Below are 70719 nucleotides of genomic sequence, written 5' to 3' on the forward strand. Positions count from 1 at the left end.
GTGAATGGCATACGGCAGCAGCAAATGGGGAAAAAAATAAAGTCTACTATTTTTTGATGACTTATCAGGTGCTGAGCCTTGTGCTGAGCACCACACAAGAATTGATTGTCTCATGTAATTCTCACAACAACCCTGTGGCATATATTATTATTCCCATTGTACAGATAACACAAAGTTCAGAGGGATTAAGTAACTATCTCAAGGTCAAATAGTGAACGGTAGAGCCAGGATTCAAAGTTAGATCTGCCAAACTACAACGTCCATCCATTACTGGGACACCTTTTTACCTGTGCACTCAAATGTCTCCTACTTGCCTCTCTCTCTCTGGTCCCATGGCCACCCCCTTGAGCCTGGACTTCCACTCTTTTGACAGTCCTGTACCTTAGTGTGCCTTTCTAACGTTAGGATCCACCCTTCTAATCCTATTATCTACATTCTTTTTCTTTTTTTTGTTAGCTTTCGAAGATCTAGGTCTTGCTGGAGTAACTCTAGGAAGACTGGGGAGATCTGGAGCAGTTTGGGGGAGGATAGCTCCGAGCAGAGATAGCTCTCTCCAAACGGCTGGGTGTGGCATAATTTGAACACCGCTTTTCTTTTTTTTTTTTTTTTAAGATTTTATTTATTTATTTGACAGAGAGAGATCACAAGCAGATAGAGAGGCAGGCAGAGAGAGAGAGAGGGAAGCAGGCTCCCCGCCGAGCAGAGAGCCCGACACGGGACTCAATCCCAGGACCCCAAGATCATGACCCGAGCAGCGGCCCAACCCACTGAGCCACCCAGGCGCCCCGAACGGCCATACCACCCTGAACGCGCCCGATCTCGTCTGAACACCGCTTTTCTGATGCTATCACAGCCTGCAGTGGCAACTTGAAGGATCAGGGCCTTTCTTGGGTGTAACTGAAGACGGGGATGTGAAATCAACTGTGATGGGCCATTTAATAAATGCAGGAGGTGAGAGAAGGGAAGAAGCCATGGGTTCAGTCAGCTGGGTGGATGGTGGCCACATTCATTGGGACCAGAAAACCCCAGAGGAGGAGGAGAGGGGAAGGGGAGAGAAGTTTTGAATATGCGGAGTTTGAGCACCTGTGGGTGTTAGGTGGTTTGCAGGATCTACTGTTCACTTTGCTGGGTCTGATAATAGAATGGAGGCATGATTATATAATTAGAATCAGCAGTTAGAGCTAATTCTCAAAATGAGATGATGTAGGAGACTGCTTTAAAATACTCTTTTTTAAAAAAGATTTTGTTTATTTATTTGGCAGAGAGAGGGAGACAGAGAAAGAGGGGACGCAAACAGGGGGAGTGGGAGAGGGAGAAGCAGGCTTCCCGCTGAGCAGGGAGCCTGATGTGGGCCTTGATTCCAGGACCCCAGGATCACGACTTGAGCCAAAGGCAGATGCTTAATGACTGAGCCACCCAGGTGTCCTAAAATAATCTTTAAAGGAGCATTTTGCTGGACTTTAAAATAGTCCGGAAAAAAAAAAAGAAGAAAGAAAAAGCATGGGGAAAGTTGGGGATGGAGGCATTTAGAATGAAAACAAATTGGTTGTCACAGTGGAGTGGTGGGTCCATAGGGTTTCTTGTACTATTCACTCTATTTTTACATAGTCTGAAAATTTTGAGGATGATGAAGAAGATGATGATGATGATGGTAATGATGATAAGAGCAAGAAGAGGAAACGAGGAAGAAGGGCACAGACTATTCCTCTCAGTAACCTGGCTGGGAAGGGAAGAAGGGAAACCATGAAATGGATATGAGAAGCACAGAGACATAAAGGAGTTTTTTGTGGGTTTTTTTTGTTTGTTTGTTTGTTTGTTTTTCATTTTGGTTTTAAAGATGAGACTCTAGAGCACATATATTGGCTGAGGGAAAGCACTTGAGAAGAGAGTACAACTTAGCCATTGACACAAAACTGCTCAGTTAGAAGCCATCCTACAATATAATGGCTCCCAATCATTTATGGTCAAGATGTGTAGATAAGTGGTCAGTGGACGGTAGAGTGATCGACACTGGGCTCAGCGGGAAAGACTCAGCTTTGTTCCTCATGTCTCCCTTCTCCCTAGCACAGGCTAAAGCTGAAATGTCCTCCTGGGGCCAATGACAGAAGCCTAAGAGAACAACACACAAATTCTCTTGAGGCCTGGGCTTGGAACCAGCACACGGTCACTTTCAACTCACAAGCCAAAGAAAGTCACACAGCTGAGGAGAGAGAAAATATCTCCAGCTCCCTTCACGGGAGGAAGAGGGGCGAGTTGATAAAAAACTGAGGCTAGTAAATGAAATTTTCTAGCTAGAAGGGATATATCAGAATTCTGTCTATATTAACCTTTTGGCTTGACTTACGAGAGGCATAGTCTTATCCCTTCCAGGCCGAAGCTGTCTGGGCCTGGGGAAAAGAGCTTGAACCTCAGGTGGGCCCAAGATTCTCTTTCAGGAGGGATTAGCTATGGGCAATTAAGGAGCTAGATTGTATAAAGTCAGGACTGCTTGGGTTGAGCCATAGCCCTTGGAAAACCACAGTCACAAGGGTAGAAACTCAGAATCTCATAGAAGAAGCTGATCTATAGAGAAGAGTGGAGAAACAGGAAGGGATGACGGGAGATCTGGGGCTGTGAGGGCATGAAGCCTGGGAGAGAAGGGGGAAGGGGAAAAAACACATGCACACGCAGACATACGTGCTCACATATGCATACACACAAACATACATGCACACAGCCAGGCAAGTAGTTTCCTAGAGTAGTCTAACAGATGCCCGGAGAGAGGCTAAGGAGGACAGCAGATCCAAGTATCGACAGTCAGACGGAGAAGTGGACTGTCTGCAGACGACTGATCCTATCAGGTCTTTCCCCAATCAGTGCAGACAGACTCCCTTAAATGCTTACTCTAAAACTCTTTTCACGTGGATTAGTTTGAGCATTCCTTGTACAGAAAGATTCCTTGATGAATACATTCACGTAAAACCTTTAAGGTTTCATGCAATAGTTCATGGTTGTGCTCACATAACCAAGAAATAATGTGTGCAAGTCACCTTGCTGTTGGGGACTCAAAATATGATCCAGTCCCCGCCTTTATGGAGAGTAAACCAAGATCGGGGCATTTTATAATTTTAAATTCAGGAAATTTTAATTCAGGAAATTTATAACCTGATAGTCAAAGACAACCCAGACATTGGAAAACTTTCTACACAGTGCTATGGAAGGAAAGGGCTGCAGAAGTTCAAAGGCAGAAAACATGGGTGAGGGCGGAAGTAATCAGGGAAGGCTTATCTGGAGGAAATAGGACCTGCTCTGTTCAGAGTAGGAAGGAGACTGCTGGCGGACTGAGCTCAGGGCCCCCATTTCCCACCTGAGTGCTGTTACCTGAGCTGCAGGCACAATAGCCAAGAGGACTGAAAATGCTTTGCAATTAGCAGTCTTGTGCACTTAAACTTATACAATCTCAGATGTGTTAGGGGTGTGATGCTGGAAGCCGCCTGACAGGCTGTTTCAGGTGTCTAGGTCCCGAGTACAGAAAAACTAGACAGGGAGTGAGAAAGGGAAGGGATAGGCCAGGCATAGAAGTCAGCCAGGCCAGTGATGGGCAGAGGAAGGAGGAGGATCAGGGACTCAGATTTCACTGGAGGCCCCAGGTGTCATCGTTTTCAAAAGTGACTTTCCTGTGTGCAGCCAGGGTTGAGAACCCCTGTTCTAGGATTTCATGAGTGGGAGACAGAGTTCATCACTGTTGACAGGGCAAGAGAGGGAAGGAGGTATAGCCAGATGGAGGAAGTAAGATTGATTGCTTGGTGTGAAAGTTAAAAATAAAAAAAAAATCCACTTGTCATTTAGAAGTATGGGCATTGGAAAAACACACTGTGGAGTAAACTGCAGGAAGAAAGAGGTGGAACAATGGATCCTTCACAGGAAAGAAAGGGACAGAAGGAAAAAGGCGTGGCCTGGATCCTATTAGCCGCTTTACATGCAGTGTTGTGGGGAGACCTGAAACTGCTGGTCGATGGGCCTAGCACAGGGACCTGTAATAAATGAAACTGTTGTTTCATATAATCTCATTCATTCCAAAAATGACTAAAACTGGTGGGTATTAGGAGGGTATTAGGATATTAGGAGAAAAGAGAGTCAAAGAACCTTATCCAAACTCCTACGGTTAATAAACTTGGAACCCAAAGTAGGTGTAGTAGGAGACTCTCCCTCCACAATACATCATAGCAGAGGGCTGAGCACGAGAATGTGGGTACTGAGCTAAGAAGGTGGGAAGAACTAAAGAGAACTAAAGAGACGGGAAAAGTCAAGAAGGCAGGAGGAGAGCCATGGCACGCTGAATGGGGTCAGGAGGCTAAGGGAGTATCTTGAAGAGATTCACCCAGTGTCCTTGACATGTCTAGGGTGCAGTGGGAGTGAGGAGGAGAGAGCCAAAACCCACACAAGGGAAAGCACTTAAGACTCTCCGAGTTGTGGGAGGGTGTGAGGGAGGGATGCATGTGCGCTTGTCCCACAGATCTGGGCTACAGCAGCAATCCAAGAAAAGCTACAGGTGGACCCACATCCCAGCACCCTCTCTCAGTCTGACACCCTGAGACAGGCATTATTATCATCATCGTCACTGTAAAGATGAGGGGATTGAGCTCAGGGGTGAGTACTCTGTGAGGATCCCAGATCAGGACTGGCCATTAAGCCCTAGCTTGTTTTCAAAACTTCTCTGCAGGGACCTGTTCATCACCCTCTGATAAAGACCTGTTTCGATTTGGAATGACGCAGGATATGAAAAAAACATACCTGGCAGAACGTCAGACAATCTATCCCATCATTGTTACTCTCATGCAAGGACATCCTTTAAACGTGTGATCCTCGTAAAAATAAAGACACCTATATTCATTCGAACCTCTGAGCGGCGCTTCTCGAATTTTCATGTGCTTCGCACCACCTGGACATCTGATTCAAGTAGGTCTGTGGTTCTGATTTCTATCAATGTGGCCGGTCCGCAAACCACACTTGGAGAGGCCGAGGCCTTAGGGCAGTGGTTCCTAAACTTCCATGCGCACTCGAATCCCTGGGGGCGTTCCCAAAATTTCTGATTCCTATGTCCTACCTCCAGAAATTGTGGTTTAATTGGTCCGGGGTATGCTGTGGGTTTGGAATTTGTAAAAGATCTCCACTTAATTCTAATGAGCAGCCAAGTTCAGGAAGCACGTAGAAAGCATACGACCAAACATATCCATAAGAAGCCAAACCAATAATGTAAAGACAAGTTAGTTTAAATTATGCACGGCGTAGTGCAAAGGGCGATGGCAGAGATGGGTAGCAGGTCGCAAACCAACTGCGTCTTCCGCTTTGTAGCGCAGGTTAACCAACGGTGCCTCCTGCTAGGGATGAGGAAGCCACGCCCCGAGCCCCAAGCGCGGGAGAGGGGCCGGCCCGCCAGCGGCTTGCCGGAACATGCGCGGACGCGGCGCCGGCGTGGGGCGGGGCCTGCTATCTGCGCGTGCGCCGGCGCTCCAGTCCCGCCCCGCTGAGGTCGCGCTCCCGGAAGTGCGGAGGGCTGGCAAGTAGGCTGCTCCCGGAACGGAAGGCGAAGGGCTGAGCGTCGGTCACGCGCCCCCGTTTGCTGCACGTGCCTGGGCACCTGGCTGAGCCACGGTGCGGGACGCCCTGGAGCCGCCGGCCTCGGTTGCGGAGGGCGTGTCATTCCTGACCATCGCCGACGCCTTCACCGAGGCCGGCGAGAGCCCCGCCCCGCCGCCCTCCGGGCTCAATAGGAGGTTCATCTGTTCCTTCCCTGACTGCAGCGCCAGTTACAACAAGGCCTGGAAGTTAGACGCGCACCTGTGCAAGCACACGGGGGAGGTAACCAGGCACCAGCCACGCGGCAGAGGGGCGTGGCGTCCAGCCCGGGGGGACTGGGGAGGCGGCGGCTGGCCTGGCTGGCTCTGTCCCTGAGGCCAGGGGCAGCACGTGGTGCACATGCCTTTGCAAGACATGTTCAGCTTTGGCAACCTGGATCGTAGAGGCGAGCCAGCTCTGCCTTAGGTTTGGGAGGAGCCGAGGAGAGGTAGACACGTTCTGAGACCGAGACACTCTTGTCGTGGGCCCGGGCTCTCTAAACCAACGCTTCCCCTTTGATCTTGAGCCTTGGCCAGTCATCACCTGTGGGTAATCTGTAAATAGGTGCAGAGGAAGGATACATTACTCTCATCCCTTCTATATCCCCTACTTTTACCTGACTTAGTCCCTGGCCTCCTGGAACTGGAATGGGGAACGACTTCTAAGTACTGGGGGTTTGGCAAGCAGCATGCATTCATTCCTTCATAATTCAGTACCTTTCTAGCCCTGAAGAGAGTGTAGTGAACAGAGCAGACAAGGCATCTGCTGTCACCCACCTTATGCTTTAATTGGGGCAAAGGAATAAGTAGGAATGGGACCCAGCAAATTGAGAGCTCCTAGAGGATGGTCAGGAAAGGTCTCTTTTGATCTTAATGAGACAGAAAGGATCCAATCGTGGGGACACGAGAGAAGAACAGTCTGGGCAGGAAAACAAAAACCACACTGCAGAAGGAAGAGTGATTGAGTGTGATTGAGTTGAGGACAATACAAGATGTCTGAGAAGCATGTCTGGTGGGCTTATTTTTTGGCCAGGGTATAAATAGGGTTTGGAGTTTGGGTTTTATTTTGAGGGTAATACAAAGTCTTTGGAAGATGACCTCTGGGGAAAGGGAAGTTCACAGAGGCCAAGGAATCTGCCCAGTTTCCCAATGTTTGGCAGAACCTGGCTTCACATTGCCTCATCTGAAGGCCCCTAATTTCTCCCCCCTCCATCCTTTTTTAGATTAATTTATTTTAGAGAGAAAGAGAGGGAGTTCGGGGGGGGGGGGGGCGGCGGGAAGGAAGAGGCAGAGAGAGAATCTTAAGCAGACTGAGTGCTGAGTGTGGAGTGGGATCTCATGACCCTGAGATCACGACTTGAGCGGAAATGAAGAGTTGGTTGCTCAGCCGACTGAGCCATCCAGGTACCTCTGAAGGCCCTTAATTTCTTAAACCAGAGGCCTGGAGCCCCTGCTTTTGCTCCTAGCACCTACCTCACATACAGGCCATTCCGTTACATATCCTCATGGCCCCCATCCTCCTCACCCTCTCCAGCATTGGAAGGTTGACCATTTCCTCCATATCCTTTCCTCTTCCTCACTGGCTATTTCCACTGCTCCTTTCTGCCCTTGACTTTACCCGTGCTACCAGCTGTCTTGGCAGTCTTACCCAGTGACTGTCTTCACTCAAAACATCCATTAAGTTCTGCCACGCTATCCTTTCTGTCGCCCATTCTGTTCCTCAGATTGTGGGTTCTGAAACTTGTATGTCCAAGTAGGGAAGCATGTGGTCACTTTTGTGTCCCTCCCTGAAAACCGCTGGGGCAGCAAGAGCCTCCTCTCCCTTCTGTGGGTCACCCGCAGAGCCATGGCCCAGAGGAAGGATAGACTGTCTGTGACCTTGGGGCATGGGGCAAGAAGTCTCCAACTCCCTCCGTCAGCTCTGCCCTCTAGACAAATAAACTGCCCTCTCTTTAGAACAACAAGGGCACCTGGTGGCTCAGTGAGTTAAGCCTCTGCCTTCGGGTCAGGTCATGATCTCTGGAATCGAGCCCCGCATCATCAGGCTCTCTGCTCAGCAGGGAGCCTGCTTCCACCTCTCTCTGCCTGCTGCTCTGCCTACTTGTGATCTCTGTCAAATAAATAAGTAAGTAAGTAAAAAAACAAAAACAACAAAAAAAGAAAGACTCACAAATACTGTGCAAAGCTCCATGGATTTTACCCCAGTAATAAACTCTTCTGTCTTCCTGTCTACTGGCTTTGCTACTAGTACTGATATTTGAGGCTTTGGTATCTCCTTCCTGGACCGTCTTGGGGTTATGTTTTTCATAATCAAATAAAACTGGTTATTTGGGGGACATTTTGGACTTTTCCTATAGGTTTAGAATGGAGACCCTTCCTCCCTGGGTCCCAAGTGGTGGTTGCAGTGAGGCTGGGAGCTGATGGCTTTGCTCTGACACCTGTGAATGTCTTCCTGGAGGTGTGCCGGGCCTTCTCTTAGCATAGGCACTAGGCTTGTCTGGGAGGAGACAGAACCTGCACGTTCCTGTGCCTTAGGCTTCGAATGGATGAAAACACGCTGTGGTTGGAAACACGTGCACGTCGGCCATGCTGATGGCAGACAAGTCACGTTCAGGGGTGGGGTGGCGCCGGTGAAGCCTGCTGTCAGGTTAGGAGTAGGTTGGCAATGCCATCTCTTACTGTGAAGGCTGCCTGCTTATTTCATAGGCTATTCATAGAGCAAAGTCTGTCACACTGCCTTTGTGAGAAAGCTGTGGCACTTGTAGAACACTGTTATCTAGTCTTGGTGCTCAGCACTTACTGAGAGGAAACCGTCTCTGGAGGCGGCGTCCGTGGTTTGGTCCCCTGTACATTTTAGGTGTTTCAGTAATACCAGAATTACTAACTGGGGCAGGACTGACCTGTTTTTTCTTTCCTTCCTGCTAGAGACCGTTTGTTTGTGACCATGAAGGGTGTGGCAAAGCCTTTGTCAGGGACTACCATCTGAGCCGCCATATCCTGATTCACACAGGGGAAAAGCCATTTGTGTAAGTAGAGCATGGTTCTGAAGCCTTTGAAGCGGTTGTATTTGGCATATCGACCTGTATTTGGCATATCGTTCCTGGTAAGGAAATGGATTGTTCACTCCTGAGACCAGGAGCGAGTAGCTTCTCTCCTTTGCTTCTCTGGGTCCAAGAGGAGACTGGGTTTGGATGTGTGGAAGAGAAGAGGGGGTTTTGTGGGTCCTTTGCCTGTGATAACTTCAGCAGTGAGTTTATCTGAAGTTGTCTTGAGTTTGCATCCTCTCCTCTCCCTTTTATTTATTTATTTTTTAAGATTTTATTTCTTTATTTGACAGACAGAGATTACAAGTAGGCAGAGAGGCAGGCAGAGGGGATGGAGGAAGCAGGCTCCCCACTGAATGGAGAGCCCGATGTGGGGCTCGATCCCAGGACCCTGAGATCATGACCTGAGCTGAAGGCAGAGGCTTAACCCACCCAGGTGCCCCTCTTCTCCCTTTTAAAGTACATACTGACTGGGAAATCCTCCCCCCAAAACACTCTGTTCAGATGAGATGGGATAATATTCCCTGGCAGAGTCTTGCCTCCTCGGGTTACAGGGTCTTTATGAACCAGTAAATAAGCTTCTGGGATAAGAGACAGAAGTAGAGCTTTTTTTTTTTCTTTAAAGATTTTATTTATTTATTTGACAGACAGAGATCACAAGTAGGCAGAGAAACAGTCAGAGAGAGAGAAGGAAGCAGGCTCCCTGCCAAGCAGAGAGCCAGATGCGGGACTTGATCCCAGGACCCTGAGATCATGACCTGAGCCGAAGGCAGAGGCTTAACCCACTGAGCCACCCAGGCACCCAGAGGTAGAGCTTTTAATAGTTTTATCTTGTATTTCTTCAAATTAAGCCCCTGCACCTCTCCCACACCAGGTTCTATTTTGGAGTTGCTGGTTCTGAAAGGACGGAGGTACTGCTGGCCTTTTGAATCAGCTACTTCTTTAAAGCTGTGGATCTCAGATTTAGGGAGCGTGAGAATCACGGGGAGAGCTCGTTAAAACCAGAGTGCTGGATCCCATCCCGGAGTTTCTGATTCAGTAGGTAGTGGGTGGGGCCAGAGAATATGCATTTCCAGCAAGTTCCCAGGTGATGATGCTGTTGGTCTGCATCCACACTTGGAGACCCATTGAACAGAACGTTCCGTGGAAACACTTAGTTTTCACTGAAAAAATAATACTCTGTTAGCTGTCCAGAGCTACATACAGGAGACCAGTTTTGCCCATGTTGGAATTTGATATCGTAATTGTGTTCCATGAGACAGTTCCTTGTGCGTAAGGTTTTCTAATGATCTGAGTTGTTTTCTTCGAGTTTTAAGATGATGGTGAAGGTGAAGTGTCTCATGTCTCACTAAGGTCCAAACAGTCATGGGGAAAGTGAGTTGTCAGTAGTTGCCACGGGATCATCTTCACTGTCCTTTTCCACGTGGAGAGCCACCTCTCTGTGTGACCAGCGTGGTAGCGAGCAGGAATGGGACAAATTACTGGGGGGGCAGATGTCTTTATCTCAGCCCCCGCGCAAGCACACGGTGTATCATCAGAATAAATAGCCCTAAGTAAAGCTTAATGGATTTTAAAATGTAGTTCAGCTAGCCCAGCAGAGAGTAACTAAGTGTGGTCTGGAAAAATAGAGCTGGACTATAGTTTTTGACCTGGAAGTTTCACGTTGGGGAATTTATTCTGTAGGTACACTCGCGCTTGTATTAAATGCATGTTTGAGGTTACGCACAACACTATTCGTAGGAGCAGAGCATTGGGATCAACCCACCTGCTGGTCACGAGGGACTGAAGAGCAGAGCAACACAGTAGAATGGTCTACAGCTGGGAAAACGAATGCAGGTGTTGTCTGGGAAACAGGATCTCCAAGGCATAGTCACTGAAAGACCAAAGTTCAGAAGAGTGTGTACGGAGGGCTGCCTTTTTGTGTGTAAAGAGGAGGGAAGAGTGGGCAGGAAGAATCTGTATTTATATTTGCAACGTTAAAAGTTACTTAATAAAACCGAAAGTGTCACCTGTCCTAAGAGTGGTGGGGCGTCCCGCAGCCGTGTCCCTTTTCATGCTCTTTGGTTTCTGAGCTAAGTTACTCTGTGCTATTTAAAAGACGAAATCTTCAAGGAGAACGAGCTGGGTACAGATGCACAGGGGGACGGGGAAAGCTGTGTTCTTCCCTCTGGACCAAGGCCACTCTGTGGTAATCCCGGCCAGCTCACTCTCTCTCTCCCGACCCGTCTTCAGTTCCAGGCTCCCAGCTGGACGGTGTTGCTGGGTGCCTCTCTGACTCCTTAAGTTTCCTGTGGCCCAAATCCCTCCCAGTCAAGTCTGAGCTCTGCTTCCTTTGGTCTTCACCTGCCTCGTTCTTGTCGGGTGGCATCTGTGTCTACCTGACGACCCACAGCAGAGGCAAGGCAGCTCCCCTGGGCGCCTCACCCTCTCAGCTGTCCCTCAGACCCTGTCCCTCCTCCGGCTGCTATGGTCTTACTCCAGCCTCTGAACTCCCACTTGAATGGTGTTTTCTCTGCTTCCAGACTGCTTCCCTTTTTACGGCTAGGCACGGGTCTTAAGTGTGACTTTCGTAACCAAGTCTAGGATCTTAGTATGTTGTGTAAATGACCTTGGTGACCTCGCCTTTTTATAATCTTGCCCTGTTTGCTTGACTCTGACATGAAACTGTGGTCCAGCAGCGCTTAACTGACCAGCAGCCCCGTCTGTGATGCTGCCCGCATGTACTAGGTCCCTGTGCCTGCTCCTTGCTTCCTGTCAGGACATTTCTGGGCCCTGTCCTTTTGCCCCGCACTTGTGTTGGGTTAGATGCTTGGATCAGGAGTCAAGGCCAGAGTGACAGAACACCCAGCACCCTAGTGGCTTAAACAAGACAGTCTCTGTTTTTCTTGCTTAACTGAAATGCGGAAGTGGACAGTTGAGGGGTGTGCCACAGTCAGGAGACCGGGGCTCTTTGTAGCCTGTCTCTGCCATCTTCATCTTGGGGCTTCAACATCGTGCTCCAGGAGGACTGCTGGAGCTCCAGCTGTCACGCAGGCGTTCCAGCCACCAGGGTGGATGAAGAAGCAAAAGAGGTGTGCCCCCTTCTCAGACGCTTTGTGGTTGCTTTAACAGGACGGGCCCAAAACGGCCATGTGGCCACCCCTAATTGCAAGGGAGCCTGGAAAAAGCTCTATTTCTGTTCATCGTGTACCCAGCTAAAACTGTGTTCTGTTCCCAAAGTCAAAAACAACCCCTGTTGAAATTCATAGTGGTCTCTGCCCCAGCACCCCTCCTGTGTGCTTCTAGTACCATCGATCGCACGGCCCCTACCTGTGTGTCTCCATCTGTCCCTGTGGATAGCCCAGTGCCCGAAGGGACTGTTACCCAGTGTTTATCAGTGAATGACATCTGAGATCAGGGCTCTCAGGGAGGTCCTGCTTCGTCCACCAGGCTTTGGAGAACTCATCACAAGAAGAGCACACAGTAAAAAACACAACTGCCCAAAGAATTTAGATAATTCAAGGGTGAGATATAGAATCAGTCATTAAGGGGGACTAGAATGGCTTGATGATATGCGAGAGGCCATATGGTTTGTGGTTTTGCTCTAAATACCTGTTTTTACCTCTGATGGTAAGCAGAAGCTAGTATTTTTGAGGGTTTTTTGGGAAATGCAGCTTATTTTGACATTTCAAGCACAATTAAGGTTATCCGATTCTAAATTGAGAACAGTTTAACTTAAATAAAATTTAAGCCTAAGCAGGGTGTGGGCTTTTGGAACTAGTGTTCTCCACTTTCCCTCTGCCCGGTTCACAAAGCGTGTGTGCTGCACTGTGCCTGATTTCAGAGGCCTGACGTGAAAAACGCATCCCAGCGCTTGGTAATCATGTCAGAACTGAGAGGCTGACACTGACCTAACACTTTGGGGTTTGTGAAAGACTGTTTTCTGCTGTACTTGGGAAAGTACTTTTATAAAGTTGGAGGATATATGCATCTTAAAAATTCTCTTCCCTCGGCTTGTAAATACTGATTTATACAATTTCTTACAGTTGTACAGCCAGCGGTTGTGATCAAAAATTCAACACAAAATCAAACTTGAAGAAACATTTTGAATGTAAACATGAAAATCAGCAAAAACAGTATGTAGTAAGTATGAATGATTTTCTGTGCCTACATTCTCTAGTTTTATGCTTATTGTCCATGTTTCGGAAATGCTCATCAACCAGATTTTGTCTGCCAAATACCTGAATTTAGCCCAACTCCTAGCTAACGTAACAGCAGCTTATTTTGAAAGCAAACATTTTCGTGCTAATGAAGTTCATTATGGGTGGGCTGCCCCAAACGAAACCCTTACGCTGTTTCAAATGGGTTCGTCTTCAAAGCTTCCTGGCCTAGAATTTGCCAGTAACTCAGTGGAAACAAGTAGCAAGTATAAAGTTTCCACAATATGTCTATCTTGAGGGAATTCTCTTGCGAACGGTTCTTTTTTTTCTCCAGACTAACGAACCTTTATTACACAGTGCACTTTTGAAGGTTGCAGGAAGGCCTTCAGGAAACACCAGCAGCTGAGAGCCCACCAGTGCCAGCACGGCAGCGAGCCGCTGTTCACGTACGTGCTTCCCGCGCCTGGGCTCTCTTACAGCTGAGGGGGGGGAAGATTGAAAGGCAGAGGTCGGGCGCAAGTGTTCCGAAACCATTTCTTAACGCTTTTCTGTGCCGGGAATGCCCGTTGATAATAGGGGGGCAGTTCAAAAGCTTGATTGTGCTTTTCTTTCCCGACAGAAATAGTTCATGTATTTCTAAGTGATTTGTGAAGTTAGTACAGTTGTGGTTCAGCTCGAAGGCAAAGCTAAGAAATGACTTTATTCAGTTAGAGCAAGTTTATTTTTATTTTTATTAAAGGTTTTATTTGTTTGTCAGAGAGAGTGCGCATAAGTAGGGAAAGCGGCAGGCAGAGGGAGAAGCAGGCTCCCCACTGTGCAGGAAGCTCCCATGTGGGACTCGATCCTAGGACCCTGGGATCATGACCTGAGCCGAAGGCAGACGCTTAACTGACTGAGCCACCCCCGCGTCCTAAAGAGGATGTTTAATTGGGTGAACTGTCTTATGCAGACACGAAGCATTCCTTTGCTACAGAGCAGAAGTCACGGGGCTGTGTGCTTTATTTAGAGTGGCCTTCCTGAGGAACAGGGATGGTGACTGGACACACGGGGCTGGACTTGCTGAGGGTGTCAGGGAGCTCCAGCTGCCTGCTCGGAGGTGCATCTTCAAGGGCACTAGCCAGCCGCTCTGTGGGCCACCATCCTGCCCAGTGCCTTCCTGGTCCCCCCAGAGCCGTGGCTTGCCTGGGGTCACTGCAGGGCCTGTGTCTCCTCGCTGGCAGGCCTGCCACTTGTGCCACTGGGGCCTTTTGCACGGAAGCGGCCGTGCCCTGTGCGGCTCACCAGAGCCCATGCGTCTGCCGCTGCTTTCCTTCCACACCGTCCCCGGGTGGCAGCGTGAGACCCAGGAGACCGTTGAGAATGCCTTAGGGGTTTACCTCCGCTGTCTTCTTGTAGCCACGAAAACAGCCCAGTCTCAGAAGGGTGAAGATGAACACTTTAAAATCACAACGCCAGAAAAAGAAGTCAGGACTCTTCTCTCAGTTTGTTTGGTCTCAAGGCTGGTCAAGGAACTTGAATTTCACTTGGGATTCAGTCTCAATTTCAAATCTCCTCTTTATGATTGGTTTGGTGGTGGGGAGAGACTTGGGTAGCAGAAAAGGACAGAGTAATACTCACCTTCAGCAGATGCTGCACAAAAGCGGATTGGCTCACACGGGACCTGTTGTTAACCCAGGTGTGCCCAGGAAGGATGTGGCAAACACTTCGCCTCACGCAGCAGGCTGAAGCGACACAGGAAGGTCCACGAGGGTACGTCTGGTGCTCCCCGGTGGCCCCCGCTTTGAGGAGACCCCAGGAGAGAGAGAGAGAGAGAGAGTGCGCGTGTGTGTGTGTGTGTGTGTCGTGTCGTGTCGTGTCTAGTTCTCTGACTGTAAGAGACTCTGTTCTGTGCTGTGGTCCCGCAGAGGCACCCAGCACCATCTAGGCGGGGGCCGCGTGCTGCAGGTTCGGGTTTTAGACTCGACCAGAGGCACTGCACACCCTCGTCTGTTCTTCCACTCCTGTCGTCACTGTTCACAGCCGGTGTCTCTTGGTCTGCCACAAGTGCCTGGGGGTTCTCTGCTTCTGAGAGCGTTAGTGCTCCGGCCACGGTTGGCTTTTTCGCCACTGTTACCTCTCTGCTGCCTCTGTCCTCCTCCTCCTTACCGGCATCCTCAGGGCTTGAATAACAGTTAGAGGTTTTGGAGTTATCAAATTGTAACTTTTTCCAGAAAGACTTGATTAAATTACTTGAATCTATTTTCTGTTTCCTTGAGGGTTTTTTTTTTTTTTTAAAGAATTTATTTATTTGACAGATCACAAGTAGGCAGAGAGAGAGGGGGCTCCATGCTGAGAGTCTGATGCGGGGCTCGATCCCAGGGCCCTGAGATCATGACCTGAGCCAAAGGCAGAGGCTTAACCCACTGAGCCACCCAGGCGCCCCTCTTTGAGGGGTTTTTTTATTCTGTATTCCAGTTTTCTAAGTATAGAGTATATGGGGTTTTTGTCGTTGTTTTAAACATGAGACTAGTAGCTGAAGAGTGAGAGGTAGCCTCGTTCCTTTTAGTTTCTCTCTCTCGAGTTGGTGAACACAGATCGGCTGTTAACAGTGACGGATTCTTCCAGTTCTGGTGCTTCGCTTTTCCAGTTCTGATGTCTGCTTTTGTCTACAGCGTTTCCTCTGGGTTCTTATTTTCTCCCTTAATTGCACCCTGAGTCTTTCCTATATTGTATAACTTACCAGATAGTAAGACTAGAGGCCAGGGGTAGGCACACAACCACTGAGACATAGTGTTGGTGGTCTGCCAAGCCCAGAGGACCACGGAACTCTTTCACGGAGGAACACAAGAGGCAGGCATAAAGCAGGGAGGGGCGGGGGGCTGCGACCGTGGTGGCGGGGGAAGGGCAGCAACTTACTGGGAACAGCGTGCTTCTGTGAAGTCTGCGGACCTAAGACCCTATGTGGACTACCTTGCTACACGATTATCAGGTTTCCCTGCAAAACTGAGTTTTTGTTCCCACCTCTAAAGACTAACCGAACATTACTGGGAGACTGGAGAAAGATTATGTAGGCTTACAAGTTTCCTTTCTAATTACGTTTGGTATTTACACTGAATATTCATGAAAGGCAATGCACCAATGTATTTTTTTCTCAACAGGCTATATGTGTCAAAAAGAATGTTCCTTTGTGGCAAAAACATGGACGGAGCTTCTAAAACATGTGAGAGAAACCCACAAAGGTAAGGCAGACGTGTATGGCACAGTGTAAATATTTGTCGCTATAGAACTGCTTTTAAAGAGGGAAATATTAAACATGGGCCTTAAAATAATAACTTTTGTGTTACGTTTTGAAATGTGCTGGGTACCTCAGCCGTTTGGCAAATGAGCAGAGCTGTGGTCCCAGGTTCAGGAGCCAGAAATTGCTGTGCACATTTGTGTTTTTTTAAGATGTTATTTATTGGGGGGCTCAGTGGATTAAGCCGCTGCCTTTGGCTCAGGTCATGATCTCAGGCTCCTGGGATCGAGCCCCACATCGGGCTCTCTGCTAAGTGGGGAGCCTGCTTCCCCCCCCAACCTCTCTGCCTGCCTCTCTGCCTACTTGTGATCTCTGTCAAATAAATAAATACATAAAATCTTTTTAAAAAAAAGATGTTATTTATTTATTTGAGAGAGAGAGCACAAGGCAGGGAGGAGAAGGGTGGAGAGGGAGAAGCAGGTTCCCCGCTGAGCAGGGAGCACAATGCGGGACTCAGTCCCAGGACCCTGGGATCATGACGTGAGCCAAAGGCAGAGGCTTAACAGACTGAGCCACCCAGGCGCCCCTAAATTAGTAGTCAAGAACCTTGGGAGGCACTGGTGGCCTATGGGACAGTTTGGGAAACAGCGCTTTATGTATTGGCGGACAAGGAAGGAAACTGGTCGTCTCAGTCTCCCTTTGCCCACAGCCACCATGCTGAGAAGCCCTGCTCCCTGGTAAGGGAAGAGTGACTTTCTGTACCACAAGAACATGGGAGAATTGAGACAGACTTCCAAGCAGTAAAAATTGGAGTTCGTTTTCTGATTTATGATAATCATGACATTTTTGGCATCAAATACATTATTTATATATTGAAGTAAATTTTCTCTGTATGGTCATACCTGGGGAGATTGGTTAAGTTTGTCTGTCTACTCCACCAGAGGACATAAGATGTGAAGTATGCCAGAAAACATTTAAGCGCAAGGATTACCTTAAGCAGCATATGAAAACTCACGCCCCGGAAAGGGATGTTTACCGGTGTCCGAGGGAAGGCTGTGGTAGGACCTACACAACCGTGTTTAACCTCCAGAGCCACATTCTCTCTTTTCACGAGGAAAGGCGCCCATTTACCTGTGAACATCCTGGCTGTGGCAAAACCTTCGCAATGAAAGTAAGTACTTGCCCTCCCGGATGCTGTCCTTTAGGTCTGGGGCTTCCCAGCTGGGTTCCTGGGAGCTCTGGGTTCCAAGATGGAAGGGGAAAGCCGGGTGCTCTGGACCTTCCACTCTGGCTTCAGCAGGAGCGGTTCTTAACTCAGGTCTGCATAACCACCGGATCTTCTATGCCAGTGGCTCTCAAAGCATGGCCCTGGACCAGGAGCATCGGTGTCACCTGAGAACTTGCTAGAAATGCATATCCACAGGCCCTCCCCGGATCAGAAACTCTGGAGATTGGGCCCAGTAACTTGTGTTTTAACAAACCCTGTGGGTCTTCATGTACTTGAGAACCAGTGGCCTACGGTACCACATGCTTATTAATTATAAGACTATGCTGATACTTGGGTGTCCTTTTAGACTGTCATCTTTTAGGGGTTGAGAGAGTGGGCAACAAGGACATGAGGGACCATAGCACTTGGGGATCTAGTCTGGGTCTTGGTGTGACTTGAACGGGTAAGAACGGGACACTTACCAGAGGACCCGCGCTGCTCTGCGGACCCTCAGTCTGGCAGGTGCTCCTACAAGTTGTGAACCATGAGTTACAGCTGAGTCTGAAGAGACAGTGAGGCGGGCGTCGCCTGCGTCCAGACCGTTAGAACACAACCTGGGGCTGACGGTGGTCAGCATTATTGAGGACGGCAAGGCCTCGCTCAGATTTCCCACTGGGGTTTGGGAATGCTGCTGAGGCTCAGCTAAAAGAACCTTCTTCGGCTTGGAATAGCTCACTCAGAACTGGTTTCCCCTCCTCTTACTTACGAAACTACTAAGAAGCCAGCGGAGGTTGAGACTGCGGAAGTTCCTAACCTGGGTCCTTCAGAAAGGTAGTGATTTAGGTCTACAATTTGAGGAAGAATTCTGCTCTGGTTGGGGAATCTCTGTAAGCTGAGGTCACATCCTTCAATGGGATGTAACAGCAAGAAGGTGGACAGTTTAAGTAAATCATGGAGTTTTCCTATTAAGAGATACCAGAATGGCAGTGTTCTAAAGATGTAACTGTTTCTTTCTCCTTCATTGTAGCAAAGTCTCACTAGGCATGCCGTCGTGCATGACCCTGACAAGAAGAAAATGAAGCTCAAAGTAAGTGGAGTTAGGCAAGCTGTTGATTTTAAACATCAGTTACCTCAGCCAGATGCAGTCTAGAATGTTTCAGCTCCTTAGTAGGGAGCGAGCCTGCACTGCTGTGGAAGGGAGGCCACGGCCTTCACTCTGTTCTAAAGGAGCGCTGGGTGCCTGGGGGGTACAGCTAGTAGAAGATGGGTTCACACAGCTTGATTTTGAATCCCATTATCTTCTTTTCTTATCTCCAAAGGTAAAACCCTCTCGTGAAAAACGGAGTTTGGCCTCTCGTCTCAGTGGCTATATTCCTCCTAAAAGGAAGCAAGAACAAGGCTTATCTGTACCTAAAAACGGAGAGACCCTGAACTGTACTGAAGACAAGGTACTCTCGACTGCTGTGGCCCTTACCCTCAGCTGAACCTCACACTGCTTTGTTTAAATGACACGCAGCAGCCAGCTCAGTGACTTCTGCTCAGAAGCACATTTTTCTTTATTAAAATCACTGATGCACAACATCTGATTCTCGATTGTTTCTGGTTTCTTTGTTCAAAGTGTCTCCTTTCTGGGTTCCTTGAGCTTCTCTCCAGGCATTCTCTTCCTTTTTGCTCAAATGACGAAGAACACACATTACAGCTTTTCCTCCCCGAACAGGTTGTGGCCGGGATGAGAAGGTAGCTAGTCCAGGCATGGTCTGGAGTATTTGATGACAGATCTCCTCCTAGAAAGGGAAAACACCCAAAGATTAATTTAAAACTGTCTTTGATGCTTTCTAGTGTTAATGCTCTAATACACATAAAAATCAGCATTCCTGAATTGCTGTTAAGTGACTATCTCACATCAAATTGTGCCTCTGGTTAAGCTGACTGAAACCTGTACGATAACCAGGAGTTTTATAAATACCACGTAACTAACTGATGCACTAAAGGTTGATAGTTGTAAATTCCCACTCTGTCCTGGCATTGCGGGACTATGTCTGGGTCCTTCTACCATCTCAAAAAAAGGAAGTACAAAGCAGTGGGTTTGGGTACTGACAGAGGACCTCTTTATCCCCCAAACTGTCAGTCTAGTGCATTTCTTAACATTGGTAACACAGAGTCACTGGCGTGATTAGAAGAATACACCCAGTTCTAGAGATTCTGGGCTGAAACCTAGGCCCAAGTGATTCTAACCTGGAGTGGGGGCGGAAACCACCAGACTAATGCTGGCCTTTTAGCTGCTAAGGTCTTGGGCTCTAAGGGCAAAACAGATATTCTAGACATTTAGCCTGGGAGTATAAACTGATACTTTCCAGAAAGGCAGTGTGACTTTATATATAATGCTTCTCAGAGGCATTATAAATAGGAGACAGACTTTTAAATATGAATCTTATGTTTTTAAGTTATAAATATTGTGCAGTTTGTACAAAGAATAGTAGATAGCCCCGCGATGATTCAGCGCATTGTTTTCACCTGACAAATACTTACGCTTCCAGGGGAAAAGTGATGTACACAGAGTATGCTTACATTTTGAAAAATGAATTGGAAATCTCCTGCCATCACTGGACAGAATTAGCCATTACTCGTCTTTGCCTTTACATTCTCCAGATTTTCTACAGTTATATCTTTAGATCAGAAAACAGTAACCGCAAGCAGTCCCTCATACCTGCTTGTACTCACCATCTTCTGTTCTGGCTCCTCTAGGTTCTTCCCTTTCTTTATGGTAATTTGAACTTTGTACTGTTTCTCAATCCACTGCTGAATCTGTTTACTCTTTGTGTCCAAGTCATGTTGTCCAATATTTGAAGAAAAACTGAGTTCCTTTGTCAGGGTAGGTCCTAGTTTGAAACAGGGAGACTCGGTGCTAGGACTGCTCACTGGTCTCTTCATGAGACCTGAGCCGTATCACACACTTCAGGAGAGATCAGCTTGACACAGGGGCCCAATGCTCCTCTCTGACTTAGTTTCAATTTTTTTTTAAACAAGGGAGATGGACAGACTTAAAGGTACCGATTTTTTACCTGCAAGTAAGAGTATATTGGTCTCAGCCTTTAAATGTAAAATAGATATTCTGTAATGTATAAAATGCTTCCATTATCCTTACCCTCATTTGATGAAAGAACAAAAGAATGGTCCTATAAAGTAACGAGTCTAGCTTTATGATAAAACTTGACTATCCTTATTTTTCCTTCTGATTAGAGCAGCAGCTGGGAAGTACTCTTCTCATCTGACTCCTTGTGTGATGGCCTCCTAGTGCCAGTGGGGTCGTCCAGACTGCATGAGACGAGAGGGAGCTCCCTATGTCCTGTATTCCAAAAATGGAAACCCTGACTTTTCGAAAATTGTTTTACAGGGAAGGAACAAACTACCTAGTAAAAGTGCTGGGACCATTCAGAGTTCTGATATGGGAGAAAAATTAGGTCTCAACCCATACAATAATCTCCCTAGGAGGACTGACTAAATGTGAAAAATTACAACTTTAAAATAGAAGAAAAGTGTATGTTTGTGATCTCAAGATGGGAGAAGGATTTTCTTAAGAAAAAAACTGGTAATTTCCTATATCAAAACACTACTGGGTAATTTTAAAAAGGGCAACAAAAGAAATCTAACTGGGACAGGGTTTTGGCATCATACAGAACAGAGAACCCTATATAAATCGGGGATAGGGGGAGGACCATACAAGTAGAAAAACAGGGACAGGGGCGCCTGGGTGGCTCAGTGGGTTAAAGCCTCTGCCTTCGGCTTGGGCCATGATCCCAGGGTCCTGGGATCGAGCCCCGCATCGGGCTCTCTGCTCAGCGAGGAGCCTGCTTCCTCCTCTCTCTCTGCGTGCTTCTCTGCCTACTTGTGATCTCTGTCTGTCAAATAAATAAATAAAATATTTAAAAAAAAAAACAACAGGGACGATAAACAGGTAATTCAGAGGAGGCAACTCAAATGGTGAAAGGAAATACAAATAAATAAGACAGGCTTTCCCACCCATCAGCATGACGAAAATGAGATGAGAGTACCAAGTGTGAGTGAGGATGTGGGGAAAGAAATTTCATACACTGCTGATGTGCCCCACAGACTCAGAGCACTGACAGGCACGTTGTTCTCAATGAAAGACTAGAAACGAGCCCAATGTCCACGCAAAGGCACTAAAGCCATGGTATACGGTATATCTTTAGGATTCTATTTAGTAATTATAATAAATCAGCTACAGCTGTTCTATCAATATGGCTCTTGAAAACAGCATAACATAATTTTTTTTTTAAGATTTTATTTATTTGACAGAGAGAGATCACAAGTAGGCAGAGAAGCAGGCAGAGAGAGAAGCAGGCTCCCTGCTGAGCAGAGAGCCCGATGCGGGACTCGATCCCAGGACCCTGAGATCATGACCTGAGCCGAAGGCAGCGGCTTAACCCACTGAGCCACCCAGGCGCCCCAGCATGACATAATTTTTATGTGTATAAAATCCTGCTCTACACTGTTTATATGGAACCAAAGCTTAACAACACAGACCTACTACACCCGGAGTCCATGATGGTAGAAAGGGAGGACAGCACTGGGAAAAGGCACACAGGGGACTTCCAACTTTTCTGGGATGTTTTATTTTGTTTAAGAATCTGAAGCACAACAATGTTAATGCTTGTTCATTCTGGACAGTGGATAGTAGGTATTTGTATTTTTCTGAATGCTTTCCAATTCCCAAAATAAAAGCAATGTTTCTAAAAATAGAAAGTCCTTTTATTAACACCTCCTTGCTTCCCTCAAGCCCCTGCAGCTGGTCCTAGGTCTCTCTCAGAAAAAAAATAATGCCTTTAACACCTTAGCCCTCCAAGTAGCACTCACAACAGCAACGGGTCTTCTCCAAGCTTTTCTGGGCTGTTCAACTATTTTTCTGGGATACAGTTTGAAGTCTTTACCATCCTAGTTGGCCTCCTCTGAATGCTCTTTGTTTTCTAGTCAACATCTTTGCTGAATGTGGGCTTACAAGGCTGAGCCACAGACGGTGTGGTTTTCTTAAGACACACAACCTCGGGGCGCCTGGGTGGCTCAGTGGGTTAAGCCTCTGCCTTCAGCTCAGGTCATGATCCCAGGGTCCTGGGATTGAGCCCCACATCAGGCTCTCTGCTCGGCAGGGAGCCTGCTTCCCCCTCTCTCTGCCTGTCTCTCTGCCTACTTGTGATCTCTCTCTGTCAAAATAAAATCTTTTTTTTTTTTTTTAAAGATTTATTTATTTGACAAATAGAGATCACAAGTAGGCAGAGAGGCAGGCAGACAGAGAGAGAGAGGAGGAAGCAGGCTCCCCGCGGAGCAGAGAGCCCGATGTGGGGCTCGATCCCAGGACTCTGGGATCATGACCTGAGCCGAAGGCAGAGGCTTTAACCCACTGAGCCACCCAGGCGCCCCAAAATAAAATCTTAAAAAAAAAAAAAAAAAAAAAAAAGACACACAACCTCACTGTGGCAGCTTTGGGACCAGTCTTCCTGGTCCCTGTCCCAGGCTGTTTCACAGAAAACACTCTTTCGTAACGATCAGCACTTAGCAGGAATCGTGACAAATCCATGGCTATTCAAGTCATGGTTCCACGAAGGCATCAGTGACAAGGGCATTGGAAGGTGATCGGCAAAATGCATAAATGAGCATTACTTACCAGTATTGTAACAAAACATGGGGCTGGGAGAGCTGCTCTATGAATCACCTAGGAGGTTACAAAGTGCTTCCAAACAATTAATGAGGCACCGCCACTTTAGAGATGTGGGGGGGAACGCGGGGAATAGAATGGCCTAGGCCTGGAACAGGGACTCGAATCTGCCACCTCCGAGTCTCCTTTCACTCCCCCTGCGAATGGTTCTGCCACCCCCAGATCAGAGACCGAGCTAAGGAGCACAGGGAGAAGCGGCTTCATCACCTTGGGGAGTTTACCTTATCCCCCACCCTCCACCTTTTTACACAGGCTTAAAGGAAGAGATGCTGTCCACAGGGCATCCAGGAAAAAATGGAACGGAAATAAGGGAGAGCCGAAGAAAGATGTGGGCAGGGGTGGGGAGACCATGAACTTCCCCTTTTTTTCACATCCCCGAAGTCATGGGGAGCCTTGGCAGATGCTGCTCTCAACTGCCGGTCCACGGTCCCGAGGACTCAGTCTGCAGACAGCACGACACCTACCAGTTTTGGGGTTGGCCTTTTCCAGTTCCCGAAGCCTCAGTTGCTCCTTGTGAATCTGTGCCCCCGTCAGGAGCTGGTACTGGGGAGACTCGGTGCCGATGTCCCGTTTGACGAGCTTCAGGTCCCGCTCGTTCATGAGCCTGATCACGTCCGCTCGGTGCATGTTTCCCAAATCATTGCCCGCCTCATCCAGCACGTGAATGACTCGCTCGTGAATTTTTCTGCCGATGCTGTTAAAAGCCGGCTCACTCTTTTTCTTCTTCTTTCTTTCGTCCTGGGGGTCCGCAACAGTACTGAAAGCTTTTGCGTGAATCTGGGAGGAGAGTCTCGGGACAGAAGCTCCAAGGGACCGCTGCGCCGGGATGGTCTCATGTAGGATGCATATACCAAGACATCTGCCGATGCGGTTATTTCCAGTCTTTATGGATTGGGATGTTAGCCTCTTCAGAAGAAGGGTGGCCATCCTAAAAAGCAGGGAGACGGTTTGTCACAAATCCATTGGTTCCTCCCCGTGCTTTGATGCTGTGGTACATGGAGAGCGTGTATGAGGCTGCAGGCCTAGGTCACCTGTGAATGTTGTAGATCCGTGCCTGGGGAATTTACACTAATGACGTGCACTGTCAGGGGACTGTCGTCATATTAAGTGGTGGATGTACTGTCCCCAGCACAAGTTATTGTGAGAATAAACCGTACCTGCACAGTGCTGTCATTTTCCGTCGTTTCTTCCCCCAATACTAGCTCATTTGACTCTACTTCCCAAGGATCTTGTAGCACCAACTCTAAAAGCAAGAATCATCCTACAGGTTTATTTAGGAGAATGCATATACAAAATCCTTGATGATTCATAAATACCAACTCATAAGCTTTTAATACAATCAACTGCTAAGACAATTTATCAATACATCCACTGGTACACAGAAGACAAGAGCTCTATTCTGGGGAAGGGGACCACCACGAAGGAAGCTGACCCCCTCGGAGCACCGATGGAGACTCTCAGGAAAGAAATACCCTGATGTAAATCTGCCGAGCTCATAAACTGTATGATGACCCAAAAGGGAAGGCATGACAAGCCAATGTTAATGAAGCATTCGGTACACATGGTGAGTCTGGTTTATTTCATAGGAATAACTACTGTTCTTATAAATGGCATTTTGATTTTGAACTTGCTTCTCTCCCCCAATAAGTGTCTTTCTCCTTCCATTCACATGCTGGGCAAAGCCTAGAGGGGCAGGCTGGAGGAGGAAAGAGAGGACCCAATCATGTCATCTGGGGTGGGCAACACAAGGACTCAGGGGGGTGGGCCTGTCCATGACCAAAGAGGAAGGGAGAGGGGCCTTCAGCGGTGCTTCTCAAAGAATGGTCCCTGGGTCACCTGCAGGAGTCTCACCTGGAGTGTTTGCTAAAACTGCAAGTGCCCTCTGGTGCCTAGCTCTGATCCCACCGGGTTGTACAATCACTGACCCAACCCCCATCATCACCCTGCCTTAGGCCTTGGGTTGGGTTGACTGCAGCCCAAGCTGTCCACTTGGATATCTAATGTCCCCACAGTGAACATGTCCCCCACCGAACTCTCAGTCTTCTCCCCCTATGCTGCCTCCTCCCTCAGTCTTCCCTATGTCACAGAAAGACCACATGTCCTTCCAGCCGCTCAGGCTGCAAACAGCAAAGTTATCCTTCACTCTCCTTTTTCTCTTAGCAATTTAGCAGTGCAAGCCTCTAAAAACATCCGGGATCCAACCACACCTTGCCTTCTGTGTTGCTGTTACCCTGCTCCAAAAATATCCCCCTCTCTCACATGGTTTGTGGTCAGCCTCCTGACTGCCCTCTTGCCTCTGCCCTTACCCCCTCTAATTTATCACCCACATCAACATGTACATGGCAGATGACGTCCAGCCTCTGCTCAGAACCCTCCACTGGCTTTCATCTCTCTTGGGAGGGGAGGGGGGAAGCCAAGCGCCTGAAGGGGCTCACAGTGGCCCCCACCCACTCTGCCCACCGCACCTATCCCGCCTCTTCCAGCTCTGTTCCAACCTCACTGGCCTAGAGGCTGTTCCTGGCAAACACCAAACCCAGACTTCCTCTGGGTCCTTCCACCCAGGAGGTCCCTTCCCTCAGCTGCGTGGTTCACTTACCTCAGGCCTCGCTTGGCTCAAGGGTCACTGCTCAGCGAGGCCTCCCCATCCACTCTATAGAACACTGTACCCTTGTCACTTTCAAATCCATTACCTTGCCTTTGAAAGAATCCACGTCCCGCCATAGTCTATAGCTACTTGCACACATGTGCACAATCTGTCCTCACTAGAAAGCAAGCTTCAGGAGAAAAATGGAACTGTCCATTTTGTTCTTTGCTGTGTTCCTAACCCTAGAGCCCAGAGCCGCTATCAGCACAGACATGCTCAGTGAACCAATGTCTGAGCCCAAGGGAACAGCCAGGAGGGAAGGCGGTGTCTGCTGGTGTCTGACCCTGGGTCCTCAGATGCATCATTCCCTAGCAAAACACACAAATGCAGGTAGCCCATGGGCTTCACGTTCTGACTGGCCTCCCAAATGTCACTGGCCTCACTGAGATCTAAGGGCAGATATTATACCCACAGGGGAGGAGATGCACTCACTCACAGTCGCTACCTGGTCAGGACTCCAGCTGCAGATGTGGTAAAGGCTCGAGAACAGGAGCAGACTGGATCTTTTTTTTTTTTTCCATTTTTATTTACCTTTTAAAGATTTTATTTATTTATTTGAGAGAGAGAGAGAGACAGAGAGAGAAAGAGTACAAGCAGGGGGAGCTGCAGGCAGAGGGAGAAGCAGACTCCCCGCTGAGCAGGGAGCCCGACGCAGGACTCAATCCCAGGACCATGAGATCATGACCTGAGCCGAAGGCAGATGCTTAACCCACTGAGCCACCCAAATGCCCGCCCGCCGCCCCTCCCCCCGCCCCCCGCCCCCGGCTGCATTTTTAAGTAGCTGAGATACTCCTGTTTAACCAAAGAAGTCAAATATTTGTTGGTGGAGGAAATCCCCAGACCAAAAAAGCACAAAAGCCTGAGGAGACCAGAGAAGACTGTTTTCCATTTAGCATCAGAAAAACAGCAGCAGCACCGAATTTCACCAAGAGTTAGGATGGCACTGACCGTAATGGAAGACAGCGACTGCGTCCTGGGTAATGAATCCTCAACACATGAAAACAGAGAATATTATTTCAAAATGTACGATCTTTTTTTTCTCAAAATGTAGGATTTTCAAAAACAAGAAAGCATATGAATAGACAAGGCATAGGAAAAAGATAAAATTTATGAAAACCCTGGTTGTTTGTGATAAAGGACACAAGCGATTTTTTTCCTCCATCCTCCCTAATTGTCATTTTTCCTCCATCTTTTATAAGGAAGAAATATTTTTTACTAGTAAATGAAATTACAAAATAAAGATGATTTCAGAAAAATTATGTAGAATTTTTTTTAAAACTTTAAAAACACTTTCCAGGAAAAGGAAAAGGAGTAGAAAAATATTGTAACTATATTTTTCTTTAAGTTCTGCGCCGTTATTTAAATTTTAATAAAGTTTAAAATTTTCTTTCCTTTTCTTTTTTAGATTTATTTATTTGACAGACAGAGATCACAAGTAGACACAGAGGCAGGCAGAGAGAGGAAGGGAAGCAGGCTCCCTGCTGACCAGAGAGCCCCATGCAGGGCTCGATCCCAGGACCCTGAGATCATGACCGACCGAAGGCAGAGGCTTTAACCCACTGAGTCACCCAGGCGCCCCAGTTTTAAATTTTCTTGACAGCAATTAAACCCCAATACTAGCTAAATTTTGGCTCTATGGCAGCAAAGGTAAACATATACATATTTCTTCAAAATCAGCTTTTCATAGATAAAATATAAATGCAATGTTAAGAAAAAAAGCTGTGAGATTACTAAATTTGAACTGTAAATACCAACTTAAATTCTAATAATTAAAAAGCCTTTTAAAGAAAAGGTTTATTTATTTGAGAGAGAGAGAGCAAGAGCACAGGAACACAAGCAGGGAGAAGCCAACTCCCCTCTGAGCAGAAAGCCCAAAGCAGGACTTGATCCCATGACCCTGGGATCATGACCTGAGCCAAAGGCACACACTAAACCAACTGAGCCACCCAGGCACTTCTAAAAAGCTTTTTATTAGGGAACGTTTCAAACATGTTCAGGCAGAATAGTATAATAAAGCCTCCAGCACCCATCATGCAGCTTCTTAATAGCATGTAGCCAAACGAGCCTCCTCTCTGCCTCATCCACTCTCCTACAACCCCAGCTGCCCATGAACTGTTCCAAGGTCAATCCTATCTCGCCAGCATATACCTCAGTAAGTCATCTCCAAGAGGTGTGGCTTCTTTTGTCTTTTAATGACCATGATGACATTACCCCAACTAATAATGGTTCCTTTATATTACCAAATATCCAGTTTTCTGGCCTCCCCCACACTATTGTAATTTCATTTGTTTACGTTTCATTCACAGGTTGGGAGCATGGACAGACTCCCGCTGGCCCAAATGTGCGGTAATTTCAACACTAAAGAACAACGGCAGAAAGTTGTTTCAACACATGGAATATGCAAAAATCTACAACAAAGAAAGATCATTTGCCAGAACCCCATGACTATTACCCAGATTCCTTACTGTGAAAATTGGTAAAGAGAAAGGACTAACCATTCACTGTCATCAGCAAGCATCCCCAGTTGGTAAAGAAAAGCTCTTCGTTAGAGGAGAATGCCAGCTAATAAATGGAGAAGACGAGCCATTTAGAAATCACCATTTTGCCACCTTCAATCAAATCACAGGTCCAGGCAAGGGTGGATACGAAAACCATTAGATACAAAGCTAATGAGGAAACAAGGTGCCCAAGGGTGACTCAAAGGTTACCCGCAAACTGAAATGGGAAAAACAGACTTCAGCTGTCACCCTCCTTCACCTAAGGTCAGACTAGGCATTCCAGCGATGGGACAAACCACATCCTAGCACATACTCCCTCCTGCGGCATGGCACGGGGGCGACACCTTCTGTGAAACGGTCCTGCCAAAAACGCTTTAACCAGAACCTGGTCTGGCCTCTAGACCTGGTTTCCAGTTTCCAGGGAATACAAGGGCCAGACTGGGAACAAATCAGACACCACCACAAGGAAACAATCTGACAAATACAGACTGTGGCTTGTATCCAAAAAAAAAAAAAGAAAAAAAAAGTCAATGTAAAAGGGAATGAAACAAGAAGGGGGCTATTCTTTTTTTTAATTTAATTAATTAATTTATTTATTTTTCAGCATAACAGTATTCATTGTTTTTGCACAACACCCAGTGTTCCATGCAGTACGTGCCCTCCCTACTACCCACCACCTGGTTCCGCCCCTTCAAAACCTTCAGGTTGTTTCTCAGAGTCCATAGTCTCTTATGGTTCGCCTCCCCTTCCAATTTCCCTCAACTTCCTTCTCCTCTCCATCTCCCCAGGTCCTCCATGTCATTTGTGATGCTCCACAAATAAGTGAAACCATATGATACTTGACTCTCTCTGCTTAACTTATTTCACTCAGTCATAATCAAGAAGGGGGCTATTCTTGAATAAAAAGAGGAGACATAATTGTAAAATGCAGTGTGTTTGGGAAAAAAACAACTACAAAGAGATGCTGAGAAACGGGACAAGCTGAAAAGTAAGGAGACTGCTGATGGACCAGGTGTGATCTGAGAAGTACTGTGACTGTCTCAGGTGGGAAAATGCCATTCTTGGGAGGGGACTCGGAAGTATTCAGGGTAGAGGACCATGACATCAGCCACTTGCTTGGACAGGGTTCGGCAGAAAATACACGTGCAGCATGGCAACATTTGCTGAATCTATGTTATGGTTATGTGGATGTTTGGTTATTGAGCCTTAAAACTGTCCTATAAGTTTAATTTTGTTCATAATTAAAGAGTTAAAGAGAAGCAGCTGCCGGAAGAAAGGAAACGGTTCACTAGTCGTGCCAATAGGACTGTTCCAATCCACATAAGTTATATACCTCACTATAATTTAATAAATTGGCATTCTGGCTTTATATCTTCAAAAAAATGTTCTCTTTGTTAGTTTCAAGGCTCTATCTAGATGAGCTCTATGTTCAGGGAACTTTACAGACTGCAAAGTCTGAATTGTTTGGTAATGCAGATCACCTTTATTCTCCATCTAGTTTTCATCAGTCTAAAAGTATCTCCCCATCATAAATGAAGATGGTTTCAAGTCCAAGGAGAACTAGTGCAATGTTTGGCTAACTCGTGGTTAAAAGGGAACATGTTTTGGAGCAGTGGTTCTCAGAAACTGGAGGCCTACCAGCATCATCTGGGAATGCTTTTTCAAAACACAAGATGTTTCCTTGTTCCTCTATTGTTAAGAACAACTGGGTGAAGACCCTCTCAAAAAAGAAGAGGTAAGAAAATAAATGATGAAACATTGTAACGTTAGTGGGTTCAAGTGGTTTAAGCTCGGCTGTCTGGGGAGTCTAAGAGCAAAGGTTAAGAAAAGGTTAAGAAAGCTTTCCAGGTGGATGCAAAACAGAAAGCCTTGCTCTTTATGAAATTTCTCCAATTAAATGTGTTTGACAACTCTGTCAAACAAATGGTAGGTTGAATGAGCCAGCAGTCTAAACTGTAATAAGTTCTCACGTTCTTACGACAATATATGTGCCTTTAGTCACTCACTGCCACAGCTATCCCTTCAGAGACATCCAGAACTATTTGAAAAGCCAATTATCTTAAGGTCATTTACTTAAAATACGTAATTGTGTAGTGAGACAGCCGTATCTGGTTTCACGGTAACCTGGATCTGACTGAGATCATCCCAGGCTGCAGCTCTCTGCATCCATTGAGAGTTTTAAATTCCACAGCTGACTCCACATTGTGGGGAGAAAATATAATATTCTTTTTTTGTTGTTCCTTAGTTGCATGAGATTGGTTAGGTGCGTGGAAAACTCCATATCCGGAAGCACTGGAGGATAAATGGACAAGGGCCCTCAAAGCCCCCTCACTCTTCTAAGTAAGTCCCACTAATTTCAGTCCTCACTCCTCTGCTTGGGCCTCTTCAACACCACCCCTAACGTGCCTGGGACCATGTAAGAAAAATGACAATGGCATTATTCCAAATGCACACAACACAGAGTAATTCTAATGTTTGACCCACATATTCCATAAGAAATTGAAAGGATTTTAAATAATAAGTCATAAAGTGGAAAAAAAAAGCCATAAAGTGGGAAATGACGAAATAAATATATGGCTACTTCCATACACAGTATTTCGGGAGAGCTTGAGGCTGTTCTTTATACTTTCACATTAACTCTGCAGTTGTTTAAAATGACCAAGATTCTTTAGGACTATCTCCCCCGAATTTTGTCATGGAAATGTTTAAATATACAGAAAACTTGAAAGACTGTACACTGTACACCCCAATACCCATTCATCTAGATTCTACATGTGGCTATCTTTGTTTTATTTACCCATCTATTTATTCCTCTTTCTATCCATTTATGTTTTGGTGCATTTCAAAGTAAAGCTGCAGACAATGACATCTTCAAATCCTTCATCCTCACATGCTTCAGCATGCATTCCATCAACTAGGGTTCAATATTTGGATTCTTTCCATTTTGAAGCAAAATTTACATATAATGAAATGTACAGAGGCACCCGGGTGGCTCAGTGGGTTAAGCGTCTGCCTTCAGTTCCGGTCATGACCTCAGGGTCCTGGAATGGAGCCCCGCGTCAAGTTTCCCACCCAGGAGAGAGCCTGCTTCTCCCTTTCCTGATGCCCCTCTCCCCGGCTCATGTTCTGTCTCTTGCTTTTTCTCTCAAATAAATAAAATCTAAACAACAAAAAAAAAAGTTTGAATTTTAAATATATCTTTTAATTAGTTTGACAAATAACCACAACTCCTCTCAACATACAGAATATTACCATCACCCCAGAAAGTTACCTCATGTCTCTTCTAAGTTAGTCTCCAACCCCACCCAGAGGCAACAACTGTTCTGATATTCTTCCATCATAGTCTGTTCTCAGATTTCATACAAATGTAATCAAGCCTACGTACTCTTTGTTGCAAGGCACGTCAGCATATTTTTGAGATTCATCTGTGTTGTTGCAGGTGTCACTCGTTTGTTCCTTTCTAATTCTCAGAACTGTCCCAGTGTATGGATATACTACAAATTTTAAATCCAGTTTTCTACTGATGAACATTTAGAATGTTCCTAGTTTGGGGCTGTTATGAATAAAGTTGCTATGAGCATTTTTGGGTGTGTGTTGTGTGTGTGTGTGTGTGTGTGTGTTTTGCTGAGTATTTTTGTATAAGAAAAAAAAAGTAGTCAAATGATTACTGCTCCAAAAGATAGCTATATTCCCCTTAGGATACATTATTTTGCATTACCAAGAACTTCTTCAGGAGGTACGGATAATGTATTGTAATGAAACTTCTTGGAATATGATTTAAATATGTGGTTATGAGGGAGTCCTGTCCTGTAAGAAATTAAATTGTTTGCACGCTCACCACTCTTCTTTCCTCTATAGCTGATATTCACAAGCCCATACTTACTAATCCTTGTTATTTCCAGGGAGGTTAGATCAAAGCCACATAGATTCTAGAGGACTAAATATTTGTGAAATTAATTTTGCCAATTCCTTTGACTTTAAGATCCTTCCTCACACCTTTCGAAAGAGTTTCACAAAATCCTTGCTTCTGCCTGCAGACCTGCCAACAGGCCATGTGTTCTGTTCCAGTGGGCTCTGCAGCCTTAATACCAGAGGACTGAACCATGGTCACTGAGCCTTCATGGTGCTCTCCCTTGGCTCTGGTTTTGTTCTTCCATAAGGAGTACAAAGTACTATCCATACTCAGGTTAGCTTTTCAAGAGCAGTAACATCAATTTACAACACTGAAAGAAGCCGATATATATCTTTGGTCAATTACTTAACCATATTTTTTTACCTATAAAATATTTAAGTTATTTTATATTTTACTTTTCTTCTTGAAACAGCTTAATGACCATCCAGGAAATGCTTTTTAAAAAGCTTTTAAATCCAGAGCTCCAGACTCAATATTAACGTTGGACTTAGTACTGCACATGTATCTTCTACCTGGTCCTTTGCTCTTCCAGAACTTCCTATCTCGGTGCCCAGCATCACAGTCCATCCTCCAAAAGAGTACCCTCTTTTCCATCTCTGCTCTCCCTCACTCTCCTAGCTAACCCAACACCAAGTCTCATAAATTTTCTTCCTAATTCCACTCAAATCCAACCACTTCTCCTCATGCCCATTGCCACCACCTGATTCCCACCAGTATCCTAACCAGGATTTACACACTTGGAACCTCCATCTGTTATCCCTGCGCGGCTGTCACCACACATCCCCGCCCACCCCACCATAAAACTGCCTCATATTACAGGCCAACATCTTTCATGAAGCCTAAAGGCTCCTGCCACCTCTCCAGCCTCGTTCTATACAAAACTTTCTACGTGCCTAAACCACACTGGCCGTCCAGATTCTTGAAATGCTCTTCCCTTAAGTTTAGGAAACTCCAGATCGTTGTTCAGTGCTCCCTTTCTCCAGGCATTCTTCTGATTACCTTCCAAATTAAGCCGATCAGCCCGTACTCCCCTTGCCCCCTCATCTGTTTGTTGAGCTCAGCATTAATGCCCAACATTAAATGCTCGCGTAGTATAGTTTATCTTTCCCTTTTAGTACTAATCACAGTCACAATCTGGTGATTATCTGATTGCTGTTTCTCTCCTTCAATAGACGGTAAGTTCTCTGAAGCTGGGAACGAATCTGATTTATCCTTTACTGTCCCGTCCCTGTCATACTAAGCAGTGGCTGACTTTGCTAACGCCCCTCCACTTTGTACCTTCTTAGACTGCAAGTTTCCTGTAGGAAAGTTTATTTACTTCGTTCAAGAGTCTTATACCATGGAGCCTGTTAAACTCTGAGTAGAGAAAAAAGAAATCCCGCAATCACTTAGCAACCCTCCCCGCTCAGCCTAGGCGGCGGGGGCGGGGGTCGACGGTCACGTGTGTCAGCCGCGGCCACGCCCACACCGGGAAGTGGTCCCCTGCGCCCTCCGGCTAGAGAGGGACGTGGGGACGTAGGGCCGGCGTGCGTGCACGCGTGCCCGTATGTACGCCGCGATGGCGCGGCGAAACGTTCAGAGGCCGAAGGGCCGGCGTCGGGTCTAAGTCCTGCGGTTCCCGGATACAGGGTCAGTGTTCCGGACCCAAAGACGGCTCTAGAGACCGGCCGAATCCCCCACCCCGCGGCAGGGTCTGCGGCGCCTCTCCGCGCTCCGTCCGGCGGCAGGGGGGGCACTGACCTTCCAGGGACACAGATGAGCGCGAAGCCGCTTCCTCCGCAGGGCTGTACCTAAGCCCGCGTCCTCCCTCGCAGGCCCCCCTCGAACGGCGCCCCTCGCCTTTGGCTGTACCTATGCCGGGCCGGCGACTGTAAGGTCTGGCAGAAGAAGCCAGGGAACGGCCCCCGCGGGGAGCCCCCTTCGCCCTCCGTAGTGGGCGGGGCTTCGGCTCACGTCTTCTAAAGGAAAGGGGACGCAGGGAGGCGCGCCGTCCGGCTGGAAGGCGGAAGTCCTCCGCAGAAGTGTGGAGGGCGAAGGGCGGTTCCTGCGGGCGCTCTCTTTTAATGTTGAGTAAAATATTTCATAAATGTTCTTATGGTTCCTGTGGTTTAAGAAGCACTGCCTCGGGTTTGCCGGTGAGCAGACAGACTCGGGAAGTGAAAGACTGCCCTAGGTTCCCGAGCGCGGGGCCACCGGAGAAGATCTGACGTGGGTTCAGGCGTGTAAGACTCAAGAACTGCTGTGGCTGAGAGAGCTTCGGACAGGCCGTCAGTTTCACGAAGGCGAAGACGGGCGGGTGGTGGTGAAGTGGTTTGTCAGGAGTCAGCAGGGCAGTTGCAAACCTCGGTGCTCCTGGCTGTCACCTGCGCGTGCGGGGGCACACACCCCTGTTGCGAGGCTGCTGTGCCCTCCGTCGCACTATTGGTGTCAGTGACCTGACCTGTCACCTCGTCTTCAGTGGGGCGACCCAGTGGGAATCTGCAGTCATGACGTAGTGAAGCCACCTAATGAGGGAATTTCCCATATGGGAGGAAACGGCCTCTACGGATAGTGCGGCTGAACACAGAGCTTTATTCTCCTTAAATGACCCCGTGAATCAGTTTTTACCTGCCTTGTTACAGATGAAAACGCTAGTTCAGCCTTAAGAGCTCAAGTCCCGAGTTTCTATTTCCTCCTCGAATCCCAGTGTCGGGCGCATTAGGTGCTGGCTGTTTTGTTGAAAAAGTGAAGCAATCAACCCAGAAACGACTCGTGTGTATGCGGCCCATAGTCCGAGGTTAGTATTTGTGCGTTGGCCATTTACCAGTTCAGCAAGAATTGGGCCATCCAAATTATTCCTTAATACCAAGATACAAGTTTGTTTAGATAGCGGGTAGAGTGACCAGCGGATGCCTGGGAACGGTGGGTGCTCAACAGTTACAAATGCGTGTTTGCAGTACATACCTGAGTGCCTGCCAGGCACCCTTCTAAGCCCTTTATTTCTCTTAGTCATTTAGTCCTCAAGACAAGCTTCTTAACCCTGTTTCACAGATGAGGGAACTGAAGCCTGAAGAAGTTCAGTGATTTACCCAAGGTCCCACAACTAGTGGCGAAATCCAGAATAGAATGCAGGCAGCGTGGAGCCAGAGTTGGGGCACTTTTTTTTTTTTTTTTAATTTATTCATTCGCGAGCGAGAGAGAGAGCACAAGCAGGGGGAGAGGCAGAGGGAGAAGCAGACTCCTTGCTAAGTTGGGAGCCTTCCTTGGGGCTCTGTCCAGGACCTGGAGATCACGGCTGGAGCTGAAGGCAGACTCTTAACCATCGGAGCCACCCAGAGCCCTAGAGTTGGTGCTTTAATGCTAAATGTTCCTTACGCTGTTCGAGTAAAGTAGCTAGTGAAGCAGTGGAGTTAGAAGTCTACGAGGATATTTAGTGAAATGTGAAAAACTGAAGAGGTTTAACACCCAAACCAAGGGCTTGAAATTTGGTAAGACTGAGATTTGAATGAATTCACTCCCAAGTAATTGTTGGTAGCTGGAGTACCCAGCCAGCACCTGTGTGGTGGTCGCTCTTTGAGGCGTATGTGTCCCGAATAGATGACCTCGGCAGTTTTCCAGACGCCTCTCATTAGCTATCTCAAGAAGGGGGTGCTTTACTGCTCCTGGAAGGAGATGAGTAGAGCAAGGTGCACAGAAGACATGCCCTCAAAGATACATTTTTTAAAAATCTCTTACCTTGAACTCTGCTTTGACCTCCAGCTGAGATGGGACATGGCAGCTTTTAAAGAGTCATTGAGAGTCTTGGATTCAGCTCCCTTGTGGATTTTGAAGGCCCTTGAGTAAAGATAGTAAAGCAGGCAACTGGATCTTTTGGATCCCTTTCCTCCTATATATGGCCTCAGCTTCTTGGTTTAGGGGAAGTATTATACTGTGGCACAAATCCTCTGTAAACTAATTGAATACATGCATAGAACAGAACTCTTGGAAATTTACAGAGCTTTCTCAATGTCTATTATTTCTACCTGTAATTTACAAAAACAAAAGCAAACAAAAAAAACCACCCCAAAATATAGAAGTGTGACTCAGTAAGACTCAAATCCAGGTGACTCTAAAACTTGCACATTTTCCTCCACAGAATAAACTCCATGTTAATTTCCATGGTTGGTCCCAAATCACACGGTTTCTCACACAGTGCATGTATTGGTGTTTTTCTGTCTTGAAGGATTAAAGGAAATACTCTGTACCCCCCTCCCTTACCTGTTAGCTTCCAAAGTCCCCTCTCCCCACCTTTGGACCAGGGAGGCCCATTAGACACAGTCTTAGCCTAGTTCATTGAGATACAATTCAATGTTCCACAGAGTTGTTACTCTATGGGTAATTTCTTTAGAAAGTTTTTTAACACTAGGCTGTATCTTCATGATGCCACAATCACTACAACAGTTACTTTAAGAGGCTAATCTTACACTAATCAACCCTGTGTTTGTTTTGAAGTTACGTAGATAAGTAAAAGCCTTTGTGGCTTCACATACTCACCGTATTCCTCAACAACTAGTTGTTCATGGATATAGCTAGTTTCACATACCCTGTCCAACATTAGACTGGAAGCTCTTATCAGGACAGTTTTGCTAAAATAGGGAAATTGCAGTCCATTATATGTGAGATGCTACACAGTACCAAACTAAATCTAGCTGACAGAGGGTCCATGCTCGCCTTAGTCTATGTTTACAAGCTTGTCAGCAGGGACATGGAAAGCAGGGTGTGTGGGGAGCTATGGCGAATTGTGGGATAACTTCTCAAAACATCCTGAAGTTACCCTCAGCCCAATACCATGTGTCCGTTATCATAACACGTGAAAGCTGAAAGCCTTCTCATGGAATTTCTACTGTTTTTCCTCAGGCAGAACTGTGATTAATCTATTCCAAACACATAAGCATCCACACACTTAAAAAAAAAAAAAAAAGAAAACTCTAGGCAGGAAGATTTAGCTTTCCCTAAGTAGCCTATTTCGATGTTTTGCAAGACTGAGGGAATCTCTTTCTACAACCTAAATCCATCATGTAGCTGCTCGTGCCGGTTCCCCAGAAGCTGGAGGACATCTGGTGACCACATCTGTGTTAAAACCCTTCCTGTCCTCTCAACTGTTACTAGATTCAGGATACATTTGCCATGGGCAAAATTTCATTAGACTCCAGACTAATCATTCCTCTTGGCAAAAAATGATGGCACCAATTATTAAAATGTGATGGTGGTTGTGAATGAGCAAAATAAATTAACCTAAAATGAATGACACTGTAACACATTTTTTGAAAAGCTTTCATGTCTGGGAAATGAAAGAGTAGTTCTACATGGAATGTCCATTTATCTTCCGTGAAGTCTTGTGCAACTGAGTGAAGCAGAAAATAGGTTCAAAAGTCTCCATTGGAAAAATAACAGAGCTGTGTGTTACTATTTCGAAGGTAGTAAATTTGGGGGGGTGATTCAGTTAACTTTCATCATTTTCATACCCTTAATGAAGGGGATTTCCATCACCATTGTGGAGTGTCCTGAAGAAATATGGAGAGTTAGCATAAGAAACCTTAAAGCGTGTACAGTGTGTACTACTGTGTAACTCAGAGCAAAACAGAACCAAGTTACTAGCATTTCACATTTTAAGTAAAACCCAATAATGTTTTTAAAACACATGAGATCTGCTAGTGACAAGGCCCTTCAAGGAAGGCAGGACTGGCCACCAATATAATGTTCACAATACAACAAATTTGTACTGTGTCGAGAAGCATCTCCAGTGCAGAGTTTTACATTCTTCCTGTATCGGGAAGATGTCCCACTGTAGGGCTCTGGCTGCTCCTGTCCCCTCCCCGAAAGTTGCTCGGTTCTGCTGCAAAGATTTCCAAAGCTTTTTTGTTGGCAGCTTAGGACGCATGCGTGACCTTACTAAAGTGGAAGGGAAAGCTCTCAGTTTTTCTTTTTTCTTCCTTTTTTTTTTTTTGCAACAGTAAATCTATTAATTTTACAGTCAGTTGAACAGCAATAGATTAATTTGTGTAAAGTCTGTATTCACAAAGAAAACCTGAACTGCGGGGGCTTGAATGCTTGAAACCACAGCGTGGTGGCTGAAGGCTGGCCACTCTTAAGACAGCTTGCTGGGGAAGGATGAAGGCAGTCCCTTGTCACCTGCTTCTCTGCACAGGTGCTGACCCCTCGGTCGATCCAGGGCCTCCTGGCGGGGGTAGCGGGAAGGCTGGGCCTTTTGTGTGCTACAGAGAACGCTTTTCCAAGGACTGGGCCCGTTTTCTCCAGCAGCCACAGGAAGCAGAAGAAAGAAGAGGTTAAGGGCCACCACAAGGGTCAGAATGGGTTAAATTTAGTTAACATCAGAGGTTATAGCTTTTAACAACAGCTTCAAGAAAACTTATTCGAAGATGCAATTTGTTTCTTCTTTGTCAACTGTTATTTTTTTCCCCCTATTGATAGTGACAGCTTAACAAAGTTGTTATATACTGGAGGTTTTCTTCCTTTAGAGAATAAAGGATTGTATTCCTAAAAAGAGGTGCAGGTGGAGGACGTTATAAAGCTTCCATGATTTTCGAATTGGGAGCTTTAAAATAGACTCCCTGCTTGGCTAAGTCAAAAATAATCTGTGAGGGATGCGGGGGAAAAAAATCTCCACTAGAAATGGAGGAATGCTTCAGCAGTCAGATGCAGGGGCTCAGATTTCTAGAAGTTTCTTTGTGTGTATTTTACTTTCAACCACCAGTTGTTTTTCAAAATGACCAAAGAGGCCCCCTCTTGGGTTTCCATACATGTGTTTTCTCTAAATTTAGAACTTAGTACTGGGCATAACTAGTTGTGTATTGTTTCTCTATTTGAGCAAAAAAAACATGGTTGTAGATTTCTGCGTATGTCCTTCACGCTCTGATCATTGTAGTATCCATATTTTCTGTTCAAGGACCCAACTCTTGGTCCTGGGAAAGAGAAGTCAGCTCTAGCCTCTCAATTGGAAACTCACACTTCTCGATAGGTATGATTTACCTAGAACTGATGTTGAGTGTCTTGCTGATAGTAGGAAGGCCTCAGCTGCATTTCTGTGATAAATACGCGGCTTGACTTTTTTTGAAAGAGTTTTATACATTCACGTGGTTGAGGTTTTAGAATGCGAACTTGGGTTTCCAGAGCCATGGTTTCTATCTGACAGTCAGAAGTGTGAGTGTTATCTACACATCTAAGTGCTATACGATACTATGCATTTGACAACATGTTTGTTTCGGGTACAACGAAGACTCATGTGATTATTATTTGGGAAATAAGATGTTTTGTCTAAGAGAATCTTCCAGATGCCTATACATACCTCTCAAATGAACATAAAGTGTCTTACCATTTTGAATAAAAGTATTTTATATAACTTATTACAAAGCATTGCATTCTGAAACATGGTATAATGAATTTCTTTTAAGAACGATGGCATCGTTATGACTATACATTATTATATGGTGCTATGTAATATTGTCATACCTGTTTCGAATACCACTGTACCAAAATGCACTGTTTTTTGAATTTGTAATTTCTAGTCATCATAGGTTTTCTTACTTTTCTCTCACCATTGTAGTGCTTACTTCCCCTTCTTGTTGCTATAGTTGCTTACCTAGCTTTATATTTCTCCCTACTTTTTAACGTTCTGCTCAAAGTCAAGTTCAGTCTCATCTGGCCTAATGCAAGGGTTGCTTAGGGGACTTCTACCCTCCATCTGTCCTTATTCCAAATCAGCCCTCACAGCACAGCCAGACTAACCTTATCTTAGGAAAGCTCCACCTGCACACTTTCCCTGTGACGGCTTTCCTCGTCCCACCTGCTGAGCTGGATTGTGAGGTTCCACTCCAGCATTTACCACCCTCTGCATGGATCTAAAACCTACTGGAGTTGACAAGTGAGTCAGTTTCAGTTTGCTTGCTCTGCCCAGGCCCCTTCCTCAGCCCCCCAGAGGGGAGCCTTGCAGAACAAAACTCCTGTCCTCATTCCTTCTTCCTGTTCAACAGCTGATTAGACCAGAGAAGACTGCCTTGCAGGAATCCAGTCCACAGACTGTGACGACTTGCACATTCTGACTGGGACATTTGCTGGATGTCAAATGTAGCAGGAGACACTAATTGGTTATTCATGCTGCTCTTTCCCAGGTTTTAGCTGGGCACATAGTTGTACAGAGTAAGGACAGTGTATATAACCTCCCCAACAGATAGGTGTAGCCACATGACTGAGTTCTGGCCAGTGGAATATATGTATACCTACTCCCATGTGACTTATCCCATAGTCCCGAGGAGTCCTCGTTTATGCCTATGATCCCAGTATAATTATTAATGACATCCTTTCACTCTTTCATGGCATATCACATGGCCACACTAAAAAAATCAGCTGTGGTATGTGCAACTTCCAGAAAGTTCTCTTAGAAGGATAGTGTGCTCTTCCTCTCCTTCCTGCTTTCTGCCAGCTGAAAGGTGGACAGGATGGCTGGAGCTTGGTTGGCATCCTGGAGCACGAGGGGCTCCTAGAATGGAAAGCGTGCACGGCAGAGCAATGAGATAGAAGGAACCTGGGCCCTTATACACCAGCACATGGTTCTTCTGGATTTACTGACTGTACGAGAGAAACAAGCTCTTACATTGTAGCTGAACCTACTCCTGCAACACGTCACTCAAACAAAAAGTCTTATAAAGTTGTTTATTTCATGAGTCAGGCCAGTGATGCACACTGGAGTTCTCATGCAGCTGAGCTGGTCTGCAGAGAGAGGCAGGAGAGTAAAACACATGCGGAAAGAACCATGCAGAAAAATAGATTGTGGGGCTCGGTGGAAAATGGGGTAGAAGCTTTCATGTCTAACTTTCTGATTCCAGTCTCCATGGAGTCCATTGGTCTGCATTTCCTATCCGTACATACCTCTTAGGTGGATTTTCTCACAACACCTTTCTATCAGTGCCACCAAACATCGTTATAGCCCTAACTCTCTCTTCTTCCACCACTGCCAAGCAGCTGAATGACTACTTGCTGTTCCCTAACCATATTTTGTGCTGTTCTGCGTCCGTGCCTGGTTTTGCCCTACCTTTTGCCTGGAACAGAGCCATCTTTCCAGCTGTAGCCCAAATGCCACCTCTTCCATGAAGCCTTCCCTTACTTAGTCCAACGGGGTGAATTTCTCCCTTCTTCTGACCCCTGTCATTTTATGTATGCGGATTCTGTGGCTTTTCTTTTTCCTCTGCTTCCCAATATGGTTGCCTGAATACTTGGCATTTCCTGCCTGCTGCATTGCCAGCCCCTTAGAGGGAGGGACTGTACCCTTGCCAATTTGGTTCTAGCACCAAATTGCATAACTTTAGTGTACATTAAGTATTTGCTGAAGAGTTGTGGGCTTTAGAGTACACAGCTAAGCCTTTTCTAATGGTCTCTGAAATAAGAGAAAGTGAACTCTCTTGGTTGAAGTACATGAGGTTTGGGGCAAGACTTTGTATCTTATAGAGGGTTCCCTTACTGGTTTTTTTTTTTCTTGCTTTGAGTTGAGAGCGCTTAATAAGAGACCTCTAAGTATCTTATTATGGTTTTAAGAGGAGCCTTTCTCAGTCACTATGGGAAGTTCGGCTGAGGTAGGCATCTTTTATTGAAGCAAACTTTCATGCTAAGTAGTATACTTGTGACTCTCATGATTTACAATTACTGAATGAGACCTGCAGAGAGTCTAAAAAATATATGAAAAATATCACAAAGTCTGTCTCATAAAGGAGTAACAACGAGGTCTTTGATTCCTTGTATTAATTACTACATTATGGACTCTATAATTGCAACTACATGCCCTATAATCATTATCATCATTTTCAAAAAGATTATCAAATGATCACACATGTGTAACATTGGGTTAACCTTGCTACCTCTAAGGCAGGAAGGTCACAGCCCAGAAGAAAATCCAGTCTAACCATTTCTTTAATGTTCTGTACATAATTGATAGATTTTGTGACTGGCTCAGTCAAAGGTTTGGGTATTAATGTTCAGAGGAAAAAAAACACCACCAAAACCCTGACACCATAAAATAGGTCCACATGTAATTATAACTGTAATTTTATTATCGTCTAGAAGGATGCATCATAAATGCGAGGCATGCAACAGAGTAATGGGGGATAATGAAGAAAAAGGTATGTGTGCCTCACATTTATGATACATCACTTATAGTCTATAATTGATAGCCTTTGACTTTCCTAATACCCCTTTCACACTCAACCATCATATCATGACACACTGATAGGCCCAAGTTTATATTAATAAGAGCGCAAGTCACAGAAGTTGGCACTGATTTCACTCATTTAATATTATTTTTTTACCAATTAGAATGGATTTGAAATTATTCTTTTTATAATTGGCCTCTCACTCACCTGCTTTCCGGAATGGGAGAGAGAGCTGCCAAGTTAGAGTTGGTCTAATGGGACCTTCATTTTAGCCAAAGTCTGGGTCAGCCAGGCCTTCCTTGCTTCCTGGACATCCAGTGTGGCTAGAGGGCTTGCACACTGATGGCAAGGATGAAAGGATAAAACGGGCTGAGAAACACATTCACGCTGTTAATGCAACAAAGCCAGAGAAGGAAACACAGGGCAACAAGGAATTAATTCTACATGTGTAAGGACACCTGGAGAACCACATGGCCAAGCGCCGGTTACCCATAAGGCTCAGCAGCAGGAGTGCAAACCAGAAGCTGGGGCCTCAGGCCCCGCTGGTTTGGCCACTGTGTGCTCTCGCTCACGTTACCCCGTAGAGCAGTTTCATTGTCTCTTACATGGGGAGAGCAAAAGTATTTTCTGCGTGGACATGTGAACATTTAAAAAATACACACGACACACATGCAAACATGGTCAGTTCCTAGCACTGAGGATTGCTCGATGAACATTAGCTATAAAAGTCATACATGGAAAACAGACCTATGAAAAGTAAGTGCGTCATTCCCAGAAAAGACCCGAACAAGCCTTCTGGGACTAGCAGTAGATTAGACTGTATTGGCTGAACTTTGCTTTTTTTTTTAAATATTTTATTTATTTATTTGACAGAGAGAGAGGTCACAAGTAGGCAGAGAGGCAGGCAGAGAGAGAGAGGGAGAGAGAGAGAAACAGGCTCCCCACTGAGCAGAGAGCCCGATGCGGGGCTCGATCCCAGGACCCTGAGATCATGACCTGAGCCGAAGGTAGAGGCTTAAACCACTGAGCCACCCAGGCGCCCCTGGCTGAACTTTCCTTGATCCAAACCGATCTTTTTCTACCACCTTTTTGTTTTTTTGTTGATAATGTGATTTAAAACTGGGTTATAAAAGTAATCTTCCTCATTTTCTTTCAGTTGAATTTATTTTTCTTATACCTTGAGCATACTATATGGCTTCATTGTCTTGGGCTTCTCTGATTGAGTGAATCTTGATGACAAGTAGCCTATGGCTTTTTATACATCTTTCAGTTGCCACCATTTCAAGGCAACAGAGTCGTTGACTTCAAAGTCATTGACTTTTTTGATCACAAAAAGGCATAAAAAGTTTTCAGTGTTGACCTTGGGCAAATATAAAGATTTTTTAAATCGAAGGAGAAATACAAATCAAATCCACAATGAGATCCCACTTCTCACCCCACTGCGATGGCTAGAATTAGAAATATCAAGTGTCGACAGGGATATGGAGAAATTGGTAGCCTTTAGAAATTGCTGGTGGTGTGACTATTGTGGAACACAGTTGAGTTTCTTTAAAAGTTAAACATAGACTTACCATAGGATCCCAAAATTCCATTGGTTAAGTACTGACCAAGAGAAATTAAAACACATGTCCACACAAAGACTTGTATGTGAATGTTCATAGCAGTATTATTCACAATAGTCCATATGTGGAAATAACCCAAATGCCCATCAATACCCATCAACTAAAGAATGGTACCGATCCATGCTACAACACAGATGAATTCAGAACCATTCCATTCAATGCAAAAAGCCAGACACAAGAGAACACTTACATTTCTCCATTTATATGAATTATCCCCAAAGAGCAAATCTATAGAAACCAAAAGTTGATTAATCGTTGCTTAGAGCAGGGGTGAGAATGGAGAATAATTATCAAAAGAAAAGGATTTGTTTTTTTTTTTAGGGTAATGGAAATGGTCCAAAATTAGATTGTGGTGATGGTCGCACAACTCTGTGTCCTTTACTAAAACTCATTGAATTATGCACGTAAAATAGAGTGATTTTATGGTATGTAAGAATTATGGTATGTACCAATACTATATATCAATAAAGTTATTTTTAAAAAAACAAAGAAGGGATGGCTGGGTGTTTCAGTTAAGAAAGAAAAAGAAAGACAGGCTATTTTAATAATAAAGTAATTAAAACACTTCTAGGAAAATCTTATAAAATGGTCATTTTACCGAAGTTCTATTCTTAGTGTTGCCTTTATTTTGTCTCAGTGAATACTTACTGGGATCTTAAATATGAACAGCATTTCTATTTTCTAAAATTATTATCATGCAAAAGTGCAGTTTGTGTTTATTCCAATTTATGTGGTATTGAGTTGAAATGCATTTTCTCTAGTGTGTCAGCATCTCATGGGATTGAGGGTGTTCAGGTTTTATACTTTGCCTAAGTAATTAAAAATACAATTATAGCAAAATATTTATGAAGCTTATGTTTAAAAGCTCTCACAACTTTAAGATATCATTTTGGTCACTGCTGATAGAGTATTCTGTGCAGGAAGAATAGAAACACAGCGACATTTCGCATTAGACTGCGTATGAATCACAGTTTCAGTGACAGATTTGTTACAAGTTCAGGCCATGCGCAAATGGAATTTCTTTTATAAATTAAGTTGTATGAATAGCAAAGCTTATTATTCCATTATCCCAATAAGAATAGAGATTTCTTATTTTTGCCGATTGTCTAAAATATTCTAATGAGAGGAGGCCAGGTTAGAGCTGACCCTTCACGTTCAAAGTGCTTGAGTGTCTAAGATGTCCGTAGAGAGAAGCTGGATCTGCGATGTACTCCTGTAGATTCCAGAATTTCCATTCTGTCGTTAGACACTTTCATGAACATCTTGCCTCACTGCTTAAGGGTTTCTGTCACAAAATTGAATCATTTTTATGGCCTAAAGATACTGTCCTGAACAGGAGTCAGGCTCCAGAGGAAAGGAGCCCAATGGTGTGGTGAATTCTGTCCTTAATCCCATGACAAATGACCCCTGGGTTTCCTGAGGGGGGCAGCACACACAGCCGCCAGGAGAGCTGCAAAGGAGAGATCCGTGCAGGAGCCCAGTTGACAACGGAAAGGATGTGCTGGTTGGAGCACTAATGATGAGCAAAAGGTCCCCAGGGCTAAGTGAGTACCGGAGGGGCTCAATCAACCTGGGGAAGTAACTTCCCAGAGTCACGTACCTGGGGTATGTGACTGGCTCGGACCAGGGGCGTGCCCTTGGTGGCAGCACTGGCCCTCAGGGTTGCATTCCCAGCTGCCTAGTTTTCAGCCTCGGTGCCTTCTTGGAAATGACACTGTAACAGCGCCAAACCCGGGTGACCCAGCCAGGTGTACATATGGAGGCAGGGAGTTGGGGGAGGGGGATAAAGGGATGGGGTGCTCAGCGAGCAAGGCTGCCCAGCATTTCCCATCTTGCTCCTCTGGCAGTCCCCCCTTCCCCTGGGGACCTTTGGGCTCTTCCTGCCTCCAAGACCAGGGCTGGGTCTGGGTTGCTCTGCAAATTCTTCCTTGATATTCCTTTTCAAGAATTCTTCTTCTCTGGTCTTGGGATGGAGGGATTCTATCTTGTTTTGAAGAAAGAGTATTCTGGATCAGAAAACAGAGCCTCAATACCCAGGGGTCTCACCCCTCTTAAAATACTTTTGAAATTGTCAAACAATATACAAATATCCGATATTATTCATCTCCTGATCCAGGTTCCCTCGAAATACTTTCCTCTGAGTATTTTCTGACTTCTGGGCATAAACTCAAGAGAAGATATGACGTAAACCAGTGCTACTCAGAGTAGGGTCTGTGGACCAGCAGCAGCCTCTGGAAGCTTGTGAGAAATGGTATTTCCAGGGCCCCTTCAGAGATCTACTGATTCAGAAACTGTGGACCTGGGAACCAGCTACCCGGCTTTGACAATCTCCAGGTGATTTTGATGTGTACTGAAGTGTGAGACGCACCAATGCAGACAGGTTTTCTTTCACTCATTCATTCATTCTTCATTCATTCATTCCTTTGTTCATCAGTACTGGTGGAGTATCTCTAGAAAGGGCCGTGGGGAGAGGATGAGTAAGACACAATTACTATCCTTAAAAAGAGAAAATTTTTCTTAATGAACTCCTTTTCATTCTTCAAGATTCTGTTCACTGCCCCCTCGAGGGACTGACAGGGGCCCCAAACACGGGCTGTTTCCGCTAAACCCTCCTGAGAAAACAAACACCAAGTAAATGGCGAAGCGCCCATCACCAGAGTTTGCTGTGTGCAGTTGTGGTTGAGTAGGCCGCATGGTAATTAGCAGAACTCAGTCCCCAGCGCAGACTCCATCATGCTCACCAATCCTGCATCACCCTGTGAAGGGTGACGGCTAGGGACCCCTGCTGAGGACTGCTAAGAGTCCCTACCTAAAACTGAGGACCTGAATTTGCTGATTGCCGCCAGAATAGGGCACAGGGTCAGGACAACGAGGTAAACAACATTCTTTCTAGACTATTGCTTCAATACAGCTCCGTTTTGATGGTGGGCTCTGTGCAACACCTACTTTGCAGTGACTCCCAGTGTCTGCTGCTATCCCCCTGGGAACAAACGGACAAACTCAAATGACAGGGTATGATCACAGCTTTCTTAGATGGGGAGACCCTGAGCAATTCTCCTGGCTTGGCATGTTTCCCGAACAGAGGCCACCTGGCAAGGTGAAAAAGAGCCTAGGTTTGCTGGGAGGTGAAACCTTGGCCTTGCCATTTGTCAGCAGTTACGTTGGGCATGGTGCTGTACTCCTCTGCCAAATGGGGATAAATAATTTTAATGCATAGCTGGAACATTGCATCTATATTAGATACAACCATTTGAGCGCTGTTGTGGTTTTATGATAAAGTACTTCACTAAGGGCTGGAGGGTAGGCAGGTTTGGGGTTTCCACAAGCTGGTGATATTGGAACCACTAGAACCATTCACATTGGGTCCGCCCAAGAAGAAAGCCTTCAGCAGGACAGCAGCCAAGATGGCCATCGCTGGGGCTCAGATGACATGTGGTCATCCCTGACATGGCCTCACCATAAGGGCCACAGATCTTCTCCCCATCTCACAGCTGTCTCCCTGCCTCCCATAACTTGTTTCCACCTTCTCTCTGCCCTTCTAACACCCAGGGAGAATTTCGGGTCATCATGGGGCAGGGGACAGGGGGGAGAGATGATTTTTTGATGGGTTAATCATGGGAACTCTTTCTGTGGCATTCTTAAGCCACTGCTGACTTCTAAATGGAGGGCGGATGCCAGAGCCCTCTGTGAAGTCCTACATTCCTTCCAGAAGTTGTCACTGAGAGCCATGCCATGGCGTGCTGCTGGAGACCTTCTGCAATTATTCTTGAGCTTCTGCTCTTTTGTTGAGAGGTGGGAAGTGGGAGGATGCTGGCGAAGGGGAGGTGTGAAATGTGGAGGGAACGGCATGGCAGAGGGTGGGGATGGGGCCCGGCTGATAAGACAGAATTATGTTTCCAGAAGCGCGAGCCTCATTGGAAATATTGATTCCTCCCTGGAGGTCACAGCCCAGGCTTTGTTGTGCCTTCAGAATGGCTATTTATACATTTGGTCTCCGTGCCAGCTCTGCAGAAATGGTGTTTAAAAAAGAAAGTAGTAATTATTAACTGCACACCCCGATGTGGGTATCAGAACGAATTCAGAACAAAAGCTTTCACATAAGCGTTCTACTCCCACTGCTTCAGGGGGAAGCTGGAATCCTCTTCATTTCTAGCTAGAGCAAGGTTCTTGGCATAACTTAAATAAGGACTTCCGTGTCCTTGAAATCCAGCCATGTTTTGGGGTTTGGGCCCATGCTCTGACTTGCGCTCTGATGCTTTATCCATCCTCCCCCACGCACACCTGGGGTGGAGGGTGAGGGAGAAGGAGTAGATTGAAATGTTTGATCTTAAAAGCAATCTTTCCTTCTCATGCTTTTGAATTCTTGGCCTTCCTATCCATGCCTAGCTTAGCAGCTTATTTGCCAGAAGCCTGGAGATTTCATACCAAAGTCTCAGGATGTGCCCAGGTCCTTACTGACTACGCTGCTGAAGGAGAGATTCCAAGTGAGACCAGCAGAAGAACCGGCCAGCTGAGCCCTGGTCAACCTCAGAACCACAGGAGGTAATGAAATGCTGGTCATTTTAAGTCACTTATAAGTTATGGGGGTTAGACTTATATGAAGGAAGTGGAAATATTACTCTTTTGGAAAGCAGAAAAGTAGTCCTTAACCAAAACCTAGAAAGGCATTTTGAAGCAGATATCCTATTCTTTACTATTATCATAAAAAATGTTCAATAAGCAAAGAAAGTTATGCCTAAAAAGTGTTCATTGTTGCATGATTTTTTAAAATTTACAAATGATATAAAGGAGCAGTAATGACAGCAAAACCCAATGGTGTACTAAATTATGATACAGGGGGTTATTAACTTGCTTCTGGAGGTGATACAAGGGAATCCTCCCTCTGCAATTCAATTGGAGCCAGTGATTAAAAAAATTGTACATATATCAGAGACAGTATTTATTTTTACCTTAAAAACACACAGTTCCATTCCTTTTCCAGCATTTTCTGTGGACTAAGGCTTTTTATTTTTTTTAAGATTTTATTTATTTGACAGACAGAGATCACAAGGAGGCAGAGAGGCAGGAAGAGGGAGGGGAAGCAGGCTCCCTGCTGAGCAGAGAACCCAATGCGGGGCTCGATCCCAGGACCCTGGGATCACGACCTGAGCTGAAGGCAGAGGCTTTAACCCACTGAGCCACCCAGGCATCCCTAAGACTTATTTAAAAAAAGAAAAAAAGATTTTTTTTTAGTTTGACAGAGAGAGAGAGAGACGGTGAGAAAGGGAACACAAGCAGGGAGAGTGGGAGAGAGAGAAGCAGGCTTCCCACTGAGCAGGGAGCCCTACATGGGGCTTGATCCCAGGACCCTGGGATCATGACCTGAGCAGAAGGCAGATGCTTATCGACTGAGCCACCCAGCTGCCCCTGGATTAATCCTTCTGAGTGTGAGTCCTCACTGCCTCAAAGGCCACGTAATCTTGTGCAAGTCATACCCACTCCACACTGTGCTGTCAGGAATTAAAGACATCTGGGGAGCAATAGGAATGCCGAATCATCTGGATCCCCTGCACCCAGGTTTTAATACTTACCTCCTGACATCGATTTCAGCAGTCTTTATTTTTAGTGACTCATTCTGACTGAGATTTTCAATTTGGTTTGTATTGCCTTTTCTGCCATCCTAATTCAATGGTTTATGTCATCTTTAATTTGATCGTGCGATTGTCACATCAGGTGTAACTGGCAAGGATGGGAATGGGGCCAAACCAGCTACCTCTCGTCATGGTCTTTGCAATATGATGGCAGTGACTCGGAGTCCTCTGGGTTGCCCAGACTCGTCTGGGATTCTGAAGGAAGAGCCGGTCTCCCCGGATGAGGGCTCTGGGTCCAGAGGCATTGGCATGCCCCCCAGGCTCTCCCCCAGATCTGCAGAATCAGAATCTGCTTTGGAGTGTGAGGAAGTCTTCCGGGGACTCACCTGGGAGGAGAGTCCTGATCTCCTGGGGAACAAAGCATAGCCCTCTGGGTGTGGACGGCAGCCACATTCTTCCATGGTGATCACCTGACCTTCCAGATCGGCCATCTCTGGGGTCTGTTGGATGACCAGACAGGTATCTCTGTAGGAACCCCAGCCCCTGGGGGACAGCCACACCACGGCGGGGGCGGGGGGGAGGCCCCAGGTATGAACCCTGCTTTGTTTATTGGGATCAATCCACTCCTTCTGAACTGGCTGCTCTCGGGCTTGCCGGCAAAGAACCCAGGAGCTGAATCAATCTTTTCACAAGAGAAGACACTACGATTAATGGCTAGAAGGGGCTTTGGATCTTATCTGCAGAAGGATTATCTATGTAAGTAAAATCGCTACTCCCAGCGAATTCTGCTCCTTTGGATTAAGTTTCCTGTGCCCTATCTTTGTAACTCAGAGCTCTGTAATGCACTGTGATTTAGGACTATAGTCCTCAAAACCCGCTTGAAAACAAGAAGCCCCTCTTACGTATTGCCAAAATCCAACCCTCAACAATCACCAATAATAATGATAATTCTTATTTCATGCTTGCCCATGATCTCCAGCCAGAAGTGATGGAAGTGAATTTAAATCCCAGTCTGTCTGACCCCACAGGCTGAGCAGTTAGTTGTTAGGCGTGAAGGCTGCTGTGTGTCAGCATTCTGCTGGGTGCTCGTGTCATTTCTCATCCTTCTGACAGCCTGAGACATAGCCTTTTGTCTCCATGTTCCAGGTGAGGAACCAGGGCTCAGATGACACAAAGCTCAAAGCCATTGGCTCAGACTTCTGAACCCACCTCTGTCCAGTTCCCTGGCCAGGTCTTTCCCACTATCTCACATCCTTTCCTGGGAACGTGGGCATCCACGTGGAGACTCGGATTCGCCTGGCACGTGGAGGAAGGGAGGTCCCTTTGGAGACAGACTGAAGATGTCATAGCTGGGAGAAATGATTCGGGTGAGGGTTTTCCACTGTCTGGGTCTCTGGACAACCAGCTGTTTGGGGTGGGTGGTGCAGGACCCCTGGACACAGAAGAGAAACTGAGGCCCCCAATATGACTTGACCTACTTGTGGTCCTAGAACCAGCTGATGAGGGACTCAAGCCCTCAGACTCCTCTGTCTCCTCAGGCAAATCAATCAAGAGGACCCCCCAGCTGGAGCCTGGAGCCCAGGGAGCTGTCTCCGATTGCTCACTTTCCTGCTAAATCTGGTGATTATGCATGCATTCTTCATGACCTTGGCCTTGATGCACAAATGCTTTGGTTTCTGAAATGGAAAGGCAGGCACAGACTCCTTAAGTCTGTGCTTTTCTACCGGATCCTCCATCGCTGAAACAAAGAGAGCCTTGTGGTTTTGTTTGGATGGGGAGGGGCGCAGTTGGGAAAAGAATTAGCAAGACCTAGAAGCGTGCTTGTTTGTGAATCAGAACATTATTCTTCTTTAAGAACAGGCCTCATAGAGGTATTTACGCCCCCCCCCCCCCCTTCATAACTGCCTCCCCTCCAGGAGGCCAGCCTTGGAGTCTCCTCAGTGAAAACATCCCAGGAAAGAGCTAGCACCAGGACACACCCCACACCTTGATCAGCCAAAGTAAGGGAGAGGGAAAAGAGATGTTGCCCTGAGGACATCTTCCTCCTGGACGGAGACCCAGGAAGGCCTGGTGAAGTATGGGGGAGCCAAATCTCTCCCACGCCCACCGCATGCTGGGTCCTGCCCACAACTAGCCTCATTTGGTCACGGTCACGTTTACATTTACAGAGCCAAAGCTTGAAAACCCTAGAAAGGACTCGCCCCAGGGGACTCCCTGGAGATGGGAGCCACAGTCCTGCTTTCATCCTCAAAGGCCCATGACTCAAACTCCACCTGTCTGTGGACTTCAGGCCAAGGGCAGCCCCCCGGTGGGTCTGCACGGGGAACCCACCACTGTCCTCACTGACACAAACAGCAGTCAGACATTCTGGGGAACTAAGAGCATTCCCCTGGTGAGCGTGAGGGGGGAATGTTTCCCCCTATCGGGATTAGTGAATTGGCACCTCTCACTGGGTCCACTGAAAAGCTTTGTGTCTGTTCTATTCCCCGTCTCATTTTCCTTCTAAACTGCTCTCTGCCGGGCAAGCTGGCATGGTCTTTTGTGTGTGTGTGTGTGTGTGTGTGTGTGTGTGTGTTAAAATATACATAACCTAAAACTTAACGTTCTCATTATGTGAAATGAAATGCGCAGACACATTCACAAGTGTGACCACGGCCACCATCCGTCTCCAAAGCTTTTTCATCTTTCCACACCGAAGCTCTGTCCCCAGGAATGAAGGACTCCCCATCCCCTTTCCTCCCCAGCCTGGCAACCACCCTTCTCCCTTTCTGTCTCTATGAATTTCCTGCTCTGGGGACCTCATCCAAGCATCTCTTCACTTGTGATGGGTTGATTTCACTTAGCATAACGTCCTCCACCTTCCCCATGTGGCACGTCACAGACCTCCCTTCCTTGGTAAAGCTGAAAAACGTTCCGTTGTATGGATAGGCCATATTTTGTTTATCCATTTATCCACCAGTAGACATGTGGGTTGCATAAGAATATTTCTTTAATGCTAATCTGATTATTAGGTGGGTGAGATGAGCCCCCGAGTCTTTAACAAGCTGGCGAGGCTGTGCTCCCTTTCCAGAATGGTCTCACCGCCCCGCATCCCTGGGACATCACCCGTAGGGCCCGCTGCTGAGCTCACACTCCTCCAGAGGCCGGCTGGGTCTCAGTCTGGGAGGCTGTTCCCACCCTCATCTCCTGGGTCAATCACCCCACAGTGTCTGCCTCCTCGCTGCCTCCAGGGTCCCATCCAAATCAGGAGGGCAGCTCTCCTCTCTCAGGGCCCCGTCGGGCTTCCTCCTGGCGCTGTGCACACCTGTCCCCGTCCTGTGTGACACTGGTTTCCACTGCTAGACTTGGAGGTAGACTTGGAGGTAGCGTTTTGTTCCCTTCTGTACCCCTAGCACTTCGGGGAAAGCCTGGCCGGCAGTAGGGGCTCAACAGATGTTAACGTCATAAAGGAATGACTGTGAAGCAGCCTGATGCAGACCTGAACCGTGAACCATAGCGTGGATGACCTTGAGCTTTCCTGAGTTTTAGCTTCCACAACTGTGGCAGGCTCCTGCATCAAGGTGGCAGGTGTGTTGGGAGGATCAAGGGAACCAAGCACCAGAAACCTGCCCAGCATACAGTAGGTGCTCAGCAGTGGCACTGCCCAGCTTTTCTCTTACCACAACTCCAGTCTGAGGGTCAGGACGCGTTTGCTTCTATAAGCATTCCACATTGACCTGGTTCCCACAAAAGGTGGTGTTTCCTGCAAATAGAGGGTGGTGGGAAGGTTCTGAGGCTCCGGGCACCTTATGAGGTCTGGAGACCTTCTGTGCAAGTCCCGAACCCCCTGCCTGGCCTCCATCAGCAATTCCACGGCCAGACTTTCTTCTTAGCCCTAGATGCCGATGTCAGCAGGGATGGGAATAGGGAAGTGGAGGATGGGAGGGCAGCTGGAAATCCTCCCTGGGAGTTGGTAGCTTGGCATTGAACTACTCCCACCATGAGGAAGACTCCACGCACTATAAAATAACCAGCAGTTGGCGACACCCTTCTCTGTCCTCCGCAGGCTGTGCCAGAGGGCTCCACGGGGAACGGTGCCCTGCAGGTGTCACTGGGCATTACTAGAGCAAACATTAGTACAAACACACAGACGACGGCAGACTGATTGCTCCGGCTGCAAACGCTGGTATGGAGCCTTGCAAGCTTTGGCTGGAGGTGGGGGTGGGGTGGGGTAGGGGGAAAGGCTGTGAAATTGTTTTTCTGGATTCAGACACTTCTCCCTGATTCAGGGCTGACAAAGGAAGGCCCATTATGTGGGGCATCTCCACTGGGACTTCCTCTTCAAATATCAGCTGGGTCAGGTTCCTTCTATGCAAATCATTTTGAACATTTATCCTGCTTTTCATTAACATAATATCTCCCTGGTCATCACCCTGGCCTCTCTCTGAAACATTTCACCGGCAAGAAAAGCTCTCAGCGGGGGAGGGGGATCCCGCATCTTTGTGAAGGAGGTGGCGTGTTTATTCCCATCCCCTCTGCTGCCCTGCCTTACTGTATGCGATAGCCACTCCCAAGAGGCTTTATGTTTTCAATAAACAAAACACAACAAAATCCAGCTGAGATTAACTACTGGATTAAGAAGCCAGGGAATCCCAAGGGAGTTCTGAATTCTCTCTGCAGCTCACTCTTCGCAGTGCTATGCTCCCTCTCCAGATGGGCCAGACTCTAGGTATAGAACACAAAACTAAATTGTGTGGACCATGCGATTATTGCAAAAGAGACTTATTACCAAGGATGAGTCTCCTCCAGATGCAGAATTTACTCTGTGTAGGACAGGCTGGAGGCCCATTTTCCATCCCAGCCTTTTCTTCTGGGAGAGCATGTTTGATTTCTCTGCCAGCTAAGAACGAGGCAGATAGGGGGCTGGGCACCCCCGTGGCCCTATTCTGCCGCTGCCCGCTTCCCGCAAAGGCCATGGTTTCAGGTTGTCACTTGATTTGCACGCACACACGGGCCATTCTTCTGGATTGTGTAATGTAGCGCCTGTCAGCCTGTCTCCAAACCCATCCTTTCCTTGTACCAACACGATCCCGGCGCTTAGTAGGCAGACGTGGGAGAACACGCAATCCGTGTTTGTTACACAGAGTGAATTTCACGTGCTGGGGAGGGAGGGAGGGAGTCTCTGGCTTTGAAGAGCCTTTGTTTCCGAAGTGATGAAAGCGATGGTACACAATCATACACATGCTATGCATAATCTCAGCTACGAACACACAGGCACATTTGTGCGCATGCGTAATTAGAGAAAAAAAAAGACTGCACGTTATTACCGTAGTATTGAAAGAATTTACCTCTGAACAGTCGGAATTATAATCGGCTTTTAGTTTCCTTTTTACATTCTCTCAAAAGATCTAGAAGACTCTATATTACTAATCAGGGGAATTTTTTTTTTTTAAATTTCCTCTATAAAGGTACCCTGGAAACTGGTTAATTCTCAATTAATTATCAGGCAACGTTTTCAGCGGAATCAATGAACAGGCAGCTCAGAGCAAGGCCTCGGAAAAATGGAAGGCGACACCGGTATCTGAGGTTGGGGGAGGGGAGGCAGTGGTGACAGGGAAGATCTGTCACAGGTTTCTGATGATCTTTTTGGTCTGTAACCCACAGCCCTCTGCCACATCCTGGATCTGACCGAGAACTCAGAGCCCCTGGAATGCCCACACTCTTGGGCTTTAAGGTGACAATTTAACTTTATTATCAGGCAAGATCCAACTAGGGCAATGGAAACATCTCCTAGTATTGCAAACAGAGGGAAATAAATATAGGAGACTGGTTTCACCGAGGAGTGGCCAATAGGGGACTAGGAAGCTCCTGGAGCGATTTGCACAGGCAAGAAGTCACCGCCACCTCTAGGCTGCAGGGACAGGGACAAAGTGGGTGACTCACCTTTCATTCTTCTGGTGAATCCAGGGTCCTGGAGGAACACTCAGGGCAGGGGAGGAGAGTCCTGGCTTCTCCCTTTCTTTCTCTAGTCTCCTACCATGACCTCCTGAACCAACACCCACCCCGGCCCCCCACAAGAAGTAGGTGAACCTGATGCTGGTGGGTTTCAGCCACAACGACACTGAAGGGAGCAGGAGAGCAGGGAGGAAGCCACCTGAAGCCAGAGAGGCTACAGATGAGCTCACTCTCTGTCCTTGGGCCAAAGGGACTGTGCCACCCTGTCGGCCCCCACTTTCCCACCTATTAGCCAGATGTACGGGAGTCATGCCAGGTAAATATTTCCTAGTCTTCATAACCTACCAATTTGCAGAGATGGAAACACTGAGTTAGTTCAAAAGGACCTCCTAGATGTTTAATAAATGACAGCATGGGTAGTGGCTGGGTTCGCATCACTCCTGGCCCTGGCTTCTAAGTTCCACCCCTCTGAGAATGGCTACAGGGCCAGAACGTCCGAGGAGGAGCTGTAGAACAACACAGCTGGCTTGAAAACTCGTCCTGGACAAAAGGAAGGCTTTTCTCGCCCTTTCCTAAAGCCCCAAACTGTCCATCCCTGCTTAGCAGCTGGTGGAAGAGCTGGGAAGGCAGGACCCCACTCCAGAGGGTATGTGGCCGGGGGGGGGGGGGGGGGCAGAAACCAAGACAGAAAGAACACTTCCCTTAGGGCAAACAGACCCAAGGAATAGGCCCCAGGTCTTGCTTTGGAGTAACAGTGACCTTATACTTACTATTGACAGTCAGATTATTGCTTCTCCCCGAGGAGGCGTGGAAACGGGGTGAAGCATCCCTTTATAATACCTCCCTGAGTGGTAAAAGTGTAGACAGAGGATCCTATCCTGAGTGCCAAGGTAGGAAGTAAAGGGAAGAAGGAGGAAGCATGCCTCCTCCTACCCCTGCTGCAAACCACGCAGACAACGGGTGGTTGGGGTGGTTCGGCCATGGAGTCTTGGTGAAAAGGAGGTCAGTGTCACGACAGAATCTCTAATTAACCTCTTGTTTACATTTACTTTCAGTTCCTCCTATGATCCTAGTTTTGATAGATAAATGCAGTAAAAGTGATCATACGTATGTACAGTTTTATATTCTGCTTTCTAAAACCAACATATTATAAATATTTTAAATCCTTAAGTGTTTGAAAAGATTATATTAATAGGTTTATAGTAGTCCATCTAATGGCCATTCAGAAATGCAGGTATAGACTGTCAGACTGTACACGGAATAAAAATACGGTAATGCCTCGTCTATATCCTTTTTAAAATTAGTTGCTGGAGCACCACAGGTCCTTTAAGCAGAAAGCCCATTGTATACCTTTCAATATCTCCTGCCTGTCCATCTCCCACCCATGTTCTGCAAGAGCATTTGATCCTTCCTCACCCCAAGAAAAGGAAGATCCAGAGAACAAACCCGGGGACCCAGCGGGCCGACTCTGCAGTTCCAGAGACTGCCACAAGGTGTCACTGTTGAAGAGTAGTCCTGTGCATGCCGGCAGGCAGTGACCGTCCCCACCTAGGACATTCTGGTCCAGCCCTTTGTAGTTTACACTCCCACTCTCAGCCATTGTTCTCTGAGACACAGGCACGGACAAAGACTCCTGGGTCTTGAGGTACTTCCAAGATCAGTCACGTACTGTTCTGAAATCAATTCCCCTATCAGTGCTTAGGCTCCTGCTGTGAACTTGGAACATGAGCCATGACTCTCTTCCATCAGGATAATTTTGTATCAAGGTCTTATTCATTTCCCTGCCACTGGATTTGAACCCTCCCTTTTCTTCTGATAGAGGAAATGGAAAATGCTGTTTTCACATTTTGGGGGAACAGTGGTTGAATTTTTGACTCATCCAGAGAACTCCGGGCTTCTTAGGCAAACCAACTGGCTTCCTCCCCAGCCAAGAGCTCTGCAGATCAAGGACAATGTTACCTTTTGCTGACCCATTGGGGAAAAAAAAATATTTTGTGTATTCCTTCCTTTGGAAAATGGGTGCCTCCTTGCCCTGTGTTTATAGGAGACCATGGACAAGCTTTTTGCAGTTTGAAGATCTGCTTCAGGCCTAGGCCACCCTTTTTTCCCCTAAGATTTAACTTATTTGAGAGAGAGAACAAGTGATGGGGAGGGGTAGAGGGGGAGAGAGAGAGAAGCAGACTCCCCGCTGAGCAGGGAGTCTGACACCGCACTCCATCCCAGAACCCTGAGGTCATGACCTGAGCCCAAGGCAGATACTTAACTTACTGAGCCACCCACGTGCCCCAAAGTCTTTTTTATTTATTCCCATGGTCCCCATTTCGGGACTTCATAGACCAGTGAGAAGCTCTTCACAAGTTTTATTTTTACCGCCTCCTTATTTTCAGTCCGAAGAGTACTGAACAACAGTCCCCCATTACCTGCACTGGCTCAGCTCCCTGCCGGAGAGGGCTTCCACCACCCGAAGTGCAGACCACCCGCCTTTCAGCTTTTCAGAGGTGACCAAATGATTGCCTCAAACTGAGAGGGGTGTTTTTAATACCCCTTCTTTTGAAAGATTATTTATTTATTTATTCAAGAGAGAGGGAGAGCATGCGTACAAGCCGGGGGAGCAGCATAGGGAGGGGGAGAAGCAGGCTCCCCCCTGAGCAAGGAGCCCGATGCGGGGCTCGATCCCAGGGCCACAGGATCACGACCCGAGCAGAAGGCAGCCACTTAACCGACTGAGCCACTAAGGTGCCCTGTTATCTCCTTTTATAACTTGTCACAGGGCATAAATGATCATTAGTGGCGAGGTCCAGCCAATACCAGTGTGCACCTGGGACAGCCTCAGTGGGCATAGCCCTCCTGTTCTTGGTAACAGCATTACACAGCCGGCTGATGACACTTTTGTGCAGAAAGTTTACTGTGATCCCATGTGCAAGCTCTCTGTTTGGAAAAGGCACACATAAACCTCAGTGTAATATATGTTAGGTAGTCTTTGTTGGTTTCATCTTTACTGCAACATAGAAAGAAAGTGTCCATTTTGATGATGAGTGGAGGGATTTCAGGCTTGCAAATTGAAACTTCCTAAACATATTAAGAATAAAAACCTGGGCAAAAGCTGCTGCTCTCTGCCCCCTGCAGTGATGCATGATATGAGCTGTTGAGGAGTGACGGTCATGCTGGGGAAATCAAACACCGTTGGTGAGGGAGCTCCTGATACTTGCTAATCATGGTATGTGATTTATGGAAACTGATATAAACAACAAAAAACCATTAGTTATTTGTGGTGAATCAGCACCTTGAAGGAAAGAAAGCATTGCCAGCAATCAAAATAAATGCCTGCCCCCGTATCTAACAGAGTTAATTCAGGAAGCAAGGGTAAAAAAATTTTAAACTATAATTATATTATCTGAATATTCAAGTAGATTTTCCTTCAATAAAGCAAGAGCAAACATTTCAAATAAGACAAACACATTTTGGAAATTGACAAACTGAAATGGAAACAATTTGTGGTAGAGCCACCCAATGGAATACTACTGAGCAGTAAAACGGAAAAAAAAACTATGGTGGGACTATGAGCTCGATGAATCTCAAAAGCTTATGTTGAGCTAAAGAAGCCAGACCCAAAGAGTACACATCGTATGGTTTCATGTACACAGAAATTTAAGAAAGGGTGTGAAAGCCAACATGAATGGACACTCTCAAAAAGAAAAAAAAAAAAAAATCAACCGAATGGGCACACTGACTTATAATTCACTTGAAAATTGAATCCATGCATTAGAGGAAAAGTGACAGAAATCATAAGAAAGGATAAAAGAATGAATCCAGAGTAACTAGATAAGTGAGTAACTGGATAAAAGAACGGATTCCTGACTAACAGGAATTCCATGAGGGGAGGATGAAATGAATAGGAGAAAAAGAATCAGTAACAATATATCATACATTTTATCCCGAGTGGAGAGAAAGGGGGTCATTGAGTGCCAAGTAGTGGGGGGGCGGGAAACAACGAAAAACAAAACAAAAACCCTGCTTAGACATTGTCTGATGAAATTTCTCAATTCCAAGATCAAGGAGAAAAATATATAAGCTTCAAGACAGAAAAACAAAACAAAACCAAACAAACCCCCCAGAACAATGAAGAAGAGAACCAAAGAAAAGAGAACTGATGTCTTGCCTGTGGTACCAAATGCTGGGAGATAGTGCAACAATGTTCCCAGGGCCCCAAGGGGGAAAAAAAACAAAACAAAACCCAAAAACTGTGAGTTAGAGTTCTCCCTATGTTTCTGGTGAGGCCACAATGCCCCCATCTCTCCTCTGTTAAAGCAAAACCCAGAAACTATAGAACCTCCAGGCAGTACGTGAAAATGCACCAAAATAAATACTTCAGAAAAGATGAACAGAAGAAACAGTGATACACAACAGAAGTTATAGGGGCGCCTGGTGGCATAGTTGGTTATGGGTCTGACTCTTGATTTCAGCTCAGGTCATGATCTCAGGTGGTGAGATGAAAACTCATGGGGAGCCTCCCTCTGGTTCCCTGCTCAGCGGGAGTCAGTCCAAGATTCTCTCTCCTCTAGGGACCCCTGGGTGGCTCAGTCGGTTAGTTGGCTGCCTTTGGCTCGGGTCATGATTCCAGGGTTTGAGCCTGGCATTGGACTTCCTGCTCAGTAGGGAGCCTGCTTCTTCCTCTGTCCCCCTCCCTGCTTGTGCTCTCTCTCTCTCCCTCTCTCTCTTTCAAATAAATATATAAAATCTTTATAAAAAATAAAGAAAGAGTGGGTTCTTTTTTTGCCTATTTACTCACTTTCTAATGAAGACTTCGTATTTTTCTTATTGATTTTTTATGAGCTCTTTATATGTTAAAGATGGTAATTCTTTTTCCTACTTCAAGTATTTCCCCAGTTTTCAATTTGCTTTTCACCTGTGATTTTTGGCATGCATTCAAAATCATTTTGTTAATATCTTACTTTATGCCTAAAGAAGTTTTCCCCCTAGATTTACTGATCTATTACTGATATAAAACATATGTAAGTTTAAGGTGTACAATGTGATGGTTTGTCACACATGTATATTGTGAAATTATAACCACGATAAGGTTAGTTAATGTCTCCATCCCCTCACATAATTACCATTTTAAATTTTGTGTGGTGATAACATTTAAGATCTACTCTCTTAACTTGCAAGTATTTAACACCATACTGTTAATTACAGTGACCATTGAATAAATTCTTATCCATTTAGAGATCAGGTATGTATATTTTCTCATGTTTGTATTTTACTGTGTGTTCCCTGTGGAATTTTAGTCTACCTTGTGAGATAAAGAATTTAACTTTACTTGAACTAACAAGTAATAACTTGTAGAACACTGAAACAGAGTACTGAGCTTAAATCCTGTCCCAGGCATAAATTCCTATGTGACCTTAAACAAGTTACTTGATCTCGCCAAACATGGGTTTTATCACCTGTAAAATGGAGATAATAACACCTGTTTAGCTGATTTATAACAATTAAGTGATAGAATACATGCAAAATTCCATACAAGCGGCATATTGTCAAGAACTGTGAAGAGCCTGAGATTTTGTCCTGCTTTCCAGCTAAACAGCAGCCATGCTTCCAAGGATGCTGATAGAAGACACGAGACTCCTGTACCAGAGACAAAGGACTTTGTTACTCAAGGCCCAGTGACAGCAGAAACATCACCTGTTTGACTCAGTACCCTGGCCCCAAGTGCCATGGCCATTGAATGGGTAGGCACAGAGGGTACCTTCCAGAAAAGGAACTCTGAGCTTAGGGATTCCAAAGCTTCTATAATGCTCAGTGAGCACACCTGCTCTTTGCTCTAAGGGACCCCTCTGTCTTCTAAGTCTCTTTGCTCTATGACCATCCTTGAAACAATGGTCTGGAACAAAGAACAATTAGTATCTCTCCTGCAAGACATGCAGAAAAGTGAGAGACTTGTGGGACGTTGTCTCCCAGCACCTGCGTATGGAAAATGTTCACGAGAGAGTCAGGTCGTTATCACCTATTAATAGATAGTGTATGTAGTGTATATACTCGGGTCTGTCTCTGAACTCTTTATTCTCTTTCGCTCTTTTATCGGTACCACTTTGACGGAGTTACTCTTATATTCTATGAGAAAAACCAAGGTCCATTTGAAAAATTACTTTGATAGAAGTGCTGAACAAATGACTAACTTCAATAAAGTTGGGTATTACTTCGCTGTTTTAGTGTCTGTCGAGGCAGAAAAATGAGCTCCCGTGGAAGCCGCCTCCCACTTCTTTCTGTGCTCCAAACACATACCGGCGAGAGACACAAACATCTTTCAAGACATTTTGAAACACCTTGAAAAAGTTTTTGAATAACCATCTCAAAAACAAGATAAACACGTCTTCAAATCAGAGCCAGGATACAAACACGGAAAACCACAGGCATACTCGGCTCAGGGTCCAGAAACAGGACTGTCCTGTGACAGCACTAGGGGGCAGAACCCATGCCGGTGTCTCTGTAAATGGCTTCCGACGGGGTACAGTTTCCTGGGCCAGGCACTTCCCACGCCCCCCTCCCCAAAGGGCTCCGGAAGAGGTGGGGTCTGGAGGCAGGTTTGTTAGTAAAACAATCTATAAAACAGTGTGAACTGGAACACTGCTCAGGGCGGGTGCTGGTATTGAATCGCCGTCTGCTGGGGTAAACTCTTGTCGTTTGTGGCTGCTTGCTATTTTCACCACCCAATATGATAATTTTCCGTATTGGGTCTTGCCTTTCTGAAGTGGAAGCCAGAAAAATCTCCCTGAAACCAGGCTCCAGATGTATTGACCTGGTCTCCGCCAGTTAGGTGAGTCCCCATGAGGCCTGGACCCCGTAGGGAGCAACGTGCTGTGGACTGACTTGTGTGCCCCCAAAATTCATAAGTTGAAGCCCTAACCCCGATATGACTGTATAGGTTGTTAGGGAATAATGAAGGTTAAAATAAGGTCATAAGGATGGGGCCCTAATTGTGTAGGACTGGTGTCCTTACCAGCAGAGGAAGGGACACCAGTGACTGGTGACTGGAGAAGAAGCCATGTGAGGACACCGCAAGCAGGCGGTCATCTACCATCCAAGGGAAGAGACCTCAGGAGGAAGCAATTCTGACAACACCTCCATCGCGGACATTCAGCCCCCGGAACTGTGAGAAATAAATTTCTGCTGTTTAAGCCTCCCAGTCTGTGGTGGCATTTTGTACGGCCCCTGAGCTAAGAGGCGAGATGAAGCAGCATCCTGCATGCGGGTAGAGGAATCCATTTCTTTTGAAGAGGGCAGTGGTGAAGATTCTGGAACTTAGCCCCGAATTCTGTCAGGGAACAAATGGCAGAAGTATTACTGCTGAAACAGCACCTTCGAAGTCGCTGGGCTTTGTTCCTAGTGGTGAGGCTTCGAGATCCGAGGTCTAGCCCTGCCCCAGACCTGGGAGAGACCCAACACCCATTAAAGATCCTTTTCTCTTTAAACATCACTGTTATTTGCATCTTTGAGCCCCAGCCTACATAGTGAGTTTCTGAAGAAGGCGGTATCAGAGAAGAACTGCCTCTAGTGACTTAAACATGAAAACTTTGTGTCATGCAACAGGTAGACTTGAGGTGGGAGTCCAGGATGGGTCCGTGGCTTTACGAAGGACACTCCCTGCTCTGTGGTCCTTAGTGCGTGGCCTTGATCCTCATAGCCATAAGGGGTCCTCTGCATCCAGGGTCAGCAGACTTCTTCCAAAGGCGCCAGAGAGTGGCAAGTGGGCCACAGGCTTCTGTCACTGCTAGCCCACTCCGCTGGGGTCGCACAAAGCAGCCACAGCCATGTGCAAGCCAAAGGGCATAGCTGTGTTCCAAGGAAACTCGATTTACAAAAACAGGTGCAGGCTGGAATTTGGCTGACAGGCTGCAGTTCGCCTCTCCCCTGTTCTACATCTGCGCTCCAGGAGGAAGGAAGAGGAGCAGGAGTCAGCACTGCGCCATGTCCGCTTACGGCTCATCAGCCCAGAGCTGCGTCATGTGACCACCTCTAGCCGCAAAGGCAGCTGAAAGACTGTTTATTAGCATCTATTAACCTTCGAGCAGTGCTTCCCAAATGTCTCGTGCTGTGTGATGCATAGAAAGTGACATTTGTGTCATGTGGAAAACTTGGTCAGTGCTACTTACGGCCAGACCCCAGACCAGGGGCCAGAGCTGTCCCAGGTCCCCCACTGGCCACCTCCAGAGTCGGCGGGATCTGTTTTTTAGGCACACGTTTAGCTCATTTGCAGACACTGGTTGGAAGGCTCTGCTTGGGAGTACTCCAGGCCTGGAGAAAAGTTGTAGGATCAAGCAGCTTCCCCCGATGTGTGCACAGGCTCAGGGGCTGTATTTTTAAGAACTTTGCAAAATGGGGGCGCCTGGGTGGCTCAGTCGGTGGCTAAGTGTCTGCTTTGGGCTCAGGTCACGATTCTAGGGTCCTGGGATCGAGCCCCACATCGGGGTCCCTGCTCAGCAGGGACTCTATTTCTCCCTCTGCCCCTGCCCTTCCCCCTGCTCGTGCCCTTTCTCTCTCTCTCAAAAAAAAAAAAGAACCTTGCAAAATGGAAACCTCAGCCACCATAGGAAACATGGTTTTAATCAAATACCTATTTTAATTTGATTAATTTAATTTGATTGTAAATGTCTTCATAAGTAGAATCATGTTAAATTGTTCTGTGCTATGGCGTGATGCTCTCCCTCTGGTGCTCACCAGGAGGTGGGAGTGGACTCTTCGAGGTGTAGTTTCTGCACCAGAAACAAGGACTTCCTTGGGCACACCGTGAGTGACAGACACCGCCAGTACTGGTCCCAAACCCCAAAGCTCCGTATTTTTGGATCACTGATGATATTTTAAAAAATAATTCCAAACCAAACCACCAAGCTCCATATTTTTGGATCAGTGTGGATATTTTAAAAATAACTCCAAACCTTAAAAGTCTTCCTTCTGCCTAGGCCCACCTCCTGGTAGGTCCTCTTCGCTGTTTGGTACTCAGTCCCCTGCTCTTTTTCCACTTTGGTCTTCCTCCTTGTACTGAGACAGAGCCCAGTGTGGGAGCAGGTGCCCCTGTCCCACAGCTCGAGGCCCATTTCCTGACACACCTGAGGCATTTGCATTTGGCGGCATACAGTGGAAGTCCTTGTTCAGTGGTGCTCAAGCCAGAAGGATTCGTGTTGTTTATGTAAGAGCAAGTCAGGAGGCGAGCAGCAAAGGGATTAGTTTGACAACTCAACAATGTCATCAAAGACCAGATTCTGCTGCCATCCTTAGTAAGTCAGGGGTGCTTTTCCATCTTGGACACACCACCGACTTCGCCTGACAATGTCCAAGGCATGAAGGAAGGGGATGGGTTTCAAAGGTTTTCATTCCCTCCTCCTCTTTTCTAGGGAAGCTCCCACTGTATTTCTCCGTATGTCTCACCGGCCACAGGTCCAACCTTAGAGAACACGATTACAAAGACACGAAGAGATTGGGAAGACACCCATTACAAGTCAACCCCCATGACTGAGCAGATCCCACTGACCAGACAAAATGGGGTTCTGTGGGCAAGAAGAAGGAGGAAAGGCTCCCAGGTAGGTTACCTACAGCACCTGTCATTGTCCCTTCAGCCCTGAGCTGTTCCTTACAGGTCAGCCAAGCTTCCTGAGAGCAGCAGAGGTCCTGTCTTCTGTGTCTTTGCTGTCCCCTCTCGCAATCCACTAGAGCAGTCTACCCAAGGGAGATCAAATAGATGGTTTCTTAAAAAAATTAGGTGTGTTCTTGTGAAATAGTACTCAGCCAAAAAGAGACAAATTCCTGATCTACAGAACAATGTGGACGAATGTCAGATGCCGTTGAGGGAAAGAAACCGGACACAAAGACTCCCACTGCATAATTCCACTTGCATGAAGATCTAGGGCAAGCAAAAATATTCTAAGGTGAAAAAAAATCGGATCAGTGGTTACCTCTGAGGATGATGGAATTACCCGCAGAGGGACAGGAGGGAACTTTCTGCGAGAAGGGAGATGTTCCATTTTGTGATAAGGTGTGGGTTACCAGGTGTCTCATTGGTCAAAATTTTCATTCCAAGCTGTGTGCGGTCCAAGATGTGTGTTTTACAGTGGGTGGGGGAGAGAGGGTGGGCGCGCAGAGGGGGAGCCGCAGAAGGTTGCTTGTTGTTGGAGCTGGTTAACGGGAACGTGAGGCTCATTGCCTTTGTTCTGTTTATTTTCTATCTTGAGTTTTTAAAAATTAGGAAAAAAGCATTTTCTCCTCCCTCCTTCATTCCAGCTGGGTCTTCAGTTTGACTCTCTTCCCTTTTTCTCCAGGGAGGGGCCTGGTCCGTTGACCTTCACTACGTTCTGGCATTGGTCGGGAGCCTGGTGTTCTAACTGGGGGCACCTGGGTCTTGGGGCAGAGGCCCGGGTGCAGACCACCTCCACCACTCCATGAACTCTGTAGCACCCACGTGAGGCCTACAGATTGTTCTAGATTCCCAGAAGAAGATCGCCAGTCTCTGCTGACTGGGACTGGGCCAGACCTTGCGTGGGGGAGCATGGAGGCCTCTCCCTGGGGATGCTGAAGGAAAGCTCTGTAGGAGATGGGAGGACCCATTCCCTACAGAGGGCCTGCCGTGCACTGTGCGCTTGAGGTTTGATGTACACAATCTAGTTTTACTCTCATTAATTCTGTAAATATCCCCACTTGACAGATGGGGAGACAGAGGCTTGGAACAGGTTCTGGATGGAGATAATAAAGTCCACGAACTCACTCAAGATACCCAATATCCTATGTCTCAGGGTCAAAGCCTTCAGCACCATCCAGGTAACTGAAATGCATGGGGCTCTCAAGCCCAGGGACTATTACTCTGCAGCAACAGCTGTGGAGGCCACAAACCCATCCCAGGGTCAGCCTGTGTGAGGCGAGAAAGTCTGAGTGCCTCATCGGGCTTCCATGCACGCCAATGGCCAAGGCGAGGCACCCATACTCTCCCCACCAAGGAGACCCTTGTGTCCCTTTCCTGTGGTTGCTGTAGCCCATCGACACAAACCAAGTGACTTAACATCACTCAAATTCACTCAATTACCATTCTAGAGGCCAGAATTTGGAAACCAGTCTCCTTGAGGTGTTGGCGGGGCTGGTTCCTTCTGGAAGCTCTAGAGGAAAATCGGCTGCTTTGCCTTTTCTGGCTCTTGGAGACTGAATGCATTCCTTGGTTCCGTCCAGCCATCACCCCAGCTGACGCTTCAGTCCTAGCATTCCCATCCGCGCCCCCATGACTTTGACCCTCTTCCCTCCCTCTACCAGGATACTTGTTTGTGATTATATTTCAGCTAAAGCAGAAAAAGCTCCCCATCTCAAGATCTCCAAGTTAGTCACATCTGCAAGTCCCTTTTGCCATGGAAGATGATGACCTTTGCAGGCCATGAAAGTCCTGGGGGACGATTATGCAGCCGACCCCACCCAGCATCTCCACTATGAACTGGTGCAAGGGGGCCATTTAATGGGCGGGGCCAATATGGCAAGCAAACAGTTCACTCCAAAATGTAAACTTCAAAAATATTATTTGTAAAAGTATAGAAGAGAACACCATGCCGCTACTTACCTCTTAAACAAAGTGACAACTATTCTTTTTCTGGGTGTCCCTCCCGTCCTTGGCTAAATGTACCCACACCATCATGTAATTGCTGTCACAGGCTTAATACGATTTCTGTTCTGCCTTTTTCACTTAACCTGTATTTTAAAGTATTTGTAACTGTAACTGAGAACTGCATTCCATGCGAAAGAGGGTGTGCTAACAGACTTCTATAAAACACCAGGGCAGGCTGAGATTAACAGGTGTTCCTAGGCGGGACTTACTTACAGCATGCTTCTTTCCCCCAAAGTCAACATCAAGGCCCCAGTCCCTGGTTCCGATGCCTCGCCTCCAGGACAGTTCAAGGTGCCTTAATTGACGTCAGAAATATGTCTGTCCCCTCTCTCTCCCCTTTTTTTAGTCATCTGCAACCCCCTTCCTTTCTTCTCATTAGGAAGGACCCATGGGAACCACAAGGGTGGTGAGTAAGAGAAAAAGAGAAAATGAATGTCTGAGAGGACCCCCTGGACAGACACTGACTTGTGTATCATTCCAAATTTATTCCCTCGCTCCCCCCCGCCCAGCAGCTGGGCTCTCAGAAGACGACAGTGCTGGCCAGACATCCAGGCCTCTCTCATTCTGGAAGGATTTCTTGCTGAAAGAGCAGCTGCCGATGCCTCCCACAGAGAAGGGAAAGGCAGCCAGCATGAAAGTTGATTCAATTCCCGGGTCCAAAGGTTATTGGGATTCTGCCATCTTTTCTTTTTAAATCCTATAAAGGTAAGGTAGGAGCAAATTTTACTGTAATAGGGAAAAAAAAAACAACAACCCAACCCTTGGGCCTGTGGTTTCAGTAATTAGCTCAATGTGCTAATGAGAGTCTTCAGGGAGAACAGCATTAATTAATGGGTGAATTTCACTTTAATAAATGTATAGGCAATTTTCTAAATGCAGATGGCAGAGTGCGCTCTGACGGCTCTACCTAGAGCCACTCAATATGGTAAGTGTCTGAGGAAAGTGGTTAATTTGTAAAATGCTTCATGATCCTGATTAGAAGAGAAATAATGCTTATGTTTGCTATCCAATGTATTATTCATCTCTCCCAGGCTGAGAACCCATCTTTCCCCCACCTCCATGGTGTCCTTTTAGCTGTTGCCATTGTCCCTCCCTCCCTCCTGGATGCCCCCTCCTGAGGGCTTTCTCTCCCAAGGCCAGCCCGCCATGTCTTTATCTTTCCTATCTCTGAGTCCAAGAAAGGGCCAGAATGCGGTCCAGCAAGATCAACATCAATGTCTCAGAGAAGGCGTCTTAGGGGAAATGTGACAGGGGAAAGTCATCTTTCTTTAAGAATAATTAGCTAGTTAGTAGTTAGCTAATGACATTGGAAACCACCAGCCATCCCTGACAGGGAGCTAAGAGAAGTGAATTCTTCTCTTCTTGTAATGAACCCTCTGGTTGGTTTCATCCTCCTACCGCACGGTCATGTGAACCTGGGCTCCCATATAAAAACAAGCTACCAGGCTAAGCTTGGGAACCGGCTCTCTTCTCAGGATTTTCTAGGCACGTTCACGGGCACTCTGATGGAGAAGTCACAAGCACACTCAAATTCAATTGCTCTGGATCAATAAACTTGAAAAATTGTAAGAAGTCAAAATTCGTTACAACTGTCATTTTGATGGTAAAATCACAGTTTAACAAATTCTCCCTTAGCTAAAATCAAACTAATTGGAAAGTCCAGTTAAATGGAATTGACTTGGCCTGTGATTCCACGTTTTAAGAGTCAAAACAAGAGGGGTGTCTGGGTGGCTCATGCGGTTGAGTATCTGACTCTTGGTATGGGTTCAGGTCATGATCTCAGGGGTAGTGAGAGCGAGCCCCGCATCAGGGTCCACAATCAGCAGGGAGCCTGCTAGAAGATTCTCTCCCTCTGTCCCTTCCCTAGCTTGCACGTGTGTGCTCTTTCTCTCTGTCTCTCAAAAAAAGAAATATTTTTAAAAAATAGAATCAAAATAGGAAACTGCTCCAGGATCACTGCTTAGGAAAAAGAGATAAATGACAAGATCACTTGTCTGCACAGGGTCAAACTCTGTCACCGTCACAGGCCCCATAAAGCCAAGTTGATATTTGGGAGGTGACTCTGAGGGACAGCAGGATCCTCAGAACCGAGCCCACCCTGCCCACCTTTGGACAGCATCCCCCAAGGGCGAGGTAAACTGCCACACGCTGGGGACACTTACGTGCATGAAGTGGGATTGCTTCCCCCCCTCAACCCGTGATGAGTAGTAAACTAAGGTGATCGGATGTTACATTCGCATAAATAGATTCAGAATCCAGCGCAAAAATGCAATACAATCACAGAATCTGTACAGTCCCCAAATCACAGAGGTTTTTAGGAATTGGAATGGGATTTGGGATTATTGAGTGTTTGCAGCCCAGATGAGAAGGGCGAGTCCTGGAAGCATAGGAATCCATGCTCAAAGCCAGCCCGATGGAGCAGAATGAAAGGCAGACCCAGCCCCCAGCCTGCAGAAGAGGGCTCTGCCTCCACACAAGGGGACCAGCAGCCAGTGTCTGCCTGCTTGCTCTTTTCTCGCCAGTTCCTCAGTCGGCACACTCTGACGCGGCCGTTAATACCCCGGCATCATCCCTGTGGGCTTGGCTGGATTCTGGTCTTTGGAGTAAATAGGCTGCTAAATTTAGACAAGTGGGGCAGATGTAGCAAAGTCAAGAAACCGTCCCGGGCACGTCAGTATACACAGAACCCTCACCGGGTGCCTCCGCTGCATCTGCTGGAGACGCCCTCCTAAGTCATGCACCTCAGAAGACAGGAAAAGTCTCTCTTTTTTTTTCTTTTTTTTTTTTAAAGATTTTATTTATTTATTTGACAGAGAGAGAGAGAGATCACAAGTAGGCAGAGAGGCAGGCAGAGAGAGAGGAGGAAGCAGGCTCCCCACTGAGCAGAGAGCCCGACGTGGGACTCGATCCCAGGACCCTGAGATCATGACCTGAGCCGAAGGCAGTGGCTTAACCCACTGAGCCACCCAGGCGCCCCTCTCTTTTTTTTTCTTAAGATTTATCTTTTTAGAGGGTGGGGGGCAGAGGGAGAGAGACTCTCCAGCAGACTGTGCTGAGTGCAGAGCCTGACTCAGGCTCAGTCTCACAACCCTGAGATCACGACCTGAGTCGAAATCAAGAGTCGGACACTTCCCTGACTGAGCCCCCCAGGCCCCCCAGCAGTCCCACTGTATAAGCAAGCTGAGAAGAGAAATGCAGAAATGCCTGCTTGACGTCCTTCCACGATACCAGTTATTAAGACGTGGGCCATTTTTTAGAGTGTGCTTAGAAAATTCTTGCTAAGGGTTAGGAGAAAGAGTATGTGAAGGGCCAGAGACATATCAACCCCACCTCACTCCAGCTGGACCCGTTCAGAGGCTCTGGCTGACACCAGGCATGTCCCTTCCTCTCTGCTGTGAGAAAGCAAGGACTGCTGACAGTTGGCCTCCATGGCTGAGCTGTGTCATTGTTTAGTGGTCTGTTCTGAGAAGCCCACAGGCTCACATGAGCACTGAGGGGGAGACCATTTACTGGTCCACTCTGAGGGCAGTGTCTGAAAATGCAAGGGGAGAGGTGGCTGGGTGGCTCAGTCTGTTGGGCGTCTTGGTGTCAGCTCTGCTTACGATCTCAGGGTCGTGAGGTAGAGCCCTGTGTCGGGCTCACACTCAGCACAGGGTCTGTTCGGGATTCTCTTTCTCTCCCCCTCTCCCTCTGCCCCATCCGTCCCTCCCTCCCTCACTCACTCTTAATAAATAAATAAATAAATAAATAAAATATTTTAAAAGGGAAAGGAAAGGAAAAGAAAAAGAAAGGA

The 70719-nt window shown here is 46.6% G+C and overlaps 2 protein-coding genes and 3 long non-coding RNA genes across 5 annotated transcripts; 4 read left to right on the forward strand and 1 right to left on the reverse strand.

Moving 5' to 3' along the window:
* Positions 1-5628: 5628 nt before the first annotated feature.
* On the forward strand, positions 5629-18787 carry GTF3A (general transcription factor IIIA; the record flags this gene model as incomplete). Its single annotated transcript, XM_045978103.1, has 9 exons — positions 5629-5841; positions 8523-8623; positions 12667-12763; positions 13138-13226; positions 14456-14529; positions 15918-15998; positions 16936-17165; positions 18229-18288; positions 18521-18787. Coding segments are annotated over 9 exons (1110 nt in total), but the record flags the coding sequence as incomplete, so codon positions are not given.
* On the reverse strand, positions 18767-33935 carry MTIF3 (mitochondrial translational initiation factor 3). Its single transcript, XM_045978101.1, has 4 exons — positions 33728-33935; positions 23397-23860; positions 19923-20080; positions 18767-18985 (listed from the first exon to the last, which is right to left on the reverse strand). Exons 2-4 carry the CDS (start codon positions 23857-23859, stop codon positions 18767-18769), a joined length of 840 nt encoding a protein of 279 aa, XP_045834057.1. The 5' UTR covers position 23860; positions 33728-33935.
* A 718-nt stretch (positions 33936-34653) lies between these two features.
* LOC123925025 lies at positions 34654-48412 on the forward strand. Its single transcript, XR_006814895.1, has 3 exons — positions 34654-34763; positions 45904-46121; positions 48174-48412. It is a non-coding gene; the product is annotated as an uncharacterized LOC123925025 (long non-coding RNA).
* Positions 48413-50271: 1859 nt separating this feature from the next.
* Positions 50272-53516, forward strand: LOC123925023. Its single transcript, XR_006814893.1, has 4 exons — positions 50272-50724; positions 50896-50977; positions 52750-52924; positions 53403-53516. It is a non-coding gene; the product is annotated as an uncharacterized LOC123925023 (long non-coding RNA).
* Positions 53517-64696: 11180 nt separating this feature from the next.
* LOC123925024 lies at positions 64697-68384 on the forward strand. The gene is made up of 3 exons (XR_006814894.1): positions 64697-64869; positions 65988-66100; positions 66610-68384. It is a non-coding gene; the product is annotated as an uncharacterized LOC123925024 (long non-coding RNA).
* Positions 68385-70719: the final 2335 nt, after the last annotated feature.

The sequence above is a fragment of the Meles meles genome, chromosome 14 (assembly GCF_922984935.1).
Source record: "Meles meles chromosome 14, mMelMel3.1 paternal haplotype, whole genome shotgun sequence".
Taxonomy (NCBI): Eukaryota; Metazoa; Chordata; class Mammalia; order Carnivora; family Mustelidae; genus Meles; species Meles meles.

Coding starts and splice junctions, on each gene's coding strand:
- MTIF3 (XM_045978101.1), bottom strand. CDS start 23,859: ATGGCCACCCTTCTTCTGAAGAGGCTAACATCCCAATCCATAAAGACT. Junction 20,081..23,396: donor AAAGGCCAACCCCAAAACTG/GTAGGTGTCGTG, acceptor GTTTCAAACTAG/GACCTACCCTGACAAAGGAA. Junction 18,986..19,922: donor AGGAGCCAGAACAGAAGATG/GTGAGTACAAGC, acceptor TTCCCTTTCTAG/GAGGAGATCTGTCATCAAAT.